Source organism: Dermacentor albipictus, chromosome 2 (assembly GCF_038994185.2).
Source record: "Dermacentor albipictus isolate Rhodes 1998 colony chromosome 2, USDA_Dalb.pri_finalv2, whole genome shotgun sequence".
NCBI classification, from domain to species: Eukaryota; Metazoa; Arthropoda; class Arachnida; order Ixodida; family Ixodidae; genus Dermacentor; species Dermacentor albipictus.
The window spans coordinates 37,984,658-38,056,746 of NC_091822.1; the positions used below are offsets into that span (position 1 = coordinate 37,984,658).

At 46.1% G+C, this 72,089-nt stretch overlaps 1 protein-coding gene across 2 annotated transcripts; it reads right to left on the reverse strand.

The window, feature by feature from the left end:
• Positions 1-946: 946 nt before the first annotated feature.
• Positions 947-50,423, reverse strand: LOC135918274 (shematrin-like protein 2). 2 transcript variants are annotated; one of them, XM_070532827.1, is made up of 2 exons: positions 50,315-50,423; positions 947-1,672 (listed from the first exon to the last, which is right to left on the reverse strand). In XM_070532827.1, the coding sequence occupies exon 2, from the start codon at positions 1,631-1,633 to the stop codon at positions 1,259-1,261; it is 375 nt and encodes a 124-aa protein (XP_070388928.1). In that variant the 5' UTR covers positions 1,634-1,672; positions 50,315-50,423; the 3' UTR covers positions 947-1,258. The 2 variants fall into 2 exon arrangements, with proteins under 2 accessions (XP_070388928.1, XP_065308013.2); XM_065451941.2 differs by lacking the exon at positions 50,315-50,423 and adding an exon at positions 4,606-4,675 and having other exon boundaries at positions 1,259-1,672.
• Between the last annotated feature and the right edge of the window lie 21,666 nt (positions 50,424-72,089).

A 72,089-nucleotide genomic window follows, 5' to 3' on the forward strand; every position in this document is an offset into this window, starting at 1 on the left:
TGTTCTCCGGGAAAGTGCCGTGTCATTAATCGTTATTGCCGGCACTCTCACTTACAGTACATAAATATGCGGGGGGGGGGGGCGATATTGATGAAAAGGGCATATCACACCACTGCAAAAGCACCTAAAGTGGCAACCACTTGGAGATAAGGAACTGGAAAGTGCGCGCAGCAATTAGCAATATCTCGTTACCCGAAGCAGCCTCAGCAACAGCTGGGACGTCGCGCTGTTGTGATGGGGCAGTGGGCGACACTTTTGAATTGTAGCAAAGAAAATCACCAAGACAAAATTAATGGTTACACAGAAAGAAGATGCATGCGTGCTAGTTCTTTATATACCTCTATTCATGCATTGTAGTATATCTCATCATTATTATATATCTATATTTCACGCAACAAAACAGATCTTGCCGAAATGACAGCTTGCGCGATGAACCCAGTTTACTCAACGCAACACTTGTCATTGCCCTTGCTTTTCGTCGTAGTTGATGCGGATGCTCGTCCATTATTGATCAGGTTTACTTACTAAGAGTTCTCAGTTAGCGGCGTACTAAACTTTCCGTTCTGATTTATAATAGAAATAAGTATCTAGCGGAAGTAGAATTCGCTAACCTTCTGACATTCTCACGTTTACTTTCGTTCTACTTTTCTTCCTTTTTTATTGCTCTTGGTTCAGGTTCACAATGTTTTACATTACCGTCTTGTCGTGGTTTGTAATTTACAAGTTTTCCTGTCGGCACTTACATGATAAACGTTGTCGTTCTTGGGTCAAGCTTTCAATATTTCGGGAAGCGTTTCATGCAGCATCTAGCCTTTCACATTGTCTGCGTTGTTATAGCTCTAGCTTCCAGCACTATATGGTCATTTCAGTCTCCTCGAATATTCGCCAGTTGGCAGTCATTTCCCATACATTTCTGTTGTTTCTGAAATTCATTGCATGATTTTTGCAAGTGGCAATCTACAAAAAGTGGTCTTTTGTCCTTAAAAATCAGAAGAAGCCATGTATGAAGAACCTTTTTAATGATTCCTGAGGTAGAAACGAGGCGTCGAAGAGCTCCTGTGAGGTTGCTTGTTGTGTCTTCTTTGATTTATTTTACCACGAGCTGGCATTATGTACAGCAGCTACAGTTTTAGGTCACCGGCTTTTGTGTACTTGAGGCGTCAGGATATGCGGACCAACATAGGGATAGCGGTGGATGAGGCTTCATATTGTATCGTGTGGAGCGCAATGAGCGGAGCAACAAAGCATTGCGTGAGCATTAGCCCTTGTAGCCATAGCTGCCATAACCATATCCTCCGTATCCTCCGTATCCTCCGTATCCTCCGTATCCACCGTAGCCACCGTAGCCACCGTAGCCGGCTCCGTAGCCGGCTCCGTATCCGCTACCGAGGCCTGAGTGAGCAACCAGGGCGCCTCCGTTATGCACCTTGTGGACGTGGTGCACAGTCCTCACGAGGAAGGCTGGTCCAGCCACGGCCTTGGCGAAGGCAGGGCCACCGTGAACGAGGGCGACGCTGCTGCCGATGCCGACGCCTCTGACACCGTAACCACCACCGAGCCCGTAGCCGAGAGCGGAGCCTCCATAGCCGAGACCATAGCCGAGACCGGAGCCAAGGGCAACATTACCAGCCATGGCGGTGGCGAAGGCCGCGCAGAGAAAGACGACGATGCTCTGCATGAGAGAAAAGTGAGAGAAGATAGAAATTAACTAATTAAAAAAACATTGCACATTGTGGCCCCCTTAGCTATCTCCCTGAGTCTAAAGGGGGATGAGGAGGAACAGTTACTACGGAGAAATTAAAGTGGTTGGCCTGAGCTATGAACAACCTCGCCTAACAGTATTTATCTTCACAGTACGTGCTACATGCAGGCAGCTTGCCAAAGTAAATGCCTTTAGCCGCTTTGAATTATTTTTTTCGTTCGATTGATACCAGAGAAAAGATTAGGCGACTAGGTCGGATAACTCAGCACCAATGACGCTTCAGTTCTGAAGACAATCGAGTGGCCTTGCGTCCGGCGCTCCATGCGGTTCGTCGCCACTCCGAAGTTACGTCAACTCAGCACAGTTTCATCGCTAATACAAGAGTGCTAGTTCAGGTGCATGTTATGTAATCCCAGGCGGCCGAAATTCGCCGCTCTTCACAAGCACACTTCTTTTTGACGGCCCGATTTAGCTTTGGAAATATGCATTTGTACATTCTTATTGTATTGTTTACGTAATGTAAAACTGCAATTATCTCATGACCGAAAAACGTATTTTAAAGCTTTTATCTTGTTGGTGTCATTAGCATTTCGAACACTATCATGGAGAAACATACCTAAGTAAACAGCGGGCACTCGAGCCGTTTTGCGGCCGAGCAAGTAAGGGTCTGACCACCCGCACGGTGGTGTAGCGATTCGCGCTTCCACTTCACCTCATAGCTAGACAGCTCATCTTGCGCCTGTGTGGTTACGTCCACGGATCCCGTTTCCAGAAAAATATTGGTGCTCCGCCAGTGATCTTCCGTTGGTTATACACCCACCCTACTGCGCCTTTCCACATGACGCCTCGGTCGTGCGGTAAGGAGTTTCCTTTTGTCTGCAGATATAATTTTGCTGTTTCTTGCGTTAAGAACATTGCAGGCAGAACGTTTCTTATGCTGGGTGGGCGTCTATTGTACGTGTCACATAGCATCCGAGCCGTGGCACCCGTTTACCGTGCAGCCCCCCCCCCCTTGTTTTTGCTCCTTTCTTTTCAGGAAGAGCATTTGCACTGCTTCCAACGCGTAATTTTCCTAAACTCACTCGCAAGAGCTTCCGTTAGAAGCAAAGAACTTCTTATATGTGATTAATCTCTACTGCAGCAGACAATCGTTTCCTTTTGCGTGGCTCGAGCATTGCAATGCGCATTTGGGGCGCTATAACGTAAAACTATTCCAAACTTTTCTATTCCAATTCTGCTATCAGCCCTCCGCGATTGGTCAAAAACTTTTTTCGACCACCCCCCATTTCTCCTGTCTGTCACGCGACGTTACAAAAACCGCAATACCTCCCCATCTGATATGATGTGTGCACACTCATTATGCATGATTTGACAGAAAAATGAAAAACAGTTATTTCTGATTCGACCCCTTTTCGCCATTAGCCCTCGGCTATTGGTAAAAAGTTTTCGGGCTGCACCCACTTCACCTACCTGTCACGCGACGTCACAAAACCGCACGAACCCACCGCGTCAAAGTGACGTGTACGCGATAAAGATGCATTAATATGCCGAACAAAACTGATTTTTTTTCGGAATAGCCGCAGGCTGTCCCGTTCCGAAAGGAATAAAAGATAGCTACCACCGATCGCTGAGACGCTGGCTATTCGCACCTGCCGGAGAGCATGGGTGTATTTGCGTATAATAAAACTTCTTGCGTGACCGTGTAACGTTTTTAAGCACTTTCGACACGTTTACTACCTCATTCTGCCAACTCTTCTTTGCTGAGGGTCAATTTTAGCTTCATTGTTAAGCTTCCGTTGCATGCCGCCGCGATTTTTGACCAGCCACCACAAGCTAAGCAAGGGAAAGCCGACCAATAGCAAACGCCGGCACCACCCTCTTCATCCGGTTATCGGTTTTCAGTGCACTGGCTCTGCCCTAGTGAATCCCTCTCCACTTGAGCGTTCTCCTCGCCTCTTGTCAGCCAATTAGATACAACAAGCCGCTCAGTGTAGGCAATGTTATTCGTTTTTCAAGCAAACAACAGGTACCTCCTATGAACGAGGAGAGCGTTTGATTGGTCTGTTCAGACAACCCTATGAGTGACCACCCGGTGCTTGCGTCGGTGGTTACGCAAATTTGACGTCAGGAAATTGGAATAGAAACATATTGGAATAGTTTTACGTTATAGGGCCCTGGTATCGTTTTGGGAAGGATGTTTACTTCACGGCAGGCTGCATGCGCCTGGCCTTGTTCGCAAGGGTCACTTTAACTTGACTCGTTGCTTGTCATTGCTAAAACACTCTGCTTGTAGTTTGTGTACTTATCAAGTGTGTGATGCAGTGTTCTTTCTGTCCAATTGCCTATGTAAACAAGAAAAAGAAATAATTTTTTTTATATGTAGGCACTGCTTCCTATTGTGTGCAACACAGAAAAGTGGCTCAGAAGCGACAAATGAATTGAAATAAAGAGAGCCCTGATCAGTTTATATTTCGAATCTGCACGAGGTGATTCAGCTTTGCTGGTCCTTGGCGGCTTCGAGAAGCTTGGCGGCTTTTCCAATAAGAACTTTGCGATCCGCAATTTTATTACGTTGATATGTACGACATGTATCGAAAGGAAATATCAACTCTTGTGCTCCACTAGAGACGACGTATTGAAGATTTTTGCAGCCAATGGCAAACCAGAATCGAAAGCATTTTTATCGAAACCGAAATCAAAACAAAGCTAAACCACACGTCTAAAATGTCGGGAGACAAAATTAGTGATCTGACAAGACGCTCATAGCGCTGGCGGCAAAGCAGTAATCCGGCCGCCGGGCCCTGCTGGAGTGTCCACTCTTTACCAATATGTTTCTCTATGACACTGCTACGGAATCATTAATTCACACGTGTACGGCAACGCGGTGTCACTGACGAACTCACCAATGCGTTCATGGTGGCTGTAGGGGCGACGGCTGCTGCTTAACAGACAATGTTTCTACGTGCCTTCGCAGGCTCCTTATATACGCTGCACGGCTCAAGGAAGGCATGGCGTGGCCGCAACGGGGGTCACGTAGCCGGCGACGCGTTCCGGCCAGCTGTGTTATCTCGTGCACCGTGCTCTCGCCCCCTATTTCCAATCGGAAGAAGAGCAGCCGCGTTTTCAGTGCCATCTTTTCTTTTGTAGGGCATTCCCGCGGGCTTACGGTGCTCCCCGGGCTGCGTAAGCGGAAGCAGAAGATACGGGTGCCAAAGGGCGCGGATTGCATCGCCTATGGGGCGGGGCATTCGTTCGTAATCTCGCCCTACGGGCACATCCCCGCAAATAATGCAGGCAAAAGAAAATCGCATATTTGGGCCCTTCCCGTCCATTGGTGTGTGCGGAAGATTCAAAGCATCTTCATCCACCGAGCGAGTATGGAAGGAGGAAAACTTATCGGTACCGTGGCACGAAAGAATCAAAGGCAGCATTTACAGTGTAAGCCTTATTGTATCATCGAAGCATGTGCCAAAAAGACATCACGAGAGCGTTTGTTGTAGTTTTACCGCGAGCCTGGGGAGTTTGCGCTACTGACGTGAAAAACGGCAAACTACAGCGCCAAGGGCCTAATTCCTAATCAGCTTGTTTATTCTCCATCTTTCTTTGCTGTTTATTCAGTGATGAGCAAGTAAGAAAATTCTTCAATGAAGAGCCCACTATCCCAAACATCAGAAATAAACTGCAGTTACTAAGGAATGTACAATATATCTGTAAATAAAATATTCGGCAGTGACACTTCGGAGTGCTTACGCGTGGGAATGCGAAAGCACTACACAGTCTATAAACCGCGGAACGCCATGAACGCGGTGATGTTATAAGCTCTTACCTTGGTGCCAATTTGTCCCCATTGGCTGCACCATCACCTGTTCAATGACCCACGTACTAGGCCACAGGTTTAATCAGCTAGATGTGTGCCACATGACGTGCGCATTGACGCACTAAGCACACCTTTAGTGAATTAGAACCGCAGAGCTGCCGTGAAGTAGGAGGAGCGTGCTCGTGTCGTACCCCAAAGGCTGCAGTTCGATTCCCACCCAGACCTAAATATAAAAAAAATTTCTTTCCAAAACCAATAAATTACATGGTTTGCGGGAACCTTCGTGTGAACTTTGGCGTCAATCCGAGCATTTTCTTATGTGTCCTTACTCAGTGCGCCATCGGCAATTTTCGGTAGTTTGTTAGTGAAAATTTTATCGAGCTCTAGTAGTTGTGGATGAAGAAGTGCAGCGTTCATAGCTTGTGTTCACATCGGCTCTATCTTCTTGAAATGGTTTAGCCGCGATTTTCTGTGGATACCAGCCCTAATTTTCTATCATTCGAACCGTGAGACCACAAGGACTCTGTAGATACCAAGGTGTCAGGTGGGAAATTTATTTTCCTGGACTGCGACCGCTTTTGTGTTACGAGCACGCCATCGCCGCGCTAAGGTTAAACGCGTGCGCGAGGTGCTCGGCCTACCAGACTACCTGGCACGTTCCCGCGGGTGTCCGTGCGAGCTCTGCTTCTACGCACAAGCCCCTGGCCAAATCTGCGAAGCATGGAAGTCCAAGTATGTGGCAAAGATATTTCCCCAAAAGAGTTAACCGCCAGATGGGCTGGTGTACCGCCCGTTCCCGTCGGTGTATCGCCCGTCGCCCAGACGAGCAACGGGGCCGAAAACTATTGCAAGAACAACGTCGGACACAAGACTCTCGCTCTCGCTATAGACCCAGGCTGCAAGTTAGAACTAAGGTTCTCAAGGCCGGGCGCTACCACTACCAGCAAACGAGACCAAGATCATCATCAGACCCAAAGGAGCACTCAATATTTCAAACGTCGGCAGCTCTACAGTGACTGCAGCCATTCTTCAAACAACGCAACTGCTCAAAAGACAGTGAAAACGACACAATTTGCTCGAAGAAGCAGCAAAACATCAAGGTGAAAAGCACGCCCAGCCCGCAAAATGCGGACCGGTACGTAAGAATCAAGTCCATCTAAGTCAACGGGGAAAACCACGAGGTCAGCGCGTAAAAGCCGCTTAGATAATACTACCAAAGGACTCATCAGAGGCATCCCTCTCACCGATAACGCCAGACAACTCGACGCTAACATCATAAATGATCGTAATCCTCTAGCCCTGGCCGCAAAGCGAATCGGTTCCACCTCGACCATCGTCATTGCCTTCGACGGACCTGACGTACCATACATTGCTCGGTATGGCGCAACACTGATCCCATGCTCCCTGTACCGCAAGCAGATCGATATCTGTTACCACTGCGGTCGTCTCGGGCACCGCATGGACGTTTGCCCGTACCCTAATAACAAGATCTGCCGGGGCTGCGGAGCTCGCAACCCAGATCAAGATCATCAGTGTACACCCAAGTGTACGTTGCGTGGTGGACCCCACCCAACAGCGGACAAAGCTTGCATTGCCAGAGACAAAACGCCGTACGTTATACGAAGACGCCTCGGAGAACACCAAGTAGCGCAGCATTCAGCCCTTCAATGAGAATATTTCCCGTCCATGAAGACCAAGCACCGTTCCCGGTCCCGCTCCCTCTCCAGACCGACGTCAGACCGAGGTCATTCCAGATCAAGATCTACGTCGACTCCAGGAGCCACATATACCTCAGAAAAGGTGAGCTTCGCAGAGGCACTGCAGGGCGTCTCGCGAAAGGGTCACGTAACCCCCCCCCCCCCCACTGCCTAAACCCAACACAGACAACACAGATAGCTAACACCTTCAGAAAGAGAACGCAGTGATGCGTGATGTAATCCAAAAGCTTACCCAAGAGGTTCACAGCCTCAAACAACCCAACACCCCAGAACCCACTACCAACAGCCAACCCGAAGAACTCTCAAGACCAGCCCCAAAAAAGCGACTCCTCCAAGAAGAAGCTCAGGGCCAAGTATGCTCCGAAGTCAAGGATATGCTCGTAACACTCCAAAGCACGGTGGAAACATTAAAGAATTCTCTAATCACCCTCATGCACAGAGTCACCGCCGCGGAAGCTAATATTGAAACCCTTTTCACACAAACAGCTTCCACCGCTCAAGCCGTAGCCATGAACACCACAGGAACCGTCGCCGCCACCCTGCCACCTGTGGCATTCCCTATCCTTCATCATGGCCCACACTAACACTGGCACAATATTGTGGCAGTGGAACTGCTGAGGCTACCTCCATAAACAACCCGTTCTCCGTCAACACCTCCGTAGTGCTTCATGTCAACCCGACGTAATCTTGCTCCAGGAAACACACGATACTTCGGTCAACCTTCCAGGATATCAATCTTTCACTACGAACAACGCTCCACATGGAGTCTTCACACTCGTTCGAAAAAGAATTACCGAAATAGAACACGATCTCAACGATCGGCGCATCGAACACCTCTTCATTAAGCTCATCCCGCACAGAAAACTAAAGGAAGGATTATTTGTCCTCAATATCTACAATACTCTATCTCAACGCCATAGCCGATTTATAACCCTCTTCATAAAGGCCTTTAACATCGCATGCAGCAGCCCCTTATCATGGAAGGTGACTTCAATTTCCCGCACACAGGATGGGGTTACAGACACAGCTCTGCTGCATGTCGTAACGTATGGCGAGACTCCCATGATCTGGGGCTTACACTCATTACTGGCCCAGCTTTCCCCACTCGCCTCGGCACTTCTACTCAACGAGACATGACACCAGGTCTCACTTTCACCAAAAACGCAGACAACGCCCATTTGCTCAACACCCAACACGACCTCGGGAGTGATCACTCTATCATCAAAATTACTCTCCCACACCTAATAGCCGTTATGAGAAGAACAAGGGACTTTACTTGAACGAACTGGGATGCGTTCCGTAAACCCCGTGCAACAGCAACGACGGACACTCCCATTATCGACATAGAATCATGGTCATGCGACCTAGTGTCTGATACTAAATCGGCCACCCGCATTATCATAACAGATGCCCCGACTGAGCGCATGGACAGTTGACTCGCCCACCTTATCGAGGCCAAATAATCCATCTTATCCAGATGGAAGGGACAACGGCTCAATAGAAGACTCAGATGGAAGGTCGCACTTCTCAACAAAGAAATCGAAGCACACTGCCGCATTCTAAGTCAACAGCAATGGACAGAGCTCTGTCACTCTATAGACGGGCAACTCCACCAACCCCGCTCGTTTAAAATTCTCAAACATTTGATTGATAGCACCACCACCTGCTCATATGAACAAAATCGCCTCAGCAAGCTTTTATTCGCAGAAAGCAAGACGCATGGCCAGGACCACGTTAAGAATACTTATGTCAAAAGTACATCCCATCTGGGCCCACTCAACCTCACGGGCCATGCACAGGGACTTTCAACGCTGTCCTTGATGAAAATTTCAGCGTGGCAGAGATTCATGCTGCCCTGCATAAGCTGAACAGCCGTTCGGCGCCAGGCCCAGATGGTGTTACGAATAAAACACTAAGAAATCTAGATGACCCCTCGGTGCAACAACTCGCCGAATACATCAACAACTGCTGGCGCCAGGGATCCATTCCCCCGACATGGAAAACGGCCAAAGTAATTCTCATCCCCAAACACGGTAAGCCATCTAGCCTCGCCAATCTCCGGCCCATATCGCTAACTTCATGTGTAGGCAAGGTCGTGGAGCACGCACTCCTAACCCGTGTAAACACTCACCTCGAAGACACATGTGCTTACCCCCACTCGATAATTGGCTTTAGACAGCATCTTTCCACCCATGACGCTATGCTCCAACTTCAGCATCAAATCCTAGATGGAAAATGCCGTCACACGAAGGCGATCTTGGGCCTCGACCTCGAGCACGCCTTCGATAACATAAGGCACTACACCATCCTCGAACGCATCTCCTTGCTCAACCTTAGAGAACGCACTTACAACTATGTAAGAGACTTTCTATCCAATCGGAAGGCCTTCCTGTCGGTCGGAGACATTCAAAAGGAGGAACTCTCCCTCGGCAGCACGGGCACACCGCAAGGCTCTGTTATTTCCTCAATACTGTTTAATCTGGTTATGCTCGAATTAGCACAAGAACTACAAAAACTCAACGGCATTGAACACACCATATACGCTTACGACATTACAATCTGGGCTGCAAAGGGCAGTTACGGCCAAATCGAAACTTCCCTACAAGACGCCATTGACGCCACAGAAAATTATCTTGAAGGCACGGGACTCCGCTGTTCCCCTGAAAAGTCGGAGCTTCTATAGCGTCCCACACTCCGTGAACGTCCCCCGCGGGGTTCCACGAATAAACGCCAATACGAGGAAATAGAGCTTAACCTGAGGGATGGCATCCGCGTTCTTGGTATGAACATGGAAGCCAACGGAGCTAACTCTACGGCTATCTCCAAGATCCTTCGACAGACCGCTAATACATCCATACTGCTGAAACGAGTGACCAACCGACGAGGGGGTATGAAGGAAGAAAGCCTCATCCACCTTGTCAAATCTTTTATCGTCTGTCACATTACTTACCTTGCGCCCTCTCTTGATTGGTACAAAGCTGGACTAAATGGACATCATCATCAGAGGAGCCTATAAGCAGGCCTTAGGACTACCCAACCACACCAGCACGGAACTTCTAGTACAATTAGGTATCCACGACACGCTAGACGAGTTAATCGACGCCCAACGTCGATCTCAACTATAGCGGCTTAGCGTCACGGAAACGGGCCGCAGTATTCTAAAGAAGCTTAATATCACCTATCGCCGTCAACATGGAGACAAACACCCAATACCATGCGACATTCAGTAATGGATACACGCCAACCCTATTCTAAAAAAACATGCACCCAGACCATAGCAAAGAACGCAGCAAGGAACTAGCTACCTCCCTCATCAAAGCTTATGCCAACACCGCGGACGCCACCTTCGTCGACGCAGCTGAGTACCAAGATGGATGGCGCTTTGCGGCAGTTACCACAGCAGGCGGCTTGCTCCGATATGCTGCCAGCATCGTTACCAAAAATGCCGAGACGGCCGAAGAAGTGGCCATCGCCCTGGCCACTCTTGACCCAGCCTGTCACACCATACTGAGCGATTCTCGCGCAGCAATCAACTACATCAAAGGTCGTATTTCTCAGCAATCACTCCATACCTTACAACAAGCCCCGCATCCATCTGAAAAGCAAATCACCCTCGTCTGGATCCCAACACACGCTGGCGTTGTCCACCCGCACATCACCAACCTCAACGAGGTTACACACTCCGTAGCACGAGGACTAGTCAACCGTGCCGGAGACGGTGCAGGCGCACCCGCAGGACGCGACCGCCTTACAAGATACAACGACCTTGTGAAGTCATTTTACCTCGCAAGAAGAACCTTCCCCACCTCTCACCGCAAGTTAAGGAGAGCACAGGCAACCATCCTTCGCCTGTTACAGACGAATACATACCCTCCCTCACACGCTATCACACTACATACCCCGACATCCACCCGAGCCAGACGTGCAAGGTCTGTAAAACTGAATCAGCAACACTACCCCCATGCTATGGGAGTGCAAACATCAATACCCAGACCTTAATCCCGTGACCCTCTCCTCGAGATGGCACGCCATCCTGCGTAGCTCCCATCTCGACGACCAACTCTGGGCGACCCAGCAGGCCTACGAAGCGGCGAAGCGGCAAGACCTCGGCGTCCCATCGTGGGAGGCCTAGGCCCAGCCGACTGAAGTGCTGGTGCTCATTAAAGTTCTCTCTCTCTCTCTCTAGTAGTTGTGTTCTTCTGCGGCTAGGGTGGATACTTCAGGGGACCTTTCCTCCTCCATCTTCCGGTCACGCCGGCTGCGATGGGGTTTCGCTCAATGGGGTATATAAGGCTTTCTCACTAATAAATTAACTTCCGGGTTCTTACGTGCCAAAACGATCAGATGATTATGAGGCACGCCGTAATGAGGGACTCCGGAATATTTTTTTTTAGTATGTAGGTTTCAGTAATGTGCACCCAATTCACGGTACGCGAGCGTATGCGCATTTCGCCCACATAAAAATGTGGCCTTTGCGTCCTAAGCTTGATCCCTCCCCCTATTGCTTAGCTTCGCAACGCCAAAGCCACTACACCACCTTGGCGGGTGAGGAAGTATGGTGAGCAACAGATCATCACTTAGTTCTGGCGCAGCCTGTTATAGAGTATAGAACGTGCTGTATCGGTGACGGGCGAGCAGGATAGCCGCAGCGAGTGTTACCAAAGCATTCCTTGTGAACTTTATCAAATACTATAATGTCATCAAGCGTCTTATCGTCCCCATTGGTCCAATCTATGCTAGAAGCAAGAATAGAGAATTTTATGAATTGTTACTTAATACCCGCCGTCAAGCAACAACCGATGTACACACAAGAGTATGTGTTGTAAAATGCAAGAATATTTATTACAGCAAATGGCCTTAGATTCTATTCGACAAGTACGAAGGGGCGGAATAAAAAGAGAAAGAGAGAAATTTGATAGGTGCAAAAATCAAGCTGGTCCATGAAGCCGACACTTACAAAAAATGCCTCCCGCTATTTGGTGTTAGTGCGGGGTTTGTATGGTATTGCGTTGCTGAGCTGGAATGCCCATGTGACGGGGTAAAACGTGGCTGGTGTGCTACAGCACGAGTGTATGAAACATGTGTGGGATACATCGCGTGGCTTAGCGTGCGATGTGAGAATGTGTTTATCTCTAATTTGCGCGCGTGCACATTGCGTGGGGCGAGGGGAATTTCCGTCTTTGTAGTCTGAAGTATTGGAGGATGACTCGAAGCTGTGTGGAAACGGTCGCGGTCACTGCCACTTGCGATCGTTTCGCAAAGAGGTGCGGCAGGCGTGCGCTCGAGCCGAGGCATGAGTCTTCAGATTGCAAGTGAGATATTCGCGGTGGAGCGTCTAGATAATTGGGGCTGTTTCCGTAAGGCTAAAGTTAGTAAGGTACGAAGCGCTTCCTATGTAATCCTTCCGGTTATGATGCAATATTTAGGTTTCGTGAAATCTCACAAGCGACAGGGAATGAAAATAAACTTAAATATTGTAAGAAAGCGGAAGCTGTTTGTTTCACTTAACTATATCAGCACGAGCTCAAGTCAGCCACCCAAATTTCATGATACATCTAGAGAAAGCCACGTGATCGGGCGATGAAACGCGACTAGATATTCACTGCGAGAACTCTTTGACAAGAGTAAGGGGCCTCTGCGCTACCTGAAGAAGAAGACACCTCGAATTCAACAATGGACAACTGCTGTAGTCACTGCCGTCAATTCGAAAGCACGACCTTCGGCAGACGCCCAATCAGTTACCCGCCCTCGAGGTGGCCATTAACCAGTACCATATGATTCTTTACCGCTCACCCACTGTCATGTGCGCACTACCCTTTAGACAAAATGTATACGAAATGACCACCTGTCAATCAATGCCGAGCGCAGAGCTGTGAACATCTCAGCTCTATGGCATAGTGCTCGAGATGATCTCGAGAGGAAAGTGTTGGATTTTTTCTGAGCGCCTAATGCAAGTATAAACGGCCCACTGGCGCAGCGTTGATGTAGCTTGGCAAAATGGTGTTGAAATAGCAGCTACTTAGGGCACGCATTTCCTTTTTGAATATTCAGAGAAGCTCTCTTATCATACGTCCGAAAACATAACCATTAGAACATCCCTCTTTGTCCTTTCGATGCGTCTGTGAGAGAAAAAAGCACTTTCGGGAGCATCCCTATGATCATCAGAAATAAAAGAATCATCTGACAGCAATTGCAAATCAGGGAAATAAATATCTGCGGCCTTGGGAGGTCGCCAGATCCGCACAGGTGCAAATGGTGTTCGGACCTATGTTTTATGCAACGAAGTGTCCTCTGCATGTTGCTATCGATGAACGAAGAAACCTTAACTCCGTCATTCGCCTAGGCAAGCAATGCTTGGGGAAAAAAAATCAATTTCCGACTCATGCATACCTACTTGGGTAACTGAGTGGCATTATGCGGCTTTGCTAAAGTCTGAGGTAACAGCATATATGCGATTACAACGAAAAATAGTCGCTCACCAAACTTCAAGTATCACGAGCTTTGATATAGCGCTTTAGCGTGGAAAACTTTTCACATACACCGGTAGGCACAGAAAAAAGCGCAAACTAAACATTCTTCGAAAAGAGGCGAGCAACCACACGCGCTGTAATACGTTGCTGACCAGCCATCGCCAGCTTTCTTTACATTGTTGCAGTGCTCCCAGATCCTATTTATTGTTCAGACATTGCCTTGACTGCCCTCGTAGCATGTAGCACACGATAGTCGTATCGGGTGCACGACGCCTACTCTGCATATACGAAGGATGTTCTGTGGTTCTCGTCACACCGTACCCTTTTATCAGCAACTGGTTTGCTGCTTTTCCATAGTTTTGTTAGCTTGTTCGGGGACGTTAAAACCACACGAAAGTGTGTACTAGCTTCCAACTTTTATTGCGATACCAAATATATGGGGAGTTCAGGCACATTTCTGCCGCCAGCGTCGCCGTCGCCGTGAGGTTCAGAACAGAGTCCAAGAGCGACAAAATCGTCGCCACTCGCCGTATGATGTATGCGCAAGCGAATGCGTTCGAGGGTGAGCCAGCCGCTCAATCTCGCACAGGCAAGGGAGGGAAGCCGGGCGGAAGCGTGCCGTCGGGGAGGTGCGTTCTACTCCGGGCCGCTGTATATTGAAAGCCGTCTCCGACGGGGACAGCGTTCGCCGCGCACTGTGTTTTTTTATGACTTAGTTCGCGCTGATGCGAGACCCAGCGCGAAGGGTCACTTCGCTCGCTGCTGCTGCCGTGCATATTGAAAGCGAGCTTCCGCGGTCATCCAGTGTGATGTGTTCCTGTTTGCTTGTGCGCTAGTAAAACTATGCTTGTTGATTTAGTTAGTGTGCCTATGTTTACGAGTGTACACGTCTGATAAAGCTGCTATCTTTACTTTGTATAGCTGTCCACTAATTTGCTGTCGGAATCGGTGCTTCGTTTTCCGAGCGAAACTGTTACTTTTTATGTTGTGGGATATTTTGTGCAGGTATGGCATACTGGCAATCTGTCCGGTGCCATCGAAGACAACTGTTGTATACGCCTGGCAGTTGGAAGGTTGGTTCCTGAGTACGGCTTCGGCAACCAATAGAATAATGTGGTCGGGATATCCTCTTTGCGTGAGGCGAGCCTTTTGGCTATCAAAGCTGTTCCCTATAAGTTGAGAACATAATTTGTTTCGGACATTATGAAGGCTATGTATGGCGATGCTCCTTTTAACCAATTTGTATTGGGAGGAGCTAAATGACAACAGTGGCTTGTTTCGCCTAGGTTGGTATGACAAGCACGTACGGTTTGCATAAAAATGAAAACGTATATTGAGTAATCTCAGAAAAATTGCCGCCGGGAATTTCATGCGGGAGTTCCGAGAGCTGCAGACATACTCGAACGCGTGTTTGTAAATAAGAGGCTTCAAATTCAAAGGAATACTTCTCACATTTAAACAAAAGCATGTAGTCATTTATGCATCTAAAACATTTAAGAACTTTTTTGCCGGTAAGGCAAGTCAAGAGGATTCGAAATTACTTACGAATCTTGGAACTTAATTACATGACACCGCGCCTGTTCAAGTGGCACTAGGCGGTGGCGAATTGTCGGCCTCTGCTATCACCCGCTGAACCTGCATTTGTGCGCATCGACGATCATTTCCAAGCTGATCTTGTTTTGTCATTCAGCGCGGTAAACATTTCTTGCTGTTTATGTTGTTCCTCTGCGCGAGTTGCACATACCAATCGTGGGGGATCCACGAAGAGTTATGTAGTTTGCAGAAAATGCGTGAAGAAGTTTAGAAAAAATAATACTAGGAAAAGCCGTGTTCTTCTGGGTATTCAAAGCGGAACAGTGAGACTTGCAGGTGTAGTTTATCTCGTTTTCTTCAAGCGCTTCACCGATCTTACGAAACTAGAAAGTGTATAGCCTCCAGATACCCCGCAACTAACGGACTTTCTTTAAACATATTTAGCCGGCGCAATACTGTCAAAAGTATACAGGTATCAGTAAACATAATTTTAGATCGAACAGGTCGGAAACTAGAAAATGCAACTAAACTGAATATGCGCCTTACTCCTATTTTCCGACAGAGCCAGTGATGTGAATGTTTTTTACAGCGATTGCTGATATAGATTTGCCGCCCAACTCTTTTTGATGTTGACCGGTTTAGGGCGATGGCGTTGCAGGAATCGCGGGCTGTTTCGAGGTAAGCATATAAACGTTTCTTGTTGTTGTTGTTTTTTTACAGTTTTATTTTTCAATGAAACTAGTTACCGCAGAAGCTGCAGCCGCCAAGTGCTATAGGATGAGTGAAAATGTACACGAATAGTTGTGCAAGTGTGCGGCACTGTACTGTGTATTGCCCCGTGGAAAAAGAGTACGCGTTCTGAATGTAAGACAACATGTATTTAGGGAAGGACGTGTATGGCGATGGGTTTATCATTAAACGAGGCTAACATAAACACGGAACCAATCAAGTCAAGTCAATTTATTTCAGCATTTCTTTTGTACAAACAGAAGAATGCTAGGACAAGCACAAAAAGCTGCTAAGCTGCAGCTTGACTGGGTGCCTGCCCCATCACTTGGCAGAAACAAGAGACAGTAAATACATTTGAGTGAAAAAAAATATATATATATATATATATATATATATATATATATATATATATATATATATATATATATATATATATATACATATATATATTTACAGATTTCAAATGGTCATGTAAAATCATGGGAAAAAAACACAAAGTACATCATATAAAATACTCAAAAATCTGTAGCGACTGCTCTGTTATAGTATGTCACTGAAAAATATAAAATAAACAGTAGCGCACAGAACAGCAAAAAACAGAAAATGCTAAACACATGACGTAATATAATTAGAAACCTTTCTACAAGAAAATTGAACAGAAGTACAACATAAATATTCCAATTTGATGTAGTAGTCTAATCATACAGTCAACGAACGGTCTATATCTTTTAAGAGCACCAGCGATTTAGTAAAAAAGTTTTCCATTTTTTGCGGGTTAAGTTATCGATGTCAATATTGTCTTTTTCCAGGTCACCTAAAAGGGTAGCTATGCGCGATTTTAACCTGTTTGTTCCATGACATGTTCTTGAAAAGGGAGTCAGCCAAGTGCTTCGATTTCTGAGCGTATAGGGTATGTCGGAAGGTTTTGTTAACGTGCATAAAGTAAGAAAGGTGGTTTCGTTTTGCTTAAGACTGTTTTTGTATTTTAATAGTAGAGTAAAGTCATACAATAGCTGAAATGGTGGTATGCCATATTTTAGAAACAGATCCTTTGTATGCGCATCGTGTGCTACATTCGCTATATGACGCAGTGCCCTTTTCTGTAGAGTACACATTTTCTGAATGTTCCTCCATGAAGTAGTTCCCCATATAAGAGTACAGTAGTTAATGTGAGTTGCAAAGAGAGCGTTATAAAGCAATAATTTAATCTTGTCCGTCAGTACATGACGAAGCCTAGAAAGCACACCGCACGCTCGTGACAGACTTGCACATACACGATGTACATGAGCATCCCAGCTTAAGTGTTCGGTGAAGATAACTCCTAGTGTTTTAACCTCACTCACAACAGCTATTTTTTCACTCCCTAGGTACAGATCAAGTGAATGGTTAACTGGTTTTTGAGAAGGGGTGAATAAAACTGATTTTGTTTTTTTGGTGTTAATTTCAAGTGAATTTGCCATACTCCAGGTGTGCACTTTTTGAAGTGTTGAGTTTGCTAAGCAAGAGAGCTCCTGAACATCGTATGCTTGAATGAATATGGTTGAGTCATCGGCAAAAATAATGAACTGCGCATTGTTACTAACTTTTACGATATCATTTATATATAGGTTAAATAAGATCGGCCCTAATATGCTCCCCTGGGGTACCCCTGCAACAATATCTTCTAAAGAGGAAAGGTGATTTGTGATTGCTACTGCTTGTTTCCTATGCTTTAAGTATGATTGTAAAAGAGAAAGAGGTAGGCCACGAAACCCATAGTATTCTAATTTAGCAAACAAGGTTCGATGACTTATTCTATCGAAAGCCTTGGAGAAATCCACAAAAATGCCTAGCGTTAATTTTTTGTCTTCAAAACCCTGTAATATTACTTCTTTCTGCGTTAGCAAAGCGAGTTCTGTGGACATGCGCTGGCGGAAGCCGAACTGTTGCGGTGATATAAGAGAGTGTTTTTCGCAGAACGAGGCGATTCTTTTACCAATTACTTTTTCCAAACCCTTAGAAAAAACTGGGAGAACAGAAACGGGTCGATAGTTTGAAAAATCGTTTTTGTCCCCACTCTTGTATAAAACTGTTACTTTCGCGCGCTGCATTTTTTCAGGAAAAATGCCTGTCGAAAGAGAAATGTTATATATGTGGTTAAGCACGTGCACAAGAAGGTCAAGTACATACTTTATTGGCCGTATTTGAAGACCATCAATATCTCGAGCTTTACTGTTCTTTAGGTTTGAGAATATGGAATAAATTTCCTCGGGTGTAGTCGGAGAAAAAAATGCGGAGTGAATGTTAGGTTCATTTAAAAAGCTCATAGCTGCATTGTTGTGGACGCCTGACACTAAACTAGTAAAGTATGTATTAAATTGGTCAGCTAGCTCTCGGCCCTTCATAAGCCTATTATTGGATGTAAGCTGTAGTTCATTGAACTGACTACTACGATTCAAGAGCTTGTTAAGTTCGCGCCATAAAGCTTCCCCTCGGCCGGTACATCGTAAGAACAAGTTTTCGTAATACAAATTTTTCGTATTGCGCAAACGTTTTGTTACATAATTTCTAAACTTTTTAAATGAGGCTAGGTCAGTAGGATCCCGTGTGTGGATGAACTTTGAGTACATTGCATTCTTTTTTTTTATTAAGTCCATACATTCAAGTGTAAGCCATGGCTTCCTTATTTTCTTAGGCTTACTTATCGTTCTAGGTCTAAACGAGTTGTCATGCGCTATTTTAAAAATTTCCATAAAAATTACATACGCCTCATCAGCATCTGTGCATTGAAATACTGGTGTCCAATCTATGTTTTCTATTTTATGACGAAACATATCCAGCGTTCTTGTGTTAATATCTTGAATGATAAATGTATCGGGATTATCTGTTCCGTTTCTTTGTAACTCATTTTGTTTGCAAAACATATATATGGGCAAGTGATCACTCACATATGCGGCAATGACGCCCGACGCAATGTTGCTGTCTGTGCAATTGGTTATAAACAAGTCCAAAATGGTTTCAGAAACGCAACTAATGCGTGTGGGTTCTGATATGACGTTCATGCAGTCAAACGAGGCAAGTAACAGTTGTAACTCACGGGAATGAGATGTGGGTTGTAGAATATTGATATTACAATCACCACCTATTACCAAGTCTAACTTATTAGAAGAGGAAAATTCGAGCAGTTTTTCTAGGAAACCAAGAAACCTCCCAATATTCCCATCAGGAGGGCGGTAGACAACTGCAAAAAGATGTTTTCCGCATTGCACGGCTAGTGTTTCATAATCATCGGTAATGTTAGAAAAGTCACTAATAATTGAACATGAGAGTTTAGCGGATACAAGTTGCGCTATGCCCCCACCTCGACGGTGCTTTCTATTTAAAAAGAACGTGTTAAAACCAGGTAAATGCAACACGTCCATATCAGAAACGTACCAAGTTTCTGTTATCATAATCACATGAAAATCTACGTTGAATGAAGAAAGAAGTGCTGTTAGGATGTCATGTTTGTTCACTGCGGATTGCGCATTACAGTGTAGAAAACCTAGATAATCGCGTTCAAAAGGGCATACTACATCTTTTGGGTCATTCATTGTAAGCCGTCAGACAGTGTTGACGTAGGCTTATCCGTAACTGTCTACTCCATTTTGTCCAAATCATTTTCGCAGGTGATCCGAATCACGTGAGACGTTTCTGTTTTTCTAGCGAACACCTTCCCTCCCTTCGTCCAAGCGAATTTCCAGTTCAGTGCTTTCTTTTTTGCAATCGTCATCCCAAGCAGCTTCTTTAACTGGGGACACAAGTGTTCGTTCAAGAACACGGGTTCTCTCACGCTATATCCTAGATCCTGTGTGGTGAACCTCGTTTTTCGCGCCTTCTCAACGACTAGATCACGCTTCGCTCGGCGACTGAAAGCTACAACAATATTTTGGCTTGCATTGTCCTTTCGGTTCGGAGTACGGTGACACACTTCAATGTCTTGCTCGCTTAGCGATACGCCAATCGTATCGCCAATCTTGCTAACTACTTCCACAAGATTTTCATTCTTTGACAACGGGATTCCCTTGATTTCTATGTTTCTATTTCTGGAGTACTGGTCCTGAGCCACTATTTGCAAGGTTGTTTCATGGGCTTGTTTTTGTAGAGCGGCAAGCTCACGTTTCAGTGGCTCCTGCATGGCCTTCAGATCTGCATTTTCTTTCCTTGTGTTTTCACACTCTTTCTTAAGGCTTTCATATTCCTTGCTGACAAATTCCAAGCTGTTCCTTAACTCTCTTATGTCTTTCCGAAATTCACGTTTCAGATCAGCCAGCTCTCGTTTAAGGTCAGCGACGTCGCCTCCCATCACCGTAGTTGATCAGGGCAAGGGCTCGAGATAAACTTGCAACGGCAAATGAAGCAGCAAAAAGGCAAATGGCAAATGGCAGCAGAGGCAGCAAGAAAACCAGCAGGAACCATCTGTTGACTATTCATTACGTTAAATACTTATAGAAGCAATCGAACGAGTTCCTTTATTGATGAATGAGCAGGTCGAGCAAGATTTTTTTTCAGTGAAGCTCTATATGGCTAGCCAATTCATCCGCCCGTCCATCTGTCTATCGTCTGTACTTCGAAAACTTCTCCGGCCCAACCTCATGCGCATGCGCGAAAAAAATGAGAAAGGAGGCACCTGATTACCTATCATCACCTTGATAGGACAAGACCTGTTTACTTCGATCCATGCCGTCACCCTACTTGGCCCGAAATTGTCATTGCCAATGCTTGCGTGGGGAACGAGGTAACGTCAAAATCACTGTTGCCTACACGGAAGCATACGCATTAAATTCTATGGCAGTCGGGCCAGGTAATGTGGCATCACGGATCGGAGTTAAAATGCCATCTGCTATCTAGGCGGTGTTGGATGAGCTGCGCCCGTATAGACGTCGCTCCTTTCCGTAACAGCCGAGCGCGCGCACTGCAGGTTTTGTCCGGCTCCGCAACCAGCAGGCCACGCGTCATACGTACTCCTTAACAGCAGACAGCTTTCGATCGAGGGCAAAAGAGCAGACTGGTGCAGACGAGCGCAAGCAGCAACTGCGCACAGAGGATCCGGCAGCCTACGAATGCGTCATTTAATGAACCATCAGGATTAACCCAGTGATAAACAGCGGGGCCGCATGTTTCAGCTTCGCTGCTTATCCATCTATACGGAGTGCTTGGGCGGCGATTTGTTAACATCAGAAGAAACATTAAAGATCACCTGCGGCCTTTGCAAAATCTATTGATCGAGCTGGATTACTCCTATAAGTAGTACATACATAAGAAATCAAAATGCATAATAAACAGTTTACCAAAGTTACATTAATCAGAGTGTAATCTACTTACTTTTGAACACATATCGCAAAATACGAATCCAAGCAAGTGGATTTATAAGGCACATTAACTTCTAAGAAATTCTGAAACTAAAGCTTGTGATAATAGATGGGCTGTCAAATTAGCGGTAATATACGTTCTTCCTCCTCTTATTTTTAAGCAATAATAATAATAATAATAATAATAATAATAATAATAATAATAATAATAACAATAATGCCACCTAGTGTTTTGAGCCAGCATTGCGTGCCCAGCAAAAACGGTGATTGAAGACGACGAAGTCAAGGATCTTGCGCCAGCTGGTGAACCGTCCTCCTTGTGTCTGACATTTTCGTGTCTGGCTGCTGATACTGCTGCTTATTCATGCCTGAGCGCGTGACAAACTGGTGGAGGTGCTGGGTAATCTAATCTATGCACCAAACCCGTCCGAGCAGCAGGAGCTCCAGCCCCGTACCGGTGGTTACGCCTGTACACCGCGCCAGCAGAAGGATCCGTGGACAAGCCCCTGAGTTTGGACTCCTCCTAGAGAAAATGGCAGCTCCGACCACCCCAACCGGTATGGAAGGCACAACGCCGATTCATTGTACGCTATTCAATCCGCGAACGCCGAATCTCTTCCACGGCGCCATACATGAGGACGTTGAAGATTGGCTGTTGCACTATGAACGTGTTGCCGCGTTCAACAAGTGGGATAACGCAGACAAGCTAAAAAATGCCTATTTCAGCCTTAACGATGGCGCACGTGTATGGTACGAGAACCGTGCAGATGCCTTAACTTCATGGGCAGAATTCAAATGGCGGATTCTTGAGACGTATGCGAGCCCTGATCGCCGAGAGCGAGCTGAGCGTGATCTCCAGTCCCGTATACAAATGCCGAACAAGAGTGTCGCAATGTACGTCGAGGACATGACGCGTCTCTTTCGACGAGCCGACCCCAGCATGTCGGAAGAAAAGAAGGTGTGGTACCTGATGCGCGGAGTGAAAGAGCAGCTGTTCGGCGGTCTCGTGCGCAGTCCTCCCAAGACTGTGTCAAAATTTCTTTCCGAGGCCATCACCATGGAGCAGACTCTTCGCCAGCGGACACCATCATACGAACATCAAGTGAACACTGCCTCACCTACGGACTTCTTCGGAGCTCTCGGGGGTCACGTCGATTTCTTTCGAGAGCTCATTCATTCCGTGATCCGCGAAGAACTCCAGAAACTGTCGGTACCATCACAGCCGACGCTTAGCTCCTTGTCCAGCGTTCTCCGTGACGAAGTTCAGCATGCGCTAAAAGAACCACCCTTCAATACAGAAGCTCGACCGCTAAGACATGACAGCCCACATATGTCATATTCGCAAGCTTTGAGGCAACCTGCCCCACCTCCTTCCCCGCTTCGCGCCGGGCGCCCGGCCATGCTAGAGCCCGTCCAAGCTGCCTCGTATTACCAGGACTACCGAAAGGCCCCGAGGAAATCAAACGTGTGGCGGGCACCTGATCGCCGTCCCCTTTGCTTCCACTGTGGCGAAGCTGGGCATGTCCACCGACAGTGTTCCTATCGAGAGCTCGGACTACGCGGATTCTCAGCGAACTCGCCGCGACCTAGGTTCGGCCAGCGTCCTCCTGAAATTGAAGAATACGTTGCCCAGCAGCGCGGATCTCCATCAGCTCGACACCAGTCACGCTCCCCTTCGCCGCGGCGGTTTTCTCCGACTCGCCGTACGTATTCAAGCGTGGTGCAGGGTCAGTCGCCCAGCCCACGACGGGAAAACTAACCACAGCGACCTTTGGGGGCGAGGCCGCTCAGTCTCGACGTGCTCAAGGACCCCCACTGACGCGTACGCGGACCGACGATACATCGACGACGACGGTACCTGCTGATTACAGAAAAAGAATTTACTTGGACATTCCTGTACTGCTTGACGGTCGTGAATTGACTGCTTTAGTGGACACTGGGCCGGATTATTCTATAATCAGCGAAAAACTGGCCACCCTTCTGAAGAAAGTGACCACGCCTTGGAATCAAACGCCAGTTCGTACAGCTGGCGGGCACATCGTCACACCACTCGGCATGTGCACGGCACGAATACAAATTCGCAGCTCTACGTTTGTTGCCAGTTTGAGCATTCTCCCTCAGTGTTCTCGAGACCTAATCATCGGCATGGACTCTCTCAGAGAGCACGGCGCTATAATCAACATTCGACAACGCCTCGTCACCTTCTCGACAAAAAGCGCCACAGCGACGACCAACACCATCCACCCTCGAGCATCTCTTCGGGTCATCGATGACGCTGTCACGTTACCACCGTGTGCAAGTGTCGTGGTTCAAGTGGCATGTGACCAGCTCATACACGGTGGAGCAGTCGTAGAAAGCAATCGGTCGCTCCTGCTTTCTCATGGTGTTTGCGTAGCAAGAAGCCTTGTCGATCTCCACGATGGCCACTGTGAGGTTCTTGTCACCAACTTCAGCTACGAACACCGGCACCTTTTCCCCGGTACTGTCATCGCCTACGCCGACCCGATCGCCGATGTCACTGAATGTTTTCTTTCCAAAGCAATCGGCACTGCTGAAGCACCTCTACGCAACGTCGACATTAGTCCAACGCTTCCTGAAGGCAACAGACAACCCCTGCGCGAGCTGTTGCTTGAGTTCCACTCTTGCTTTGCACGGTCGTCGAAGGTACGTCAAACATCGATTACGAAACACCGTATCATCACCTATGACGACGTGCCCCCCATACGGCAACAGCCTTATCGTGTTTCCCCGACCAAACGACATGCTATTCAAACGCAGGTGAAGGAAATGCTTCAAGACGGCGTAATCCAGCCTTCATACAGTCCCTGGTCATCGCCAGTCGTTCTTGTTAAAAAGAAAGATGGCACGCTTCGATTTTGTGTAGACTACCGTAAGCTAAGCAACGTCACAAAGAAAGACGTGTACCCGTTGCCTCGTGTCGACGAGTCTCTGGACAGGCTGAGGCACGCGAAGTATTTCTCCTCTATCGATCTGAAAAGCGGCTACTGGCAAATTGAAGTAGATGAGCGTGACCGCGCGAAAACTGCTTTCCTAACTCCGGACGGCCTTTACGAATTTAGAGTACTCCCTTTCGGGCTCTGTTCCGCTCCTGCCACACTTCAGCGAAAGATGGATACCGTTCTCGCTGACCTCAAATGGAAAAGCTGCCTCGTCTATCTCAATGATGTCGTTGTCTTTTCGGAAACTTTTGACGAGCACCTTCGACGCCTTCGGAATGTACTCGAAGCCATTCGATCGGCTGACCTTACACTCAAGCCAGAGAAATGCCATTTCGGTTACAAGGAACAGAAGTTCCTTGGTCACGTCGTAAGCGCGGCAGGTGTTCGGCCTGATCCTGAGAAGACTGCTGCCGTAGCAGCTTTTCCCGCTCCAACCGATAAGAAAATTGTCAGACGATTTTTGGGCTTGTGTGCATATTATCGACGCTTCATTGAAAATTTTTCGAAGATTGCAGATCCGCTATTTCGCCTTACGCGTGACGACACGCCATTCCTCTGGACTGATGCACAACAGACCGCCTTTGCGGACCTACAACGTCGCTTGTCTTCTCCTCCCGTGCTCGGTCATTTTGATGAGGATGCCGACACAGAAGTACGCACTGACGCCAGCAATATCGGTCTCGGAGCTATCCTGGTGCAACGACAAGACGGCACTGAACGAGTCATAGCCTACGCGAGCCGCACTCTGTCACGCGCAGAGTCCAATTATTCCACCACAGAGAAGGAGTGCCTCGCGGTTATTTGGGCTACCACAAAGTTTAGGCCGTATCTCTACGGGCGGCCATTTAAAGTTCTGACCGACCATCACGCTTTGTGCTGGTTGACCAACCTCCGAGACCCTTCTGGACGATTGGCACGTTGGAGTCTGCGACTCCAGGAATTCAACATCACCATCGTGTACAAGTCAGGCAGGAAACATGAAGATGCTGACACGTTATCACGGGCACCTATTAAATCTCCGAATCCTGACGAGGAAGACGACAGCGCCTTTCTGGGAGCCCTCAGTGGGCCGGATCTGCTCGCTAAACAGCGATCGGACGCTGAGTTAAGACCCGTCATCGATCACTTAGAAGGCGGCAACGCGTCCATTCCTCGCCCACTTTCGCGGCGGTTGTCGTCATTTTGCCTACGAGGGGGCATCTTATACAAAAGAAACAGGTGCCGGCGACAAACCACATCTGCTAGTAGTACCTCAAGCCCTCCGCGACGACATCCTATTAGCCTCCCACGACGAGCCGACATCTGGTCACTTGGGCTACTCAAAGACTCTGGACAGGGTACGGCAACTGTACTACTGGCCTAGACTGACTGCTTGCGTCAAACGCTACGTGAAAGGATGCCGTGAATGCCAGCGCCGCAAGTCACCACCCTGCAAGCCTGCAGGCCTTCTACAACCCATCGACCCTCCGCGTACGCCGTTTGATCAAGTTGGAATGGACCTTCTTGGACCATTTCCCTTGTCTTCCTCCCGCAATAAGTGGATCATTGTCGCAACTGACTACTTGACGCGTTACGCTGAGACGAAGGCACTACCACGCGGGACAGCATCTGAAGTTGCCCAGTTTTTTATGCATCACATTGTGCTTCGGCACGGCGCACCGTCATTTATTATCACTGACCGAGGGACGGCATTTACGGCGAAGCTTCTGGATGACATCTTCAAGCTGAGCTACACGAGTCATCGAAAGACCACTGCATACCACCCTCAGACTAACGGCTTGACAGAAAGACTAAACAAAACACTGGCAGACATGCTCGCTATGTACGTGGATGTGCAGCACAAGACGTGGGACGAAATTCTGCCGTACGTAACGTTTGCGTACAACACTGCCACGCAGGAAACTACACGCTACCCGCCATTCCACCTCGTTTCTGGTCGAGATGTACAAACTATGCTAGACGCCATGGTGCCATATGAAGATACCGACCAGCTCGACCAGTTAGCTCCTGACGTCGAGGAGTACATTCAGCGCGCCGAGGAACCGCGTCAACTGGCCCGCATGCACATAACACAGCAGCAGTGTACCGATGCAATAAGGTACAATCTCCACCACAGACAAGTGACCTATGAGCCTGGTGACCAAGTTTGGGTTTGGACACCCATTAGACGGTGAGGCCTCAGCAAGAAACTCCTCAGCAAGTACTTCGGACCATACACAGTACTAAGGCGTGTAAGCAACGTGAACTATGAAGTGATCCCAGATGGAGACCTGCCATCGCCCAAGCGCTGTTTACCATGCGCAGAGACTGTACATGTGGTCCGCCTCAAGCCGTATTTTACACGGTGAAGTGTACTAGTGAAACAACCTTTTTTTCGCTGTCGCCGCATCTTCCTCCAAAGAATTGTGAAGTGTTTATTTTCGTTCCCGACCACAGAACACATTTTTCCGTGTGCATTTCCGTATGTGTGCTAGCGTGTTCCCCCCCCCCCCCGACACACTTTTTTGTCTTACCTAATTTGTGTAGTTTCCATGTACGTTTTCTGTTTGAGCATCGAGTCGATGCTCCGTTGCGAGGGGGAATAATGCCACCTGGTGTTTTGAGCCATCATTGCATGCCCTGCAAAAACGGTGATTGAAGACGACGAAGTCAAGGATCTTGCGCCAGCTGGTGAACCGTCCTCCTTGTGTCTGACATTTTCGTGTCTGGCTGCTGATACTGCTGCTTATTCTTGCCTTAGTGCGTGACAATATTAATAATAATAGACTGTTTTATGTCCACTGCAGGACGAAAACCTTCCCCTGCGATCTCCAATTACCCCTGTCCTGCGCCAGTCGATTCCAACTAGCACCCGCGAATTTGCTCACTTTATTGCTCCACCTAGTCTTCTGCCATCCTCGACTGCGTTTCCCTTCTCTTGGTACCCATACTGTAGCCCTAATGGTCCAACGGTTATCTAACCGGCGCATTACATGACCTGTCCAGCTGCATTTTTATCTATTGATGTCAATTAGGATATCGTCTATACCCGTTTGTCCTCTATTCCAAACCGCTCTCTTTCTGTCTCTTAACGTGATGCCTAGCAATCTGCGTTCCATCGCTCTTTGCGAGATTCTTAACTTGTCCTCAAGCTTCTTTGTCAGTCTCCAAGTCTCTGCCCCATATGTCAGCGCTGGTAAAATACACTGAATATACACCTTCCTTTTCATTGATAATGGTAAGCTTCCAGTCAGAAGCTGGCAATGACCTCCATATACGATCCAACCCATATTTATTCTTCTGTGAATTTCCTTTTCATGATCAGGGTTCCCTGTGATTAACTGACCTAGGTCAACTTACTCCTTCACACGCTCTAGATGCCGACTGGCGATCCTGAACTCTTGTTTTTTTGCCCGGCTAGTTGTCATTATGTTTGTCTTCTGCATATTAATCTTCAATCCCACTCTTACCCTCTCTCTGTAAAGGTCCTCAATCATTTGATGTAACTCGTCTGCATTGTGGCTGAATAGAACAATGTCATCGGCAAAGCGATAGTTGCTGAGATATTCGCCATCGATCCTTACTCCTAAACCGTCCCAGTTTAATAGCTTCAATAGTTCTTCCAAGCACGCAGTGAACAGCATTGGAAAGATTGTGTCTCCTTGTCTGACCCCTTTCTGTATAGGTATCTTCCTAGTTTTCTTGTGTAGAATTAAGGTGGCTGTGGAATCTCTGTAGATATTTTCAAGGGTATATACACATACGGTCTGTATTTCTTGATTACGCCATGCCTATATGACTGTTGGTATCTCTACTGAATCAAATGCTTTTTCATAATTTATGAAAGCCATATAGAAAGCCTTACTATACTCTGAGGATTTCTCGATAACCTGATATATGACATGGATGTGATCCATTGTAGAGTATCCCTTCCTGACGGCACCTTGTTCCCTTGGTTGACTAAAGTCCGGTTTTGCCCTTATTCTATTGAAGAATATTTTGGCAAATATTTTATATGATACTGGGAGTAAGCTAATGGACCTATAATTTTTCAGTTCTTTAACGTCTCCCTTAAGAATGCATTGTTGCGCCAAAAAAGGAAAATGAAGATTGGGGAAGGAAGAGTACGAAACGACAGATTGAGCTCTGAACAATAAGACTCAAATGGTTGATATAACTTGAAGTAGACATGGTAGAAAAGGGGCCCACTGTACTAGACATTCTAGTACAGTGGACCCTCGAAATCGATGTAGACATGGTAGAAAAGGGGCCCACTGTACTAGACATTTTAGTACAGTGGGCCCTTGAACTTGAAGTAGACATGGTATAAAAGAGGCCCACTGTACTAGACATTCTAGTACAGTGGGCCCCTTTCCTACCATGTCTACTTGAAGTTACATCAACCATTTGAGTCTTATTGTTCAGCGCTCAATCTGTCGTTTCGTACTCTTCCTTCCCAAGTCTTTATTTTCCTTTTTTGGCGCAACAATGTATTCTTTAGATCCCAACCAACTCGCCCAGCAACAAGTTCTACTCAACGTGTCCCCTTTTTCTAGATTAATATAATGTTTGCATTCTTCCACTTTCGTGGCATCCCTTGCAGTCGATATTGCGTAGAGAGCCACCAGTTTTCCTATCCTTATCTCTCCTCCATCTTTGATTAAATCGAATGTTATTCCATCATCTCCTGCCGCTTTTCCCCGTTCCATGCCTTACAAGGCCCTTTTGACCTCATCTCTAGTTGTAGGAGGTTTCTGTGCTCCATTCATTATTGTTTCGAACCGAGTACTCCTGAGTCCTCTGGGTACTGTTCAGGTCAGTATAGAATTCTTCTGCTGCTTTTACTATATCTTCGAAATCACCGATGATATTACCCTGTTTATCGTTTATTGCATACATCTTGCTTTGTCGTATGCCAACTTTACTTCTCATTGATTTCAGACTGCGTCCATCTCTTACGTCTTCTCCAGTCTTTCTCACGTTATAGTTTTGAATATCACTTATTTTTGCTTTGTTGATAAGTTTTGACAGTTCCGCGAATTCTGTCTTCTCTTGTGTTGGACACTTTCATTTTTGTCGTTTCTTTATTAAGTCCTTTGTTACTTGGGTGAGCTTGCCTACTGGTTGCCTTAGTGCCTTGCCTTCCATTTCACTTGCTTTCTCTGAAGCCAACCTAGTTACGGTTTCATTCGTTAGCTCTATGTCAACATCATCTTTCTGCTCTAAGGCTGCATATTTATTTGCAAGTACCAGCCTGAATTTGTCTGCTTTTACCTTTACTGCCTCAAGGTTGACCTGTTTCTTCTTGACCAATTTTGATCTTTCTCTCTTCAAATTGCCGTGAATCCTAGTCCTGCCTAACCTATGATCACTGCACTTTACCCTACCTATCACTTCTACATCCTGCACTCTGCTGGGAAAAAGTATGAAATCAATTTCATGTCTTGTTTCACCATTAGGGCTTCTTCAGGTCCACTGTTTGTTGCTACGCTTCTTGAAAAAGTTGTTCGTTAGTCGAAGCTTATTCCTTTCTGTGAATTCTACGAGCATCTTTCCTCTAGCTTTCCTAGAACCGATGCCGTAGTTGCCAATTGCTTGTTCCACAGCTTGCTCTTTCCCCACTTTTGCATTGAAGTCGCCCATTACTAACGACCTTTTCTGCATTGAAGCGGAAAAATTACTGAAATACCAATAAGTTTTATCGCACACTAAAAAATGGCATGACGCAAAGCTGGTGTCATCCTGAGAATTCGTTCTAAATAGTTCTAAATAGATTTTTCTTTCAAATTCCCGAAGTTGAATTTGTGCATTGCAATATGCACCATAAATGACTTTGTGTAAATGTTAGGTAACCACACTTTTGCAACCAGTTTATCATGCTTGAAGCCAAGAATTACCTCGTGGCTAGATGGAAGACGCAGAAGCTGAATCACAGCCTCCGGAGCAGAATCGCTGCCCTCAACCACGAGATCGAATCCCACTGTGAGGAGCTCGGCCTGCAGCAATGGAACGAAGTATGCGCGTCAGTCGACGGACAGATGTGCGCGGGAGGCAAGTGGAACCTCCTCAAGCAGTTACTGGACGACACGCAGTCCAAGAGAAACCCCACTCTGGTCATCGATAGGCTGGTCCACAAGCTCAATAGCGAAAGCGCATCTACGAACGAAGTGATGGACGAAGCTGCAAGTCACTACTTCCCCATCGGGCAGTCCGGGCCGGAAGATTACCAGGGCTATGCTAGCAAGGCGGACGAGGAGCTGAACGCTCCCTTCTCCATTTCGGAACTCAGAGCGGCTCTTCAAGGCCTCAACGAAAGATCGAAGCCCGGGCCAGGTGGAATCTCGAACAGACTCCTGCGAAATTTGGACGAGATTTGGACGAGATTGAAGCTCGGGCGTACGTCAACTCTTTCTTCAAGAATCGCAAGGCCATCATCAACGTGGACCAGATCAAGTCGGACGAATACGCGCTGGGAGCCTGTGGCCCGCCGCAGGGTGCGGTGTTATCCCCACTGCTCTTCAGCATTGCCATGAGCGACCCACCTGTCCGACTCAACCGAATCTAGGGCGTCAATCTCAATCACGCTCTCTACGCGGACGACATCACCGTCTGGTGCGGCGGTGGTTAGGACGCAGTGCTGGAGTTGGCCCTGCAAGATGTCCTGCAAGTCGCGGAAGAATTCCTCGAAGGCACGGGACTGATCCTCTCGCCAGCCAAGTTGTAATTCTTGCCTGTATCGGCCCGACAGAAAGAGCCACAAGTTCGACACGACGCTGGACCCAGTGCCGATTGAACTCGGAACGAAGACGGGTCAGCGCATCCAGAGGGTGGATTCTCTCAGGATGCTTGGACTGGTCCTCAATGCAAAGGGCAGCAACGCGCAAACGATCGCGCGCCTGAGCGCGAAGACGGAGAAGATGCTCAGACTCGTTTCGCGAGTGACGAGCTGGAGGGGTGGCATCAGCGAAACCAAACTTCTAAGGGTCTACCAAGCCTTGCTCATGAGCCATATCAACTACGTGGCTTCCGCGCTAAAGTGGGGGCGGTCGGAGGAGAACAAGATCGACGCACTCATCAGTGATGGCATTAAACGAGTACTTGGCATGCCCGTGATGACCAGCACGGAGAAGCTGATCCACGTCGGGGTCCACAACACCCTGAGCGAAGTCGTAGAAGCACCACAAAATGCACAGATTGTTCGCTTGTCTACCACCAAGGCCAGCCGTAAAATACTCGAGATGGCGGGTCTGGCACCCATGGCCGAGGAGTCGTGCGCCGTCCCGCTCTACCAGGGTGAAACGGGCTCCTTTCTTGTCTCCCCTTTCCCGAGGAACGTTCACCCACAATAAAACAAGGCCCGAAAAGAAGCCAGAGCCCGAGCACTCATCAAGACTGCCCTGCAGAACCCAGCTCAGACAGCGCACTAGCAATGGTCGCAGCATGGCCCAATCCTGGCAGTAATTAGTGCCAATCTTCAATCAATGTTCGCATATTGGCAAAGTGCAACCCAATTTAATGCTGCGCAGAGTTAAAGCCAAGATTGGAACAATGTTGTGTCAATGCAACAGCCATTGTGCTGCCAGCGTAGGACCAGTGTTGAACCATATCGTTGCCATTATTAATGCCAGCTTTGAGCCAATGCAGCAGCCATTCAGCTGCCAGCGTAGGACCAGTGTTGAGCCATATCATTGCCATTAATAATTCCAGCATTGAACCAATGCCCTTGGCATGACGAATATTGTAGATACGCCGGCTCTAGAGTAGGAAGCCATTCTTACCGCGAATCTTTTGCTAGCGGCATTTTTGATAGCAATTGTTCCCACATCGTTTTCCTCAATAGTAGCTAGGAAAGCTCGACAAAAAGATATACTTGCAAATCATAATAAAAGAATACTGAAATTCACTTTTATGACAGTTTATTTGCTAATACATTTGCATAAACAGGCATTTTCCGTGGACCTAGATGGGTGACGCTCGGTTATGTTCAGTTTGCTTACAGACTCTGCCTTCAGGATAGGAATGGGGCAAGGTCTCGAGGACGGTGGGCTGGCCAGGTGTTTCAGGGCAGGGAGCTGACGTCGGTAGGCAGGATGGTCAGTGCTTGGATAAATGGGGGGCTGGTCAGGCCCCGAGGACCACGATAACGCGGTGGTTTCATTAAATTTCCGACCACTTCCCATATGGACTTCACCATGACTTCGAGGAGTTACTTGCACTGTAACATAAAAAGAAATAAATCAAATATGTTCGTATGATCAATGTATGTGGCAGTGCTTTCACTTGAAGAATCGCCATACCACAAGAATATAAGTTTGAGCAGAGTTCTAAAGGGTCAATTAAGTAATTTTCTTGGAATAGATTTGTGAGGTAATACTCCCTAGTATTTCAGCATATATGGTATATTTCGCAGAAGGTGTAACAGAGAATATTTAGAACACATACATAAAATGCGCAGGATCCATCCGCCTTGTTTACACCCCACATCTAGTCAGCGGAGCACAATAAAATTTAAAAAAAATGCAGCACAACCTGCTACAGCCCAAAAAGCCTAGTTTTAGATATTGTAGACACAATGCAGCCTTCGTGCGAAATTTCTAATGTGAAATCCGACAAGTCTCGTCAGAAAACAATAGCAAAATAGGCATTTATACGAAATGAAACAAATACTGCCGGCTGGAAATGATGCCTGACTTAGAACAGTGAGAAGAAGTGCAGTTCCTCGGTATCACTAGCAGGATCAGGCAGCGCGCATGGCTTAATGAAATCAATGTCCTGGACTTTGGGTGAAATTCACAAATAGAGAAATACACGTGTTCTACTCCAGGCACTATTCAAAGGCTGGGAATAAAAAGAGGTATGTAATTACAGACACGCTACATTAGCTAGGGCTGTTTCAGCAGTAACTATACCGCATGACATTGCTTGGGTTTGCAGCAATTTATGACATCCATTCTAAAACATCGCGAATGAATTGTCGATTCGGCGCACAGCGTTTCTGCTCTGCAAGAGTTGATTGGTCTACACGAGGAACTTACCAGCACCTATATTTCCGCAGACAAGAAATGAATAAAATAAGAAAGCATGTTTCAATGACTCTTTCGGCTGTGCGCTAACTTACTGCAATAGCAGCATTTTCCAGCTGTGAAGACCCCCATTTCATTTTAGATTGCCTGCTTATTCCTGAAATAATTGCGTTCTGCCACTACAGGGGACTCGACAACGATATTGAGGTTATGGGAAAATGTATTCATTTAAATAAAGTGTACTGAAAAATATGCATTATCACATTTAACATGTAACCACTACACATAAAAACTGTTTTAAATTTCTAGTCAACCTAAATTTATAATGCGCACATCAATGCCACAAGCTCATAGCCGATAAACGCAATACGACGTTGCAATCGCCACCACACATTGTTCTTTAGGCCGTCCAAAATCGATGTAGTGCTGAGCATGAATGGAAAAACATTCAACGCTTAGGACGCAGTGAAACAATGGGAAATGTTAGAACTTCAACAGTAATATAGGCTGATATCGGGGTATTAAAAAGCAAAAAGAAAAAGCGTTCAGCAGCTGGGCATAATTTTAAAGGCAAGAGTATCCTTAAATTTAGCCCTTTGAAACAACCTTGCTTGTAAAACACACAACTTGATGCGTCGTTTCCTAATTCACTCCGTCTGGCTCCTTATAAAACCTATAACATGCGCAAAACAAATGCACTCACCATTGTAACTTCCACGCTTCTGTATATCCGAGGTCATCCCACATCGAAGACGGTGGCATCCAGCGCCAACTTTTTTATCCTGGTTGCTGGACCTATAATTTATTATAAAACTCACAATAATTCCTGGCCACTTTGCTACGTATTTCAAGATGTAGGCTTCTCAGTAGGAATGACGATCGCAAACGAGCATTTTTCACGATAGTACTGCGCTGACGAGCGCGCACATGACTGCAAGCACTCAGGTGGTGTTGCACCCAGTTGGTGTACTAGCTATGTATAGTATAGGAGGAAAGGGTAAAATGAAAGGGTGAATAAAGAAAACGGCATAGACGCCAAACTTTCCTCCGCTGGACCTAGCCCGACCGCGTTCTTTGGGCGGCAGCGACAGAGGGAGACGAAGAGGATAATAGTGACCCCGCCGCATTCCCCCGTGTCTGCCAGAGCAGCCAATTCGACACAGCAGCTTATAGCTGTCTGAGCGCTTGATTGATAGCACTGACTAGGCTCAAATTGGTGCGCGGGGGAGAGGCAAGGGGGGATGAATGATGAATAGTTAGGCCGAAAAGAAATTCGGAATGCGCCGTGCCAAAGTCAGCCAAATACGACAAGGTGTTGGCACGGACAAGCACGAACTTTCATCTAATTTTCCTTTCTGTCCGGAGCATTCATACGAGGAACTTACTACACATGCACGAACAAACAAATAATTGGAATAGGATCATGATGAATAGGAGCATGAGGACCATGTCACCGCAACATGCCATGCATGCTAAGCAAACAAAAGTTTCACTAATACATATGCGCTCCATCTCGATGCAATATAAAACAGTTCCGTCATCTATGTTGCAGTGTAATTCTCGATTCTCCTCCAAATCCTGATCCTCCAAAGCCGCGGAGCGTACATGCAAAACATGCAATGCACAGGCAAATGCGCAAAACATTTGTTTCTTCTGGAAAGCTCATGTTACCATGCACGATCAATAAAGCAGCGGCTAGTTTGCCCGTTATGCGACTTCCCCTGCTTGCTACGTTGTACATTGGCTTTTCTGTTTAAGGGGCGCATTTCGGTGAAGGCGAAGTGCAAAAACGGCCGTGTACCATGCATAGAGTTGACATGGAAGAACCACAGGTGGTTAGAACATGCTGTGGCAATGTTCTGAATTGCACGACTCGGCTTTAAACAGGCAAGAAGAGTGGTAAGAAGCCGTCAAGAACGACGACCTACAAGCCCTGCTTCGGGCTGTCCAAAAGGCCTGATATCACGGTCTTCCATTCCCGGCGCGGTGGCGGCCAAAAACTACGACAACGTAGTCCCTTAGGAGCAAATAAAGTTTCTTGTCTGTCTTCTGTCTGTCCGTCGTCCAAATAATGCCCTCCTGCGCGAATAATCTAGCTCATGAAGCAGAAGAGCTGTGCTATATGCCCTGGGTCATCTATCTTTTAAAATTTTTGTTGCCGATCAAGAAAATACCATTTATCCTGGTATGTTGTTGCGTAGTAGTGACGGTGAATAATACAGCAATAAAACTATGAATGACGAAACTAACTTTTTATTGGAGGAATTGTGCCTAGAATAGCAAGTTACACTAAAGCACAGCAATAACGGCGAACATGGTTGGCGATCGTCGAAAATCTGATCAGCCGGTCAAGCCCGTCGCCTTTGAAACATCAATCATCGAAGGTTCCGGAGTAATCGTTAGTGCTTGCGTGTGGTCCGGAAATTTCTACGCCATTTACGTCGCACATGTGTGCCATCAGGTTACGCAAGGTAACGTGACAACAGACAGCGCATAGAACCATCGATAAAATTCCAGAAACTTCCGATACATGGAGGCGCGTCCTGCGCGGAGGAAGAACATTTCTTTACGATGGCACGCGGTCACCCGATGACGAAGTAGGCGTGTTATTATGCTGCCTGAAGAAACGCGACTCCAATCCTCAATCTAAGCGAATGGTTCAAAAGTTACACTTCCGTGCGTATGTGAACGTAAATAAAGATTTTAATAGTCTCAAGCCTCTCGCTTCCACATGGCACTGAAAGCCGAAAACTTAACACTTAGATATGCGTTCCTTATATGCGTCCTTGAGCCTATTGTAGCAGTACTGAGACGTGCAAAGCCTAGAGCGCGTGCCTTTACTCGTTGTTCATTTCAAAGCATTGCATATATGAAAATTTAGTGTTTTGACACGTTTCTGCGTATGTGTAAAGTAGCGAATAGACAGCGTGCTGCTTCAAGCCGCGCCACTCCAATACAGTGAAAACCACAATTCAATTTATATAGAACCCTTTTCGTATGCCTCCAGGTTTCTGCCCCGTACGTGAGTACTGGTAAGACGCAGCTGTTATACACTTTGCTCTTGAGGGATAATGGCAACCTTCTGTTCATGATTTGAGAATGCCTGCCACACACACCCAGCCCATTCTAATTCTTCTGATTATTTCAGTGTCATCCGCAGTCGCTACCTGTCCTAAGTAGATGTATTTCCTTACCACTTCCAGTGCTTCGCTACCTATCGTAAATTGCTGTTCTCTTCCGAGACTGTTAAACAATACTTTAGTTTTCTGCAGTATAATGTTTAGACCCACCCTTCTGCTTTGCCTCTCCAGGTCAGTGAGCATGCATTGCAGTTGGTCCCCTAAGTTACTATATAAGCAAGGCAACATGATAAACGAATCTAAGTTACTATGGTATTCTCTATTAACGTTTATCCCCATTTCTCCCCAATCCAGGTCGCTGAATACCTCCTGGAAACACGCTGTGAATAGCATTGGAGAGATTGTATTTCCCTGCCTGACGCCTTTCTTTATTGGGATTGTGTTGGTTTCGTTATGGAGGACTAGGGTGGCTGTGGAGCCCCTAAAGATATCTTTCAGTATTTTTATATACGGCTCGTCTACACTCTGATTCCGTAATGCCTCCATGACTACTGAGAGAGAGAGAGAGAGAGAGAGAGAAAACATTTATTTGTCATCAGGTTGGGCGACTTCCTCGCAGGGTGGAGCCCTTAGTTCAGGGCCCCATTGGCCCGCGCCACTCCGCGTGCCCGCCGGATCAGCCGTCGCTGCTCTTGCGGGTCTGAGCTGGTCAGCGCAGTCTCCCAGGAGGAAGGTGAAGGTGAAGGAATACGGGAGTAGCCCGGAGGATGTGGGCACTCCCAGGTGCAATGATATATTGTGGGCTTTGCTCCACAATAGGGACAGTATGAGGGATATTGTGTGGGGTGGAAGAGGTGAAGATAAAAGAGGCAGGAAAATGAATTAGTTTGAAGCTGTCGCCACGCAACGGCATCTTCTCGATTAAAGTAATTATGTGGTGCAGGGAAGTGTCTCCTGGTATCTCTGTAATATTGTAGAGTTTCAGTGTAGTTCAGTCGTTCTATCGGTGCGTCGTCTGGGTTGGACAGCTCTTCCAATGGCGCCCGGTTAGCGAGCTCTCGGGCTACCGCATTAGCGCGTTCATTACCATGGAGAGAGGCGTGTCCAGGCGTCCAGACGATACGCACCCTGTGTAACGCTGTGGGGTGTAATGATGTAAGGATGCGGTGTGGGTAGGGTGTCACCCTCCCTTGTGCCAAAGTCCTGCAGGCGGTCTGAGAATCAGTGACCACTGTGATAGATCCATCCGGTGCCTGCATGGTTGAAGCGTGTACGATGGCTAGGGCAATAGCAGCCTCTTCCGCCGTGCTACTGTCCACAGTGTTGAGCGTGGCCGAAGCTCTCAGAATGTCTGCACTATCTAGTACGACTAGACATAGGGCACGTTTCCGTGGGTAGCGGGCCACGTCGGTGTACAGGACTGCAGTGTTTGATGTGTCATCGCCAAATAGGCGAGCCAGGGCTTGTGCTCTTGCCTTTCGTCGACCTTTATGACGGTCAGGGTGCATATTCCGGGGAATTGGGACCACGTGAATTTTGTTGCGAATGCTAAGCGGAAGAAATGTGCGGTTTTCCTGTTGTGGTTCTCTCGGTGTTTGGTATCCTAGCCGGGATAGAATGTGGCACCCTTGCATTGTTCGTTGCAGACGTTGCAATTGGCTGTTCAGATGACCTTCAACTAGTTCGCGGATGGTGTTGTGCACTCCCAGTCGTAGTAGCAGCTGCGTAGACGCATGTTGGGGTAGTCCGAGCGCTGCCTTTAGTGCCGTACGGAGGAGGGTGTCCATCTGGTGCATCTCAGTCTGAGTCAGATTATGATAGGGGAGGTGGTAGGTTAATCGGCTGATTATGAGGGCTTGCACAATTTGGAGTACGTCTTTTTCTTTCAGTCCTTGTCGGCGGTTTGTAATGCGCTTTATCATGTGCGTTATTTGGGTAAGTTGTTGGCGGAGCACGTGTAGGGTATGTGTGGCCTTCCCGTTGTGTTGTATGTGAAGGCCAAGTACACGTAGTCTGTCTACCCTTGGAATAACGTTGCCACTGAGATGCAATGTGATGGCTGGTGGAATATCGGTCCTGTTCCGTTTTTTAAATACAAGAAGGAGCTCCGACTTCTCAGCTGCGCATGTGAGTGCTCCGGCTGTTGCATACTCTTGAACTATATTGACGGCTTCCTGTAGTGCGTCTTGAATGGCGCCGTCTGAACCTGTGGTCACCCAGATTGTAATATCATCGGCGTACAGTGCGTGCTGCACGTTCGGAAGTTTGTCGAGGAGTGGTGGTAGCTTTGCCATTGCCACGTTGAACAGGGTGGGTGAGAGAACCGAACCCTGGGGAGTCCCTCTGCCGGAAAGTTTTATGATATCCGACCGAATATCACCTAGGCCGATGGTGGCTGTTCGGTCCGATAAAAAGGCTCGGACATAATCATAGATGCGCTTTCCGCATCGGGAGAATGCAAGGTTGTTTAGAATGAGGTCATGTGAGACGTTATCAAAGGCTCCTTTGAGGTCCAACGCCAGAATGGCTCTTGTTTGAGCTTTACTTGGACTATCCACAACATCCTCCTTAAGTTGTAGGAGTATGTCCTGCGCAGACAGACCTGGACGATAGCCGAATAAGGTATTGGGAAAGAATTGGTTCGCTTCGAGGTGAGGCTGGAGGCGGTTTAGAACTACGTGCTCGAAGAGCTCGCCCACACACGAAGTTAGGGAAATGGGTCTGAGATTTTGGAGGGACAGCGGTTTCCCGGGTTTCCGAATTAAGGTGATATCGGCGTGTCGCCATTCCTGTGGAAGCGTTCCGTTTTTCCAATTGTCGTTGTAGTATACAATGAGTTGCCGTATGGCCTGGTCGTCGAGGTTGCGTAGCAGTGCATAGTGAATGCCGTCTGCTCCGGGCGCTGTGTTTCGTCTTATGCTGTGTAGGGCTGCCCTCACTTCTGTCTCTGTAATATCGCCGTCCAATTGGGTTTCTGAGGTATCGACTGAATCAAACGCTTTCTCGTTATCAATGAAAGCCATATATAAGGGTTGGTTATATTCGGCACATTTCTCTATGACCTGATTGATAGTACGAATATCGTCTGTTGTTGAGTAGCCGGTACGGAATCCTGCCTGGTCCTTTGGTTGACGGAAGTCTATGGTGTTCCTGATTCTATTTGCCATTACCTTAGTAAATACATTGTAGGCAACGGACAGTAAGCTGATCGGCCTATAATCTTTCCAGTCTCTGGCGTCCCCTTTCTTATGGAATAGGTTTATGTTAGTGTTCTTCCAAGATTCCGGTACGCTCGAGGTCATGAGGCATTGCGTCTACAGGGTGGGTAGTTTTTGTAGAGCAATCGGCCCACCATCCTTCAACAAATCTGCTGTTACCATATCCTCCCCAGCTGCCTTCCCCCTTTGCATAGCTACCAAAGCTTTCCTTTCTTTTTCTGCCGTTACCTGTGGGATGTTAAATTCATTTACACTATTCTCTCTTCCATTATGGTCTTGGGTGCCACTGGTGCTGTATAAATCTCTATAGTCCTCAGCCACTTGAACTATCTCATCCATATTAGTAATGATATTGCCGGCTCTGTCTGTTCCATACATCTGATTCTTGCCAATTCCTAGTTTCTTCATTACTGCTTTTAGGCTTCCTCCGTTCCTGAGAGCACGTTCAATTCTATCCATAGTATACTTCCTTGTGTCAGCTGTCTTACGCTTGTTGATTAACTTGGAAAGTTCTGCCAGTTCTATTCTAGCTGTAGGATTAGAGGCTTTCATACATTGACGTTTCTTGGTCAGATCTTTCGTCTCCTGCGAAAGCTTACTGGCATCCTGTCTAACGGAGTTACCACCGACTTCTATTGCACATTCCCTAATCATGCCCATAAGATTGTCGTTCATATATTCAGGTATAAGGTCCTCTTTCTGAGTGAAGGCCGAATACCTGTTCTTTAGTTTTATCCGGAATTCCTCTATTTTCCCTCTTACCGCTAACTCATTGATCGGCTTCTTATGTACCAGTTTCTTCCATTCCCTCTTTATGTCAAGGCTAATTCGAGTTCTTCCCATCCTATGGTCACTGCAGCGCACCTTGCCGAGCACGTGCACTTCTTGCATGATGCCAGGGTTAGCGCAGAGTATAAAGTCTATTTCATTTCTACTCTCGTCATTCGCCCTCCTCCACAAAGATGCTGTGCCTTGTGCAAAGCGTTCCTTTACTCTCAATTCGACACGCTACCACACCTTCCCTCGTTTCCGCGCCCTCTCGCGTCACACCCTCTCCCCTTTAGAAGAAACCCACCTGTATATACTGAGGCGAATAAAGGGTACATCGCCTTGAAGAAGACAAGTCCACTTGTCGAAACGTTGGCTCCTGCATTCACCTTGTTCACGTTTTGCTCATCCTCTTGAATTTCCATCTCCCGCATTCCCCGTGTTTTCAACATGTAACTTGTATCATGCTATCAAATGCAAGCGCCTCGCCAGTAGGATAAGAGTAATTTATGGCGTAATGTAGGATTGTTACGTAAACTAGCAAGCATTCATTGGGCATGGCGATGTATGTGTGTTTGCATTAAATGCCACCCTTGATGCACCAGAAATATTTCTGTTAACCTTTAATATCAGTACTACTATTGCCTTCAATGACAGAAAAACGTGAAGAGATTGCGTCCTTTGGATTTTAATTATGTAACTGCAACTACGTGTTAGCTGATCAGCAAGTATAGTTGCTATGTACGAACCGGCGAGCATGCGGAACAAATTGCTAATTTTACTTACATGTTAAGAAAGAAACAGCAGAGCGCACGAGGCAGTCTTGTAAAGCGAATCCAACGCATGAAATAAAATAAAGCAAATGACAGGGGCAAAGCGTTAGCATGAGCAAGCCGTTTATATTTGCTTCGTTCTCCTGGTTATGCCTGTCATCTGGTGCTTATTGTATTTTGCAGCACGTTTACGTTCGTCATGCTCCACCTAACTGAATACCTCCGCTCACAATTAAGTGCGCGCTGAATGTGAGCCTGAAACAGCCCCGTAAGTGCGGACCATTGCGGTGACAAACCTGCAAGCATAGAAGGAAATATACAAAATCCCCGCATTTCAACGCACAAACGCATTCTCTGCGTGGCCAGTCGCTGCAGTATTATCTTGCATTTACTTAGTTTATTATAGTAGCTAAATTATCGCAATGTTGCCCAATAGCGACCAAAATACCAAGCGCATAGCAGACGCCCGCCGCTTTGGCGCAGCTTCCACAGAAAAGAAAGCCCGAAGATCCAGCAAAGCAGCGCGGCGGAGTGGCAGTTCTCTCTCTCAGAAAAAGAAAGCTTCACCCTCACAGTATTCTAGGTCACCATAGCACGGTTTGGTCCAATCAGGAACTCAGGCGCAACATCGGAACATGAATGGGCTTAACCGCCTCACACGCGCACCTGTAAGCACCCGGCGCCAACTTGCCGCGTCGGTAGATGGGGAGAAAGGATGAGCGTCCTAAGAAAGAGTAGGCGCTGATGGCACACATGTGCACACGCACACACTGCTCGCCTGACTTCCAACGGTCGTGTCTCGGCGACTCGTTGGCGCCGCCCGAAAGCCGAGGAACCTTACGCTTCCCGGCCCTTTGGCGCTGTCTGCAAAGGTCTTCCCATGCCTGATTTTTAAGGTATCTGCGCTTTGCGCTCGCGTTAAGAGTTGTACTTTTTGTTTAGTGGTTGATTTATTGCACGAGCGATGATAATTAATTAGCTGAGGTAGTGTACGCTTAGCGCACTAGCCAGTAGTAACTCGTGTATAGTTTTTCGTGCATTAAAGTTGTTTTCCATGCATTAGTGTTAGAGTTCCATTTCTAAGAGTTGTTTAGCATGCATTACACTAAAAAATAAAAAAAAACTTTAGGTAACAATAAACTACGTAAGTAGGGAACGAAGGCGCGCCCTGGCAATTTGGTTTATCTTCTCGAGCGCTCAACTGCATCGCGTCATCGCGTTAACACTCATGTACACTGTCGTCCTTTATGAAAGGGAACACGCGAGCGCGTGGCCTGCACTCTGCGGCGGCTGCCCACAGCGCCATCAGCCGACAGCTAAAGAAAGCACGTCCGCTTTTGGCGTCATCTATTGGCAAACAAAATAACCAGTCATGGCCGCTGGGCAAGCGCTGCTAAGATTATGCTCCCTCACCGCTCGCGCAACGGGCGATGCCTGCAGCGCGTCGTCTGCTGGTAACAAATAGAGCGTGGTGCACGAGCACGATCGAAACGTAGAAGCTCTGTCTCTCGCCTAACGCCTGTTGCGCTTCGCCTAAACTAGAGCTATATAGGTGAGGGCGATGCACTCAGCGGAAGGTTTGGTTGTGGTTTGCTTTTTCGAATGTGTATCACTGAACGTCGCGAAAATTTTCCTTCGAGGCAGATTCCCACTTACCCGGAAAGTACTTGCCTGTCGGCAGAGAAAGTTTTCTGTCGTTTAGTATATCTGCACTTGATGCTATAACGCCATGCACAAGCAAAGCACCCTGACCGTGATGATAGCGAAGGTATATTGCTACGTAAGAAACTAGAAGCAAAAAAAAATGTTAGAAATGTTTGTAAATATTTTAATGAATCTTGTATCTGTAATGTAAAAGACGCGAGCACAAAATGCAAAAACAGATATGAATACATTTATTGACATAAAAGATATACGTATATTTTTCTTTTGTATTGAGCACCAAAACAAAACAAAAGTCTGAAATATGTTGTGTCGACGCACTTTTCCGTACCTCGTGCCGTCCCATTTGCTGCGACGACAGCTGCCATTCTTCAGGGTAGCGAGTTATACAAGGCGGCCGTTAGTGATCTGTTGCTTCTCAGCCGCTTCCACTCCTTTGTGACAACCCAAAGCTCGTTGGCCGATAGTCCGTGCGGACCGAGCCGCCAGCGCAGTTTTCAAAAGGCCTCGCACGTTCTCAATAATGTTAAGGTATGGAGACTGGGGCAGCCACCATAGAGAGTCGATTCCACGATTCTCGAAAAAGCTTGTCACCCTTCCGGATGTGTGTATGGGCGACTTGCCTTGCTGGAAGATGTAAGCACCTTCCGGGAAGGGCCCATTCAGCAAGCAGGGCACCATCACGTCGTCCACGATTGAGCAGCAGGCGGCAAACGTGAATCTGTCCTCTATGCGGACTAGTGGACCAAGCCCTTTTTTGGACACGAGGCCCCACACGCACACTGCTGAACGCCCACTTGCAGCCACTCGCTGGAGGTATCCTGGTCTGTAACTGCAGAAAAGTATTATTAGATCATGCATTGACACCAAACCAACAGTCACTCAACTTATCTCGAATACCCTTCCTTTACGCCAAACATGCGGTATTCCGCTGTGCTACATGGCGCGCGCATTTATCGCCGGCTGCTCATGTATACGTTTCGTACTGTTTTAGGTTTTTATTCACTTTCCTATTTCTTTCAAGATATTTTGCTATTTTCTACTCTCTCATATCGAAACAGCAATTGGGCTGGTGGTGTGCCTCTGTTTGTGGCAGTTGCCAGCCTACTGCCTCCTCTTCCGTGTCTACACTTTCAGCATGTGCTAAAGTGTCTTTCAATGTGAACTAATACTGATGAGCGTAATAATATTAGTAATATTAGAGAACGCAACTACACTTTAATGCTGGTGAACGTAATCTAACACCCTGCCTTGAATATCAAGTTCTCTCTGGCGTCTACGCCAGAGAGAACTTGATAGGCTACAATATCACACAATGCATAAAGAAGGGTAACCGCCCGGTAGAGTTTTTTCAGCATTTCTTACAGTGATATAATTACCGTTAAGGATAAAACGTCACCTACCGGCGGTTTTCTGGGCGCCACACTCTGTCTCTGGTCCCACCGGGTCGTGAATGAACCTTCGTCGGTGAATACAACACATTCCCAGTCGGAGGTAATCCAATCTGCGTGGTCCTTCCCAAACTGCAGGCGTTTGGCTTTGTTGGTGCCTCGAAGCAGAGGATTCCTGCAAGCAATCCTCTTTTTGAGACCAGCTTCGTCGAGGCGGCGCGTCGCAGTCGTCTCGCACGCCCTAATGCCAAGTTCCTTCAGTACTTCAGTGACTGTTGTCTGCGGCTTCAGTGCTACTGCAGCCACAATCACACGGTCTTCGTATTCAGTTGTTGCCCGAGGTCAGCGCCTGTGCTGAGCGTCCTTCACACGGCGTTCCGTCTTGAAGGCCTGAACGATCCTGTTTGCTGCTTTTAGTGGCCTCCTTGTAGTTGATGCAATGACCTGCCTCGTGGCCCACAAAAATAAGGAATTAAACTACACATGCCCTTATCCCTTTTTATCACGCTAGTGCGCAAGGCGTTCAGCATCCTACCTTTCCCTCTCGTAGTATTTTGGAGCCCATATTTACACGTATGAACTAGTACATTATCACTGCTATCTTTACCCCGGCATTCTTAAATGGTCATAGACTCGAACTTGGTCCACCGACCGAACTGATCATAGCGCTGCCACTCGGCTGAAAACCATGCAGGGGTTTTGAAGGACTGCTGCCGATTATCGCACACATAGTGACCATTTAGCCGAGGGAAATCACTACCGTCGTCTTTTTTAACTGCACGCACGGATTCGCGCGCACGGAAACGCTCGGATTCGGTGGTTAGTGCCATGCAAGGTTGGTTTGAAATTTATCCTCGAGCGAGTCTAAACTGGTATTTCTACTTTCATTCCCGACGCAGGGACAATACAGCTGAAGCTAAGCATATTTCCATGAAAATTCACACCTTTATTCGCTGGAGAACTATAATGCTGCATACTGTGTTCTTGGAAATGTATTCAGTTGTGGCTTAAGCAAATGCGAGTTCTACGACGAATCCATAGAGCTCGCATGATAGTGTATCACTGAATGATACAGAGTATCATTCAGTTATAGATAAAGAACAACCAAACCTTCCGCTGAGTGCATCGCCCTCACCTATGCTATATAGCTCTAGTTTAGGCGAAGCGCAACAGGCGTCAAGGCGAGAGACAGAGCTTCTACGTTTCGATCGTGCTCGTGCACCACGCTCGATTTGTTACCAGCAGACGACGCGCTGCAGGCATCGCCCGTTGCGCGAGCGGTGAGGGAGCATAATCTTAGCAGCGCTTGCCCACCGGCCATGACTGGTTATTTTGTTTGCCAATAGATGACGCCAAAAGCGGACGTGCTTTCTTTAGCTGTCGGCTGATGGCGCTGTGGGCAGCCGGCGCAGAGCGCAGGCCACGCGCTCGCGTGTTCCCTTTCATAAAGGACGACAGTGTACATGGGAAAGTGAAAGTCAACTGGTGACAAATGGGAAATGGACGTCACGTGTAAATACGTACCTAAATATCAAGAATTTCGCTAGCAGTGAATTTTTAGCGGGAGAGCTTTTCTCGTAGTGACATGGCTGGTTCGAATCCACTCAGAATGAATAAGTGCTGCTTAAAGACCAGTTCAGTCTTCTCACTAACATGCCTCCCAACTGGCAACCGTACCACTTCCATCAACGAGAACAGATTATTGTTTCCCTCATTCATATCAATTGATACTCCAGGCACTGAAACGCATTTGAAATATCAAGTCGAGTTGCACTTTCTAGCGCCTGCAAACGATCGCATATTCGCAAAAAAAAAAAATGCACGTACATATCACGGTAATGTTAAGGGCAGCCCACGAGCGGCGACCTTGACAGAGGATGTTGACTTCGTCCACTTTAACTTCTGACAGTTCAGATGTCGATACATCCTTGAATATGACAGATTACTGCTTTTTTAACGCGATAGCGTTTAGAAGGAGGTTTAGCAAGAAATTTGGTATCGGCGTTGTAGGCAACTGTTGGCCGTGAGCGAAAATTTCCAATAAAGGCAATAAATAAATAGACAATGACCTAAAAATAAAATTCCAGGCAGGGGATTGCACTCCAGGAACTATGGGTTGCGAGATCAACCAGTGCGTTAATTCATTCAACCACTGTCGTTCGATGGTGCGCAGGCTCTGAAACAGGGTTTCGTGCGAGTAAGAGTTCGGACGTCGCACATTCGCGTGCTTTCGATGCTGCGTCCACTTCCTTCTCGATACAGTCCCGCAAACAACAGCCCCCATGATTTCCGATGCGAATGCAGCACATTTACCCTATCGCGTCCCCCTTTTAAAGGAAACATTAAACGGCTTCAATTGTTCGCTTCAAAACTATTGGTGAATGCTTTTTCCTGACTCGCAAACAGCTTAAAGCCACAATTAGGTTTATTTCAAGCTACCGCCGCTTAAAGTAAATCCTTCTCACAAGTAAGGCGGCTTACTTCTGAGAAGTGGTTCAAAAACAAAACGACACTGGCAGAATGTATACTGCAATAGAGTTTTGTCCTCGCGCTACTGCCGAACGTTTCTGTGAACAAATCCGAGAAATCGATGTTTTACCGTGAAGAAAACGTTTACCATGAGAAAACAAGCTTGAGCGGATAAAAGACAACGTAACTGTTTTAGAACTCATGTATAGCCAGCCTTTTCTACATGCATGTTGCAAGGTAAATATACCTGGTAGCGAAGCTTCCATAGAAGCCCATACGTTCAAAACATGGTTGTCCATCGGCGGACCATGGGGCTTAGTGCAATCTGTATGTGGTGGGAACACTTCCGGTGGAAGAAAAAATACAGTGACGCCATGTCCATTAAAAGCAGAAGTGACGACATTTTGTTTTCGAAGGCGCGACATTCGTTTTGTTGTTCTTCCTTTGGAGCTATATATTCAAATGCCCCGTCATTCGACTTGATGGGCGTTTCGAGATTTCAGCGTGGAAAGCGATGCAGGAAAAGGCCAGCCGTACGGTTGTCGGAATCGCATCCCTGCAGAGAACATGCTTTCTTTGGAGGCCGACGAAAGCATTAGGTGTAGAGTGCTGATCCTATTGTTGAATGCCAAGCCCGTCGACCAGCGCAATCGCACGAAAACAACTACACAATTAACTGGCGGTCGTAAGTCACTACTTTTGACTGAAAAGATTAAGAAGCAATGAAGCTACCCGCGTCACCAAATTCAGACAAACTTCGACAAGCAAGAAAGCACAAACTGTGAGGGGGGCGTATTTCAACAGGTGATACGAGTGCGCCTTTCTGCCCATTTCAAGCGTGCATTGCATTGCGAGTGATAGTGGCGTCAACGCCCCCTGTAGCGATGGGCGCTAAAAAAATGTATTTATTAATAATAATGAAGTTAAACTTGTATTTTCTTAACTCGTCACGAATATATAAAATTGACTAGGAATTTTATTTTCATTGAAAGAATCCAAGTGTGTCTCGTTTGAATTAAAAAACGCCGTTTCTTTCCCAATTTTTGTTCCCTCCAAACATAGTCACGCTTCAATCGCTGCTCCCATAACCCCCCATGCTGATGTCGGTGACAATCTGTACTGAACCGCTTTTCGCCCGAAGCTCCGCGATCTATTTGAATCGACCTTGCATGTTGTACAATGCCAGTATGGTCGCTTAACTGGATTGTTCTCTTCTATGTCATCGTACGTTCTATCTCAGGGCACGTTCGATCAGTGGAATTTTTTTATGTGTCGCGCTTGCGCTGCTTGGCGCACTTCCGGTGACCGCGTCGTGCACGACCTGTTGCCTTTATCGCGTTTCGCACAGCGCACAATTTTGCACGCTGTGCACACCTGATCAGCGACAGAAGTATTTGCCACAGTCAGAGCACTGACTCAGCGCTGGAACCCGGTAGAAAATGAGAGCTAGCTTTGTTTTCGCCGCGCAAGCGCACGACATGGAAGCACGGAGATTAAATGGAAGTGTGCCACTCTTGCTACGGCACGGAGTAAAGCAATGACACGGAAACATTCGGTTTGTGGGTTTTATAATTCCTTTCAACTTAAGATGGTGCGTTTAAGTAGCCAGTCACCCAAACAACCTATTTTTCCTTCAATAATTGTCGATGTCATGCGTCACTGTGAGTTGCGTCACAACGCCGCAGTTTACGAGGGCGCACCTGTGCGATTGACGTCGACTCCCCGGCTGTGAGCGCGGCGCCCACGAGGAGGAAGCGTGGTCTCTGGTTTGAAATTTGAGCTCTTTTCGCTGGGCGTAGTGGTTTAATACTTTGCAGAGACAATCGCTAGCGCGCATTGCAAGCACTGCACTTCTCAGCTTAACATGGCCAGACCTAGTGAGGGGCCCTTTAACAATGTTGTCGTCATACGATCTGGAACGAACAATCATCATAGTCGTTTTGACCTTCGCTGTCGTTATCTTTGCGCATCGAAGCTTGATAACAGGGCTAACTACAATTGTTACCGTAGCACTTATTACTTCTGATTTAGTGGCAATGTATGTGTTTCGTATATATATATATATATATATATATATATATATATATATATATATATATCAATGTCGCAAGGGTATTCATAAAAATTAGAAGCCCCACTTGGTGGCCCAACTATTCACCCAGCATAGGTCAGCCCACTGACCGAAACTGTTGGGTAAATAACCCAAAGATATCCTATACCTTGTGTTTCGCATCTTTCTATATATGTATTGTATTCTAACCAATTTCTGTTCAATTATGGCATCAGTGTCGCGCGCTCGTTGCTGGAGCCTGGAAGGCGCTGGTGACTGGTGCAAAAAGCAGCTCTAGAGCGACGAAAACGCGGTGCCTGGCCATCGCGTCTATACTTTTTTGAAATAAAAAAAGCGACAAGCTGCATTTCATTGCAATAAGAAAAAGAGGAGACAAAAAACCCTGCCCATTAAGAAGCCCGATCCTCTCACCTAAAAATCACAAGTGCACTTCTTTACCTTTTTTTAAACGGAACAGCGCGTATTTTCACTGGGACAAGGAGGGAGACATGGCACGGCTTGTCCGAGTCGAGTCTCCCTGCTTGGCCCTCTCAAAATGCTCGCTGTTCCGTTTAACATGGTCTACCAACTCGCCCAAACGTCCGTTTTAACATCTTTACCATTACACCATGCAAGATTTCTCTTTTTAAAACATGTTATTTATTGCAATGAATGAAATATGTATGTATGGGTACTATTAACAATAATATGAGCAGTAGTTTGTCAAAAGCAACCACTAGCCAACGAGCAGTACACACAAAGAAAACGTCACACAAAGCGGCTTCTTTCATCCATCAAAAACTTGAAAGGAGAACTTAAACACTTAATCAAGACTGGATGCAAATCCAGCAAACATCTTCCCTGAAGGTCATGCCAGCTTTTCTTTTACGTAGTATTTATTACAGTGGATAACCTTGCTTTGTGAAAAAGGTGTGAACGCCCAGATGCAGTTTCTGTTGGTTTTTACATGTATCGCACAGATACGGCATAATCCCTTTCAGCTCGCAACTAAAACATATGTCGCTATCAGAAAGAAAAAGTTGTCCGTATTGAATAGTATGCCTTGAAGTGCCACAACCCTGATTTTCTTTTGCGATTGGTATTTTGACTTCGAAAGAGCTCTTAAAGCTACTGCTGGCCCGGCACACTGTGCGGCCTGATACTCTCGATTTTGACAGCCGTTTCTTGTACTTCGCACTAATAACACAGAACATCTTCTTAGTTCAAGAATGATTTTCATTCGACACATCTGTGCAGTCACATATCGGTAAGAAAAGCGGCATTCAGTGTAGCTGGCAGCCTTCGGCCCGAGCACGCATACGTATGCTTATAACGCGTCACATCAGCGCGCACTGCTTCTTGTGCTGGTACTGCAGACAAAAAAAAATGGTTTATTTCAAAACACTGATAGGAAAACTGAAGTATAGAATGGTTTCTGCTCGTTACACTTCTTTATTCATTGGCCCGAAAGTGCCGACAGCGTGAATACACCCTTAGCGGGTTAGTTAGGCCTCACATTTCGTTGAAGGGAACCATCTCGGCACGGGTACTTGGTGAATGCTAAAACTGGTGTAATTTGGCCTAAGAACTTTACAACCACAATTTTTTACTACACTAGGGAAAGTGGAAGCGCACAACTTACCTCAACTTTGTTGTCGGGACGATTATATGAATCAGTGGCTGGTTTCCTCCTTCCGAACACATCCGAACGACTGCTCAGTTTCTTTTATTTATTTCGTGTCGAATCCAGAATACAGCCACAACTCGCCGTTATCGGTTGCGTCATCACTTATAAACAACTATAAACCACTGCAGGAACACGTCACTTACACTGGCATAAGAACTTCGGTGAACACGCACCAAATATAAACATGAATTGCTTCTCAGCAATGAGCCCTCATTGACGCCAGGCGAGTTAAAAAGCTGGAATATATACACACTACTAGAAAGCGGGGCGATATCTGTGCGTTTTTTTTTTGTCCGTGCACACAGCAATCCACACAGCCAATGAGGAGGTGCAAAATTCAAAAGTTATCTTTATGGTCAAGAATACATGCATAAATGGAGCAGCTCAGAACCTTTATTACAAGCTGCACCCCAAATCAGACATTTAATACCTCAAAATAAAGCGTTCTTTAGGACAGGAGACAAGTATCTCGCGATAAAATTGTATCAAGCCTTTATTATTCAACATCGCCTACACTCTGTTCATAGTGGAACCAGTGGGGCACAAACGCAACCATCGCAGTTTCGAGTACGAGCTAGAGAAATGCAGTGAGAACCAGAGCGTGTACAGCAGTTGCCAGTGCACTCCAGCGTCAAGGCAGTGAAACCAGCGTCGCGTGTAGTGTGGCGCAGCTCTAATCCTGCGATCTCACAGGTGTCCCACTGACTTCCAACGAGTGCCAGGGTCCCCCAGTGCAATTCAGTGCCAAAGAAACTTACCGTTTACACAGTGCAAGGCACTGCAAGACACTGGCTTCTGTAATACTGTACAAGCATGTGCAGGGGGGCTTTTTTACACACTACAATTTTTATTCAAAAGGAGTAATGATCGCAGCGAACGTGGCATTGTTGCAGACGAGTTCCTAGGGTGAGGCGGGCGTACTTTCTGCTAATTACGTGAGCTTCAGGGGACTAATTAACAAAAATTTATTAATTCATTAGGCCCCTGCAAAGTGAACTTAGGAAATTTACAGAAATCACGGACTATAAACAAAGAACAAATTCGCTAAAAAGCCATCTCACGATGACTGTCGATGGTGACGTGCTTATCATTGAATCAATATAGCCACGCGACGTATTGCCACCGTCGACACGAGTTACGTATGAGGCGTGTACTGGAGCGGAACTGCTCTTCCGCGCTCCCTTAAGAAATCTCGGTGCTATCTAGCAGCGTCACCGCGAAGCCTGCTCAAGGCCTCCGAAACGCTTGGCGCGCCAGTTCCTACGAACGCTGATCAACGCGCCAGAAACGAGCCGGGCTCCTGCATGGCGCTTGGTTCTAAACGCGCTGCGCCATCTGGTAGCGCTACGGAGAAGTGCGCGCGTGGCCTGCGTGACCGGAAGCGTGGCGAGCCGGTGCGTGCGAACGCTGCGAAGCATTCGCTCACTTGCCGCACACCCAGGGCCCATACACGATGCCCAAGTCCGCCAGAGGTTCATTTAAGATCAACACATGCCAAATGTGTTCATGGCGCAGCTCGCTAAAGCGTTGGCGTGAAGGGCGTTCAGTGAAAAGAGGCGCATAACAGGACCATTTGTGGCGCAGCCTGCGAACGCGTCGGGTTGCTATCCTTGATGAACCGGTGGGCCGTGCGTTTGATTCCGCACCGAATCGGTTAAACTTAGAAGATATTTCTTGTCATTCTCGAATTGCACATAACTACTGGTATGCTCTGTGCCTCAATTTGATTGAATGAAAACTAGCACAGAGCGATTGGCACATAACCAGTGCTCCAATTCTGCATCAAAGAGTTTAATTGAAGAGCAGTAAATACCCAGTCCCGCATCTACAGTGGCCAATGGTGGCGGAAAGGAGGTTTGTTGAAGGTCGGCACATATGTACAAATCCTTTCTCTGTTGCGTAGAGTACGTGACTGACCACCTCTGGCATAACGAAGGCACTGATGAGATGAAGCGTCGCCGCTCGCGAAAGGCGACATTCATGGTCTAACACGTGCGTGTCTTATGCGCATGCACCTAGCAGCATGAACAATGTAGCACCAACAGTCGCTGCCAGTTCTCAACCCTGTAACTGAAGCTAGCTGATCGTGCGCTCTATGCAGCAGTTAGCAGGACTCAACAGATTGCCACATACTGTGACCCATGTTGGTCCGTCGGTGAGTTTCGAGCACTGTTTCCTAGGCACAACCATCCTATGCTCTTACCATTCGACCAGGCGCTTCACAGTGATGCGTGTATGCAGGAAAAAGGCTGGGTATAAACACCATCATCAGCAGTGCAGCGCATTTCCATGCCAACTGAAAGGGGAAGCCTCTCACGGCAATCTGCAATTACCAATGTCATGCGGTAGCTGATGTGAACTTGCGTCTGCAAAGTTCCTAATTTTATCACCCCGCCTAAGTTGAACACTGTCGTGACGCACGTCATTTACTGTCTTTATCTGTCGCAATTACTTTTTTGCTTAAATATGTGCAGACTTAAGTAGAAAAGTCCTCCGTTTTAGCTCAGTAGTACAGCCTTGCTACTGACGTGGCCATATCAGAAGCACGTAGGCATAGTGTAGGTCTAATACTGTCAAGAGTAGATTCGTGGACATTACCACATATTAATTAGAAACAGAAAGGAAAATGCTTCGCGCCTACCATTATTACCAAATATCTCGACGCGTAGGGGCCAGCACGCTTTGTGCAATTGCCGCTTGGCATGCGGTTTTCTTTGTTTATCGTACCAAAATAATGCTGCCATAATAACCGCATTACTTTTATAAGAAGGATTGACAGCAGCGGCATGGATTGGCTTGGCACGGCTAAGGGTTTAATGCAGTGTAAATTTGGGCTTGCTGGTTCATGGTCACCGGGTTGTATAGCGAAGACGGAACGACCATATGAAGGACAACACGACGCATGAAGCACTTTTGTGTCCTCTTGTCATTGATTTTGTGGTCGTTCGCTGCGCACCCTGAAACCTGATGATCGTGCTTTTAAATTTCAGCACTGAATATACATTATTCCGCGCGACACGACAGAGGTCAAAGTGAAGTTGATGTTGCCATCATGGCTCACTTGAGACGCGTCTGTCCGTGAGTGGGGCTTTATCCGCCACCGTTGCCCAACACCCGGTCTCGGGTTGGGCCTCCATTTCCTCGGAGTATTGAGTCGATGATGACTGCTCTGCCGACGTCCAGCTTCTCCAGGTGGTGAGCGGGTCCGACAACTAGGGCTGGCCCGGGGGCAGCTTCAAGAAAGTCTGGTTCTTTGTGAAGAAGCGCTACGCCTCTGCCGACACCCACACCGCTTACGCCGTATCCAATACCGTATCCACCACCGAAGCTCAGGCCATAGCCTCCGGTTAATCCTCCGGCTCTTGCTGCAGCCAAGGTAGAGCACAGGAAGATTGCGAAGAACTAGGTGCGAGACGGAAGCACACGTGAACCGTGGTCGATTTTGTATTCTGCACCTCCTATCTAAATGTAAAGTTCCCAATACTAATCGAGTATAGTCGGGTCTACGGCTTGTAGAGCACCTGATTGCTTCACGTACTAGTTATGGGGATGCGGTTACAACTTCTTTAAATAAAGCAGAATTAGAGATGTCTTCTGCAGCAAAATAATGCTCTCTACTTAAGGTATACATTGCACACTCACCCCGCATCTAAGCACAAGAATGACCCTGCTCATTTTTTGGATATGGTTTTTTATGGTTTAATACATTTAATATGGTTGCAACTACAAGATACGTAAGATTTTCCCTCCCTGTTCCACAAACATAATGATCCTACCACGGCTGAGTTATGCCACTGGCAAAATAAATTTAACCTAGCACTGAGTGCAGCCCTTCCAGAGAAAATGCTACTCGACGGGGCGATGCTACGCGACAAGTGAAGATGTCTTTCGCAGTAAGTGGGAACCGCATGGTCTAGACGTTCAATTGATCGTAAGCGTTAACAACCTTTCAACAACGTCGAAAGCCGACACATTTTTTTTCTGTTAGATTCTTAATACTTTTAAAGGACTTGCTTGCGCAAATGCAAAATACAGCAATTTTTTAGCATCTCAGCATATGACAAGTAGAATGCATGCCTATAATGGCACAATACAACATAAACACATGCGTGCAAACGCCTGAAGTTTGCCTAGTGTAATTCAAAAGTCCGTTTTATAAATGCCAATTGCAGGATGTTCCTTTTTTCTAGCTTCGTTGCCTTTCGGCGTTGTCATAATTGTGTATTTATGATCCTTGAAAGTGACGGCAGTATTGATATATCTAAGTCTATTTCTCTAATTGCTCATTTTAATTAACCATAATGTCTGCTGCTTTGTTCGCACAGGGCACACATTACTTGAAGTTTATTTGAAGGCAATTTTACAAAAAAAGAACATACCATTCCACATAGCTTCCACGACATAACTGTGTAGCTGCCACGCGACACTACAAGTGAGAGCAAAGTCCAACTTCATAACATTTTCGAACGCCCAGTGGATATATTAAAACGCGGAAAATGCACAGTGCGCATACTATTATGTTTGTATTTCCCTTCGTCTACTGGGAGTGCACTTATAGACTCCGTAGCATTGGACTCAAGCAATATTTGGTTTACTTTTGTTAATAATTTCAATAATGAGGGAAGGTTGTGTGACCACGCGCTGTAAAAATATCTATTCTTTAGGAATAGACAAGGTTTGATTTGATTTGGTTTATTGATTTCCATTTACACACACACACATGTACAGAGGAGTGGTAAATGAAGGTGGATGAGGCAAAAAAGCCGCACACACGCGGCTTGAGGTAACACATCAAGCGCCATATAAATTACATTTGTATAGTGGCCATAAAATATTGCAGTTATACAATAAACAAAAAAGTGAAATATTTCCACAATAACAATGCAAAACACACTGCGGCATTAAAATAAATAAATAATATACACTTGGCAACATATACAAAAAGAAGAGGAACATACATTATTAATCACTAACAAACGCGCTCTAAAGAGGTGAAAGCAATAGAGTTTTAAAGTCTGACAGTGATAAATCCTGTAAATTGAAGCCTGCTCTGTCATATAAATTCAGCAATCTTGGAAAGTTGTTACACAACATTTGACAACCGTAGTTAGTTCTAGAGCGCGGAACCTTCCATACCTCAGGTGTACGAGTTGAATAACGGTATGAATTGACCGATAGATTGCAAGTTCTACAAGTAAACTATTGTTACGTTTGGTATTAAAGTAATACTCGCGTAATAGTCTGCAGTTATAGATGGTATGTGCTGTCGCAATGTTGTATTTCTTGAACAGGTTTTCAGTATGGGCGGCAAACGGTACATTAGCGATGACACGTATTATTTTCTCCTGCATACGAAATAATTTACTCAAGTTACATTCAGTGTTGGTGCCCCATACAAGATGCCCATAATGTATGTGAGACATGAATAAGGCATTATAAATTAATAATTTTACAGAGACGGATAAAGTATATCTGTAGCGATTTAAAACACCTGTTATGCGGCTAAGTTTTTGGAGTACAAAGCTTACATGGTCGTCCCATTGCATAGTACTTGGGAAGTGTACGCCTAACACCTTCGCAGAAACAGTGAGTTCTAAATGTGTGGAATCATACGTTAATGTTAGATCTGGAGGAAGAAGAATCATGCCTTTGGTATGAAAAATTACGGCCTTTATTTTCGCCGTACTTACTTTTAGACCATTCTCAGTGGACAAATAGGATAGGCTGCACAAGAAGTTATTTGCCATAGTAATTAAATTGGTGCGAGAACCGGACGAGATGAAGACACTTGTGTCATCTGCGTAAATTATTAATTTCGCCTTTTCGTAGATGGATGTAATATCGTTAGCATATAAGTTAAATAGCAAAGGGCCCAAAATGCCACCCGGTGGGACACCACAAAATATTTGTTTGGTTATCGATGTATTGTGGCCTACAGAAACAAACTGGCGTCGGTTATTAAGATAAGATTTTAATAATTGAAGTGGTATGCTTCTAATCCCATATTTCTCTAGGTTGTAGAATAGAATAGCTGGTAAACACATTGGCATTACTCATTCAGACAATTCCCTACTGAGATGCCCATAAATTCATGTGTATAAATGCATAAATGCAAATAAATGGCCTCAGCGAAGGCATTTATTTCCGAAATTTTTTCGGCCCAGAACATTTCGTCATGTTAACTCTGCCTACGTTTCCGACACTGAATAGCGCCGCATAATTAACCGAATCTAGCTTAGATATCTTCTCTTAACCATTTCGCAAGTTCTCAAGTAAAAACTATCCTATGCTCTACTCGCCGACCTCAGGAAATCACTGCGCCACGCACACCGCATGCTCACCGCAATGCCCATGGTCGTTACTCGCCGGGAAACTGAACTACGGCTAGGCACGAGGCTCTCGTTCTGGGCGACTTGGGGATGCGGCAGCAGCTTATATGCCTTCCGCTATCAGGAGTACATCTGATACTTTTTTCAATTTTTATTGATTAACTTTTCCGGCCGCTAAGTAGTCCATTTGCTCGATTCCGTGCTTGAGGAAGTCTTTACCTCCTATCTTTAGCGATCGTATCTGCCATTACCGAGCATCTTAAAAAGAGGAAAGTGTAGAGAGCATGCAGGCGTCCAAAATCTGTGGGTGCAAAAAAAAAAACCCCTTTCTTGGGGAAGAGGAGCTTCCAAGCACGTTCTCGACATTGCGCGGAACTGTCGTCCGAGCGATCGCGGGCGCCCGTTTTCGTGTGGCCCACCGACCTACCTCCTATCGCGAACACGTGCCTTGGCTGATGTTTTCCTCGCACTCTACTCGTCGAGATATAAATCGTGGCGTGGAGAACTTAAACTGCACACTCGCACGAGAGCCAACCCCCCCCCCCCCCCCTCTTCCCTTTTCATTTTTTTTCCATTTTTTACGGCTCTCAGGGCCGTTACAGAGAGGAATGGGAAAAGTACAAAAAAAAGAAACAAGAACCGAAAACGTTATCGCACACAACTATCAACAACATCCATAAATGTCGTAGACTCGTTAACGTTGACGAAAGAGGAAAGCTGGTGATGATTCTAGCCCGAATAAGTTTTTTGACAAAAGAATTCATGTACACGTTTGTGCGGCACTGTGGTGCATGTATCTTTCGGTGGTGATCTCTGCGAGAAGATAAGTACAACGGATAATTTAACAGGGATTGCTTTAGGGTGTTAGTGTAACATATTTTATGCAATGTGCACAGGCGAGATATGCGACCTCGTAGGCAAAGATCTGGAAAAATAAAAGTTTTGTTTTATCCCTGAAACACAACATGACGGGAGTACTTCGACATCATATATCTACCAGAGCGATTCTCAACTGCTTTGGGCAATGCAATGAGAGAGTTAGTGAATAGATCCCATTTTGACGCAGCGTATTCAATATTCTAAGGCACTAGTGTTTTATACAGCATAAGTTTTAAAGGGATAGGGGCAAGGAAAAGGTGGTGCCGAATGAAACAAAGCATGTGGTTAGCATGGTTAGTAATATATTAAATGTGCGCCTTCCAGGACAGATCTGTTATTTGAACACCGAGGCACGTATACTTGCTAACGCGGGTCAGCGGCGTGTCATTAAGGGAGTATGAGCGCGGGGTGATTTGTTTATTCATGCGTGTAATTCTCATTATTTGCACTTGTTAACGTTTAGTTTCATAAGCCAAGAACTATACCAAGTTCTAGTATTGTTCAGATCACATTGAAAAGCACACGCATCAGTTTGGTTAGTAACTTCTTTGCATAAAACGCAATCATCAGCGAGAAATCCTATTCTGGAAGTACATTAAGACATCATATCACTAACATAGATAAGGAAAAGAAGACGTCTCAGTACTGATCCTTGCGGAACACCGGATGTTACGGGGGAAATAGGAGAGCCATGATCATTAACATTTACCTATTGGTGCCGATTACCTAAGACACACTCTATCCACTTTAGCACAGCTGTATGAATATTTAGTTTACTTAGCTTGCAAAGCAACAGTTGATGTGACATGGTGTCAAAAATCTTTGCGAAGTCGATAAATACACAATCAATAATAAAAGAGTAGTCCTAAACAGAAATTAGGTAATCAGTGGGATGCAAAAATTGAGTTTTGCAAGAATGATGCTTACGAAAACCCTGCTGTCCATCTCGAAAGAACGAATTAGATCCCAAGTAAAGAACAGTCTGAATGAATAATGTGTTAAATTATCCTACACGGAATTGATGTTAAAGAGATAACTCTGTAGTTATTAAGATTCTCGAATTGTTCGCGAACAGGTCGAACTTATTGATCTCCAGGAACCGGCCATGCGGTGCCATGCCCAGGCGCCATGCTTTAGTGATCTACAGCATCGCTGCTGTGAATCAGACCTGCTGAAACAATACGACAGGAAATCAAAGGCATCAGCGGTTCCGCAATAAAGAATTAGCACTATAAACTGCTGCGAAAAATGTTTGCAAAAGCTACAAGAAAGAAACTAAGGTTTTCCACGAGCAGTGAAGAAAATACTTATTACAGGTGAAGTGGACAGATGTTTTTGATAGAGGGATGCTACGAGTTAGGATACCAGCCATGGCAGCCGTATTTTGATGCGGGTAAAATGTAAAAACACGTGTGTACTCACATTTATGTGCACGTCGAAGAATGCCAAATGGTATGAAACAAAAGTTTTTTATAAGGGGTCTACGGAGCCTCAACCAAGACGTCTTTTATTAACCTCGAGTCTCTTTGGAAGATTAAAGCCGAGGAATCAGTCAATATATTACCCCACTCTTCCTAGTAGGGTGACTCTGAGGAGGTTCGCAAGCCCATTGCGAATTCGGGAAAGTGGTAAAAGTGCCGTAAATGAAGAGAGCCTTTGGCACAGACAGAGTGATCCGCTTCGGTAAGAGATACCGGGATGTGTCGAAAGCTTTAGCTGTAATCTTGAGTGCTGTAACGGCTCTGTCGAAGTGCCTGAAAGAATCCTCTACACACACTGATTTTCACAGTCTACACAGTTCAAAATTTTTTATTCACTTTTCCCCAATACTGTCTTCGACAGTGGCAAATGACGTGGTTCTGGCCAATACCTGTTGATAAATATCGCACTGATGCATCCTGCCTCTTCAATAACAATTTTTGCTCATCAATTAGATACATAACTCTGATAATATTTTGATACCGTTCCTACAAATTTCTGCGTACTTCTCTGTCACGAAAGCACCACTTCCTAGTACTGAATATTTGCGTTCGGGCAAAAGAAGTTTCCGCTGGTAGAAATTAGTAAACGGTCCAGTTCATTTCGCCACCTGTTTGAATGTTTTTGCCTCGAAACAACATATATCGATTTGCTCAATGACATTAACTATAACTGGACATGTGCACTTAGCTTACTTGGAACTAACGTAATTGTTCAGGGTGCAATACATAAAATTGGAGACACAAGGAAATTAATAAACGTGATTTAAGCTTCGCGCACAGCTGCAACAAAACCCAAACGTTTCAAGATATTCTTTGTTCCAAAGATCAATCTGTAGAGGTAACTTGTAGCTCCCAGCGTTGGTGGGATAATGTAGGTTCTGAAGATATTATTTTACTGATGCAAAGCTAACCGTGAGCGTATGCTCGCTAACTTGATTCCATTTTAGAAGTAGCTGCCTCCTTGTGGCAGTTTCCAACGTGGTGCGTCAGGAGGCAATCGTGCTCTTAATACATTCATGATTATTTGAAACTGGTGTTCGTCAAGTTTCGGTCCGTGCGCAATACATCTATAGACCACCGCTCCAATAATGAAGCCCTCTCTATCTAAGGGGCCGGTTTCGGTCACAATTGTGCGTGAACTGAAGCCGTTGCCACAACAATGGCGTATTGTTTATGGTGTATCGTCTAAGTACTGAGCTTATGGAATGTCAGCTTGGTAGCTGCTTCCCGCATGCAGAATAGCACGAGTGCCATTCTTCAAATCACCCCATAGTGTTCAAGAGCACCGCCCGATTTTCGTATAAAAGGAATTTATGAACTGCTTTTCTGGATGTTTTTTTTTTAGGTTGCGCCTGTAGATGCGAAATAATTTAAACCAATATGTTCTTGCTCCTAAACTGAACCGCTTTCCATAAAGCGAAATGAAAACCTGGAACAAAACAGTTCTGGTTTGACACTCTGCAATATACGCATAGCTTTGTCGCGGACATGTTCTGTAGCATTCGTGTAACCTGGATGCCGGACGTAACGGGTATAACTTTCAAATAGAGCTGGTGATTTTTTTTTTACCTAAGGTTTCTATAGTTGATCCCATCGCTCGCGCTCTAGCTTTGTAAGCTTACATCAGTGCCAATAAGTTTCGGAGGTAAGTACTCGTGACATGAACTTCCTGGCTTACGGATACCTCCAATTTACTCGGCTCATTGCAACAGCTAATAATCAAACGTACGTTGTAGTACAATAGCTGTTATTTAAGAACGAGTTCCATAATACGGCGGAAGTTTCCTTTGTACATATTATAAATACGCGATAATGCTTTTTTACATCTAGCTAGTAGGCGTGTCTTAGGCTGAAACAATCTCGTGGCGCTAAATTTTATGACGGAATATGTATGACGCAAATGAAAAAAAAACTTGGTGACACCGGGAAAAGAAGTGCGCCCATCTATTTGCATTGCAATCATAATAATCATGAATTCGGTTATCAGCAGCGCAGCGTTAATGAAACAGCAAAATACGCGATCAGAATTAGACGCCAAACGTAGCGTGTACGCATCGAAACTTCTAAGCCGATGGAGTGCTGCACTCGGAACGACTGACCGTGCCGTCACTGCTCCGTACACGCCAGCTTAAGCCACTCGTGTACGCCTACTGCGACGCGAACCGGTTCTACGGTCAAGAACTTCGCTGCGCTTGGCAATAAATACCAAGATTCTTGTCAAGGCCAGTCGTGTCTCGGGCTTCAACAAGCAAAGAAAGCTGCAAAACGATCTGTTGCGTGTTGCTCCTCGGCGACTAGAAAGCCGAATCAACCCGTAGTTCTGAACGCCTGTGGTCTTCTACCGGTTTTTATTGAGGCTGCGTAAATAAAATCAAATAGGTAAACAATCAAGCAAGTAAATAAATAAAAAGGATTCGGGGGCTTTAAATGCCGAAATCACGATTTTGTTATTAGCAGAAGCACGCCGTGGGGGCTCCAAGTTAATTTTGACGACATGTTGCTCTTTAATTGGCACCCAATGCGCTTTACACCAGTGTCTTTGTGTACTGCATCCACCGGAATGCGGCGCGATGTGCTCAGCAGCGCAATGTCTTGGCCACTGTGCAGCAAGCAAGTAAATAAATAAATAGGTACAGCAAAACCTAACGACAACTGGTGCTCCTTTGCTTCTTTTTTTCTTTCCTTTGCGGTTCTTGCTTTCATTGACTGAATTTTTAAATTGGGTCACCTTTGCTCACACGCCCCCTCCGCGACCCCACCACCTAATCCTTTCCTCACGTGTGCACCCGGACTTTCCCTGTAAGGTTGGTCATTTTAGCCTTAAACTTAGAAAACAAAACCAAGTAGAGAAAAGTATGCTATATTTATTTTCACGATGTAGTTTAAACGAAAGTGGCTGGAGGAAAAATTTACCGGAAAATAGAGACGGCCATTGCGACGCATGTGCTAGCCCCCATGCTTTCCGTTGCTAGGAGCCAGGCTAGGAGAAGGTCACGCTTCCACCAGCAGCTCAAACAAGTGCTGCTTTTCCTTTCTTTCGTTTCTCATCTTCTTTTTAGCTTTAGTTACGCTTGCCGATTAGATGAAAACGAGATCCAGGTGGGTGGTGAATGGGAAGCCCTGACTCCCGTCATTGCAATCTTCGCATTGCGGCAATTGCGGCGGATGAACTGCAAAAATTGATTGTGCCCGGTAATGTAATGTTGGATCTCTTCAGATCTCCAGATCTTCAGATTCGGTGGCGTTCAATAACCACAGAGATATGCAAAATAAGGTGGGATTCACTGTGCACTTTGGATATGAGATGCACCCCAGGAATTCGTACACAGGGATGCCTCAGTATGGCATTGTGACGGAGCTATAGGCCCGTTTTCTAAAGCACCTTTTTTAAACGTGTTTAATCAATACACCTATAAAGCATTAAAGAGCGGAATAGTCAGGTATACATTCCGTCCAAATGTGAAACAGTGCACCTGATGCTCACGAAAAAGAAGACCCATAAGGTAAAGAGAAAAGCCTCCAACGAAAAAAAAATTCACGAAAGCACGTCTGGAGAAATATGTTAAGCAAGAGTAAACAAATTTCCGCGTAAAAATAGAAACGAAACAGGCTGTACACTAATTATCTGTCGATGAAATACGAATATTCTGTAAAAATGCACGACACATAAAGACGACCGCTTCTGAAGAATTGGTTATTTTTTCTCAAGTTTGGTGGAAAAACATAAGACTTTGACTGAAATAATATTGTCGAATAATATATCAATTATATTTTTAGCATTATTATAATTGCTTTACAAATTATGTACGCTCTGTCCGTTTCCAGGAACAACCTTGTATATGGGGCTTTGGAGGTATAGTAACTAAACAAATGCAATCAGCGAACTCAGTATGTGCGCGTTGTCTTGAAACTACGTTATAGCGATGTTGAAAATATTTCAGCGACACTCGAACGTTAATATGCTTATATAACAATTTAGCCTATAATTGTGCGACAGATTAAAGACTGTCACATTGAACAAAAAAGTTTGTTAGAAGCGCTCCTCGAAGAAAATGCCGCAAGAAACTTTCAGGAGGCATACAGAACACACGACGATTAATCCTTTCTTCATTCTTTTCTTTCGTGACGCACTGCTTAAAAGGAAAATAAGAAAATTCACCGGCGATGACGGCACTCCTCAGCACAAAATTTGAGCGCAGCTGTATACGTGCTTTCATTTCGCAATATTCTGGCTGGCGCGGACGATCTGTCTCACACGGCACGCTGTAAACGGAGTCCAGTCTGGCGTGACTGCCTCGCTGACATGGAGATCGCGAAATCCAGTGCGTGGGCGCCACTCACAACAGCCGGCTCCGATTAGTCTACAAGACGATGCGCGCTATCCCAACGCCATCTTGAAGCCATCATCGCCGCACCCTCCCCTGCGCCTTCCTCCTCGCGTATTTCATCCGCACTGCGATCGCCGTTCGTTTTCATTGCGCACTGTGCTCCTTCATACGGTTGCGCCGCTGACGTCACCGACGCGCCTCTCCCCGCAGGAACGGGCGCCCAAGAGCTGAGGTCTAAAACAATAATTTGAGCAGTATTCGTCAACCGTACCTTTATCTTCCCTGGAAAGGCGCTTGTACCGTGATAAATCATTTCACAAGGCTGAAAAGGACAAGAACAAGGGAAAGGGAGCGACGCCAACTTCAAGTGCGCTTAGTACCCCGGTCACAGGGGTGCCCCTAAACTCATTTTGATTCCATCGTCTTTGGTTCGAGGCAGACACACTCGGTGTCACACGACCTCTCTGCCGCTGAGGGAGTACTCTCTTGCCCATACTTAGTGTAAAACTGGCAACCTAATGATTTGGTTGCATTGAAATTGATGTTGCGTGCGTTTAGCACCGGTTTCTATATAATTAAATAATATTTCAAGCAGATTTCAGCGACAGTCATGTTTGCTGCTGCACAATACCCTCGAGTTGCGCCTCTTGGCGCAATGTTTATCTCGCCTTTCAGGGCATGTACACGAGCACGACAGACCCGAGTCGAGTCGGCTTGTCGGTCTGCAATATGCTTGTCGAGTTCATCTAAACACTAGCTAGCCGGAGTGAACGAGCGTCGTCTCGGGCTGAGTCAGCCCGACTGCAAGGGTTTTTTAGGTTGACCCAGTCCCACCCGGTACTTCCCGCAAAGCATGTGATGTGGTTAGCCGCTTACTGTTTTTGATCTTGATTACACACTTTTGTGTTAAGATATCTTCTTGTTAGATTTTGCTACGTTAACGTCCATTACAAGACGCCTTGTTTTTACCTGACAATTAGTGGCGTCCCTCAAGAATTAATATTCGGCTAAATGTCTTTCATTTTAATAATGACGTTCTTTCCGCTATTCGGAATTGTGCTTTCTTTCTACATGCCGATGACGTCAAGACCTTTAAGGACAATCATAATAATGATGACTTCCAAATAATGCAGTATGATTTGATTTCTTTTTCTAAATACTGCTGAGACCAAGATAATGAGGCTGACGCGCAAAGCTGCGAGCATTCCTTTTTCTTTTTCTAGATTCTATACCACTGTACACGGTCTGTGAGTTCAAGGATGTCGGTGTAATTTGCGATGCACACTTACACTTTTCTGCTCACACTAAGCCCGTGGAAATGCGAGGTATGCTATGTCTTCGATCTGTTTGCAGTCTTTTGAGGGAGTTCCATTCTCCTACACCATTTATCAAGCTGTACACAACAATCTGTTTTTCTACACAAGAATACCAGTCGGTTTTCTACAATTACATTTCTAGATCCAACAGTTACTTCTTATATTGGGTTCAGAAAACATTTCTACGCATATATTATCATTGCTTTGCTAACATGGCCACTGGACCTCGTTCTAGCACTGTTTCATTAGTGACATTACCCTTTATTCGCTGCCGGCGTAATCACTGCTGACCATCTGATTCTTTTCAAATTCCTTCACGGTATCCTTAGCTGCCCTGAACTCTTAAGTTGCATCATGCTTTCTATACCGTGCAAGTTCACCAAGGATCATTCTCATTTCCATGTTCTTGCCTGTCATCCCTAACACCTAACATACCAAAGAACACCGAGTCTTTATAGCGCTTATTTTCCCGACCATCATATTTTTGATAGCTCGCTGTCATCGTTCTTTTCCGACCTCCGCATTTCTGTGTCAAATATTCACATATCGTTCCACTTCCTTTCTTCGCCTCTTTCTTTTGTATTTTCTATGCACTTTCTGGAATATGTATTCCTTTTCCGCCATTTTTCTTTTTATCGATTGTGTTTTTTTGTTTGTTTCTTTTTCTTAATCTCCTCTGAAATGTTGTTTTTAATGTATGCGTGCGTGCGTGGCCAGCACTCAGACCTTAGGGTTCTTCTTGGGCATGGTAAATTATTGATTAATATTTCTGATGCTATGCTCTATAGAACAGTTGGGTACGAATATTCACCTAGTAAACATAATCAGTTCTTGGTGCATTTATTTTCAGACTACCATTTTGCCTATCCAGATATTTATCTTACCTAAAACGTCTATACTTACATTGTTAAGTTCCTTGGGTGTGTTTTGAGCACGGCACCGTGTCTTCCTTGCTTTTTATAGCGACGCTTTCTATGTCTACCATACCGTGGCTTCACCTCGGTCGGTCGGTCGGTTGGTTGATCAATCGCTGGTCGGGTTCCGGCCGTTTATATAAGAAACGAAAGAAAGAGGAAGCGCTTTCGGTGGTGCGATTCCACTCTCGGCCCTTCCCCACAAAAGGCCGATGCTCTGGCCATTAGGCCACAATGCCACATGCACTTCTATTGGGCGCATGAGAACAGCTCTTTGAGATGACGGCCGTGGGTTGATGATGATTCTAACTAGTATACTACGATGCCCACTAGGAGGAATCGCTCACGAAGCGACTGACTGCTCTGTAATAAATAAGAAGAGATAAATACAAATACAAGCCACTGCAAGAGTTCCCGGATTGCGCAACACGGCTACGTGAGAGCGCAAACGCAAGATCCACTTTTCTGTGCGTCAAAGACGCAGGAATGAAATTTCAAAATTTACAGAATTGGATCGGCTGCTTCAAGAAAGCTTCGCGTCACGTTTATTGCAAAACTTGCGTTGTATTTGCTTATATATATTTTTTCATCAACACACTAAACATCTCCTGTTTGTCTCGACTACTGGTAAATGAACACTCCCATTACCCTTGAAGCCCATTGCTTCGGGTAGGTTGACGTTATTTATAGCTCTTGCTTTATAAATAACTTCGATCACATTGTGCGGAATTGCATGCGGACATTTGGCGCAACACATACATGCCTGGTTTTGTCGAAAATATTTGCTGCTGTATTTCTTTGTCCTTAGGCAGACAGGTGATCATGAACGCCCAGCGCACCTGCAATAACGAGCACGAAGCAGGTACCGAGAACAGCTTTCTTTGAAACATAAAAACACAGGGAAACGGAGGACGAGGACGTGGGGGAGGAAGAAAGAAAGAAAGAAGGCAGGCATGATAACCTGCAATGCGTCTGCTTGGCTACCCTACACTATGAGATGGGGAAGGAGAAATAGAAAGATAAAACAGAGAGGCGAGAGACGAAGAAGAAGCCAGGGGTGAGTTCGCGCACGCGTGCGGAGGGCGTGCGACCAAGCCACAGGCGTTCGTACAGACCAGTCACCCTCATTAAAGATAAAAGGGCCTTCACAACTTTGTGAGCCAGCGAACGATGGTCCCCATCGTTCGCTGGCTTCTAGTTTCATGCAGCGCCTCCACAGACAACTGCCAATTGGCGACTCCTCGCAATGCGATGTATACTGTTTGTCTTTCCCACTTGAACTGACGACAGTGACGCAATACATGTTCGATGTTCTCTTCGCTGCCACAGACGTCTCAGCAGCACTGTAAGTCATTACAATCAATGTAGCGTAAGCTTTCTTGAAAGCCACTCCCAACCACAGCCGGTATAGGAGCGCTGCCTTATGTCAGTGAAGCCCCAGTGGAGGTCCGAGTTAGAGCGAAGGGTTCAGTTCGTGTAACCTGGTGCGCCTTATATTTGGCGTGTCCCACTCTCTTAAAAAGAGCTGGCGCGTCAGGTGACGAAATTGCCTTGCAGCGTCTGTCCTGGAAAAAGGAGTCGGTACGCTGTGTTCTGCTTTCTGTGACTGATCTTCAAATGGCTAGGTAGCCATCGGAAAATAATCGCGTGGCCTCTTTTTTTTTGACGTCGTAGTAAAGTTGGACAACTTTTCAAGCTAGCTCTATATGAGCTCCGCGTCGGAGAACTAACTGCTTGCGGTGTAAAGCCAGTCTCGAGTCGAAAATCACGGCCTATACACCAGGGGCCGAATCTTATAACGGTTCGGTTGGGGAACCGTTCCTTTCGCCTCACCTGATTGGCCCAAATTTTTATTACGTCACAGGTCGTCAGAGGCAGCGGGCGGTATCGCAATTTTCGAATACATCACGCATCTGTCAATCATCTTCAAAGCGAACCGGTCGTAGGAACCGGCGAAGGGGTAGTCCGCTTTGGGTTCCGTTTCTGTGGCTTGGCTTTGGCTTGTGACCCTGGCCGCGCGCGTCGGTCGCGCGACCCCAGAGACACGCGGGCGTCGCGCGCGCGTGCGTTGGTTGCTTCGGAGGCTATTACTTGCCTTCGTCGTCTGCTTGGCGTTCCTCTTTTGGTGTCGACCACGGCTGGAAGCGCGATACGCGTTCGAAGAAGTGACCGATAATGAGTTGCACCGCCCTTGCTGGCTTTCTAAGTAAACCTTTTGCAGGCTACGCTATCAAATGTAGGGGACTCAGGTGCAAGCGTACGAGTAGCCATTCCACGCAGAGGAAGGAATATTGCGCGCTGCGGTTCATCGCCACTGGCCTGCAGCTCCCAGAGGTCGGTCGGACGTGAAGCATTTATCGGAATGACCTAGATCTCTGCTGCCGACACCGTCCACAAAGTTGATCTCGCAATTACTGTGTTGGCCGGTTGAAGGGCTGCGTCAGCTTTCCCGTGAACTCAGCTTCAAAGCCAATGCCAAGGAGATATTTGCATGGTGAGATCGAATTCTCAGTGCTATCGCCAGCGTGAATAGCTTGCAGATCGCCGTTCAGCAGTCAGAAGGGTTCAACCTAGGCTGGTTCAGCACTTCCATCGTTCGGCTGATAAAACTATACAGTCAGTACGGGAAGATATTGTGCAGATCTCTTATTTGGCTGCCTTTTTTTCTCTGGTTCGGGAGTGCCGCACTTTGTTACTCAATTTTACGGCACAGCGCGCACCGTCAGCACCACACTATTCGATTTGACTTCGCGCAGGCAATGCAGGGCCCGTGTATCGTAATGTTCGATTTCAAGTTGCATTGCTTTTATCACGCGACGCGCCGTGGGGCTCATCGCAGGGACAGCGGCAGCGCGGCGGCGAGCGAGTCATGTCCGAGCCGATGACGAAAGGCGAGAAAAGATGGAAAATTGATATAGTCGGCTAGTAAAGGTGTCCCTAAGAACCAGTTCACGGTTTTGTCGCACTTGCTACTTGAGAAGAGCCGGCAGTGCGTTCCTGTTGCGTGCATCCTGCGAGCTCCTGGTAGCAGACGACATAGCGCTGCGCTCTGCCAACTCATTTACGCTTGCGATACCGCCTGTCGGCTGAGAATAAAAAAGAATGACATTAATAAATTACTTCTGCATTGCGTAAACGCCCGGCACCACACGTTTATACTTAAGAACTTGGCGTATAATATTAAATTTATATTTTACATTTATTTAGCAAGCGGAAACATTCTGCAATTCTCGATTAGCTCGTCATATAATGACGTACACTTCAGAGGTGGCACCCTCTCATCTATTGGTCGCGTCCTCCCCTTCTTCCACCGCCGGCTTGGGAGTGGCACATCTAGTGACGTAAGCGGCGAAGCGAACGGTTCGTATTCCGAACCGTTATAAGATTCCGCCCCAGGACTCTCTGTGTCACTAAATTTAAGTGCACTGCGCAGAGTCATGCGTTCTGCAGCCGTAGACGCCGTGACGTGTTACGTCTTGTGTTTAGAATAGAGCAGTGACTTAATTGGCTGGGTGAGCGTTTCCAAATGTTTTAGAGTCGAGCCTATGCAAAGTTGAAATATCAAGTTCAAACTTGACTTTTATTTTGTCATGCACCTAGTCACACAGAATTTTTTTGAAATTTACCGTTTTCCAGGTTTAGTCATAAATCCAGCGAGACTACTTATATAAACCCGTCCGCGCCGAATGCAGGTTATTTCGCGCCAGTATATAGGGATTACTTAAGAAGCGAAATTCTTTGAACTGAACCATAAGAAAAATTGTCTGGTCAATTTTTTTCGTTTCTCTTCACTATTGCTATTTTTCTTGTTTTTGGCTAGTTGCTGATTAGGTTTATGAATAGACTTTATGCATTTTTCATTTCGTCAACATAGAAATGCTATTCTTTATAATATTGGAAGCGGTAGCAAAATGTGGAGAATATTAAGGAACCCTTCTGCTAAAGCCGAGGCTGCACTGAGCATTTGAGGAACGGAAAAACAAACATGATCCCACAAATCCTTCCCATCAAAGACTACGCGTTATTAAGTACAGGCAAGCTTCTGTATTCCGCACAGCTCCCACGTACATTCGGTAAAATAAAAAAAAAACATAACACTACGAGCCACGGTGTCTCTACGCTACCATTTGTCAGCGTACACTAGCTACATCTATTTCTGCATTGTGAGCTTTCTTTGCCGGCAAGGCATAAAGTTTTCTTACTCGACTGAAAGTGCAGCGCTAATTTTCCTAAGGGCGAGCACAGTTGCATCATTCGTATAATATAACCAACATAGCTCGGACCGCCTGGAGCTACGCCATTCAGCACTACTGATCCTAAAATGCGTACGATATGCTTAACAAGCTCGCAGTCACGCCTATATTGAAGCATTTGGTCTATTTGTGATGATATACTTTTCGATAATTGGCTTCTCCAGCTTTTAATTATATATGTTATGCCTAAACCTTTATAAAACATTCCGAAGGATTGTGGTACACATATAGCAATGTTTGTAAAGCGTCGTTCCGTCATTTCTCCACCATCCCATTCAAACTTATGTTTTACAAAGCTGCCAATTTATTCTTCCGCCTCACGCACGCTACAGGAGTGGATGGTCATTCCCCTTTAGAAGGTACTATGGTCCTGGGCCAAACAAAGATGTTATTTTCTTTTCGATGAAAACTTTAGGAACAATAAACCAAGTAAGCCTTCAGCACGGCTATTACCGTTCGAGGCCGAGATTCATTCAAGGCCTAGACACAACCAGAGCTTTTTATGTACAAGATTATAAGTGCATCTATCTACACAGTGTTTGTCAGCCACCACGTTTATTCATTCAAAACATATCACAGAGAAAAAAAAATGTTTTTGGTATTGATCACAGCATGCACTCCTCTTAAAAGGTTTAGGATGTCTGGTATTTTTCTTGCGACACGTATTTGGCTCTAAATGGGTAAAACAAAGTGTAAGCTGGAATTTGACGTTAGTCCAACTCCTTCAAATGCAATAAAAAAATGTCGTACCCCGGACACCTCTAAGCATCAAAAGGTCAAATTGTTTGGGTTCAGTCTTTCGCACCATAGCCAAAGCCATAACCAACACCGCATCCAAATCCGCCATCAAATGCTAAGCCTTCGTATTCATAGCCTCCATAGCCAACTCCAAATCCGAGACCGGATTGTGCGAGGGGAGCGCGTTTGCCGTGCAGTTTCTTCACATGGTGCACAGCCTTCAGAAGAAACACCGGCCCCTCCACTGCCTGGTGCAGGCCAGGACCTCCGCGTAGAAGCACTACACTGCTACCAATGCCGACTCCGCCGGCGCCGTATCCAAATCCGTAGTCGTCATTGAAATCAAAATCGTGTCCGCCGGCCAATGCAGTTTGCACAAAGACGCAGAAGAGGATGGCTGCGCTCTGTGAAGAATATATAAAGGGCAGGTATGACTAAGTAAACAACGCCACTTTTTGCGAATAAATAAGTAACGGTACAATACCATGTCAACCTTGATTTCTTTTGAAAACTTCATTATTAAGCGTAAAGAAACTCGCAAACAATTTAAGGTCCGCGCAAAGAGTGATGGAACGAACAATGTTAGGCGTAACGTTATGAGAAAGGAAGAGAGCAGAGTAGATAAGAGAGTAAAAAGGGATAGCGGATATTCTAATTGACATTAAGAGAAAGAAATGGAGCTGGGCAGGTTATGTAATGCGTCGGTTCGATAACTGGTGGACCACTGGGGTTACAGAATGGTTGCCAAGAGAAGGGAAGTGCAGTTGAGGACGGTGGAAGACTAGGTGGGGTGATGAAATTAAGAAATTCGCTGGCACTAGTTGGAATCGGTTGGCGCAGGATGCGGGTAATGGGAGATCTAAAGAAGAGGCCTTTTTGCCCTGCAGTGGACATAAAATAGGACGATGATGATGATGATGATAACGCTATTCGAAAAGTCAGTTACATTCTGAATGCAACTTTTTGTTCTGAATCGCTTAACGAGCTGTGAACTCCCTTGGCCATTAGCCCTTCCTTATGCATAAAAAAGCCGCTATGAACGGCTGAAGCACATATCTCACTATCAAGAACACCGATCTGAAGTGCACAACCACCAATGCAGTTTTCCTATAGCTGTTCTTGAAGAATATGCGAAAGGAGAGAAGTAGAATTTGCGAGTGAAAAGGCATTGAAACTGGTTCTTCGTTGAGGTTCTGCAAGTACTAGTGTCAGTTCTGTCAAACTTGTCAGCATGCCTCGCATCGTGAAACAAATTATGGTCGCTTTAGGTTATACTGCGTTAGTAGAAGCAATTACCGGCTTTCAAGATGTCCAGAACTTCAAATGTGTCGTTAGAAAAGCCGGTAGAAGTAATGGAAACTTGCAGATTACCCTCCTTTTTTAAATATGTTGTTATTGAGAATATGCTGTCGATCTATGTCGATATCCTCCCAGGACAAAATTTCAACAAGGGTGTACTCTTCTTCATGCCCCTGATAAAGTTGTGTGCGAT